General features: G+C 41.9%; 1 protein-coding gene across 1 annotated transcript; it reads left to right on the top strand.

The window, feature by feature from the left end:
* The first annotated feature begins 51,525 nt into the window (after positions 1-51,525).
* On the top strand, positions 51,526-56,804 carry MAD2L1 (mitotic arrest deficient 2 like 1). The gene is made up of 5 exons (XM_039879515.1): positions 51,526-51,694; positions 52,485-52,631; positions 54,605-54,725; positions 55,179-55,282; positions 55,992-56,804. The coding sequence occupies exons 1-5, from the start codon at positions 51,622-51,624 to the stop codon at positions 56,162-56,164; spliced, it is 618 nt and encodes a 205-aa protein (XP_039735449.1). The 5' UTR covers positions 51,526-51,621; the 3' UTR covers positions 56,165-56,804.
* The last annotated feature ends 15,285 nt before the right edge of the window (positions 56,805-72,089 follow it).

Genomic DNA, 72,089 nt, shown 5'->3' with positions numbered 1-72,089 from the left:
CCGAAGCCTCACGTTGCCTGGCCGCGTGTGAGTCGAGCTCTTCTCCCAGACCTCTTTGTCAAGCCTGACTCGCACATTTTCCAATCAGACCGACTGTCTTGGTGGACACGGTGAGCATCAGATAACCTCCCCGGCACTGACTGACAAAGGCACCGAGTAACACCAACACCGGTGTCACGAAAGGAGGGACGTCTGAGCGGGCATTCGTTTTATTATGCTCCCCGGCGCCCACCTGCCTCGCTCAAGCATCCATAACGCAACCCTCCAGATTCTGCCGTCTCTACCACAACTGGCTTCTGAAGGCTCACTCATCGTATTAGTTTTTTCACGAGAAGTCACCACTTTTCCAGTAAAACCAAGTTTAGAGGCCATGAGAAAAACGGAAGAGTTGAAGCCAATGGCATTTCTTCCATCAGACTCTGAGAATCAAACCTGTCCCTGCCACCGACAGTCCTGACTTCACCTGCAGGTGTGAGAGTGATCTCACTTACAGATATGTATTCACTGAGGCCGCCTTTTGGGGCTAGGTGCAAGTTACACTATGTAGGTTTTGCTAAATACACAAAATCACGTATATTAGCTTCCTGTCTTAAGCCATAGATTAAAAATGACAGCCTAACTTCTTAATGGTAGGAATTATTAGCCTTCAAACATCTCAAATGACTACCTACTATTTACATACAGTATGATTTAATTTATTATCTCGAAAACGGGAACAGACTATAAGTTGAATAAAATAACCTTTCCCCCTTCCTTTTATAACTTATCTCGTTGTGTAACATACAGAGAAAAACAACATTGTAAGAGTCTGAGCTCATGATTTATTCAAACTCTATGAATCATAATCCTAACAGTTAGAAATGCGAACCCTGTGATTATTCTCTATTCAGTGCAGGGGAAAATATTTTCTGATCAGTCCATTGCATATGAATTCTGATAAAACAGTATCATTTGTCTTCCCACATAAGTTTCAACATGAATTTTCTGCAAGCTTTAAAAAATTGGTATACACGCGATGAAAACGGTTGGTTCTACACACAGTTTTATATCGGCAATAACACTCGATGATTTTTCTTGTGATTATGAAGAACCAGTCTCTTAATTATGCTTAATTTGCTGCCATCCAACAAGTATTTATTGAGCACCTGCCCTAAGGTAACAATTGTGCAGATGTAAAAGATTTATCTGTCCCTTAATTAGATTATCATCTTGCAGAGATCATGTTTACAGTTATAAAACTATCATAGATTTAAGATGAATTAAAACTGGCTCAAAGTTATGCGACCCACACAGACAGCTACCTAGGTGTCCCCAACTCTTTGGCATTGCCTTCTTTTCAATACTTAAATACAATCACTAACTCTGCTTTTCCTCATGTACTATGAAAAACCCGGAAACCACTTCAATAGCTGAGAGTTACGGGTGAGGCGTTTCTCCTACCTTTCTCGGTTTTCTGGCTCTACTCTTGAAAATTTACACTTGGCCTCTCGGTTCCGCAGCTGCTGCCCTCGGTCTGCACAGCTTCGCTCCCCACTGGCCACAGCTCTGATCCCTTCGCTCCTCCAGAATGCGGCTGGCACCGGACAGAGCTTCACCGATGGTGTCTGGAGTAGTGACGGTGGGATTTACAGCACATCGGCCACTCTCAGGCACGGTCCCTTCTCGTGGTCCACGCATCCCGGGAACTACTGACTTAGTTCTGCAGACTCCCTTGTCATCTCTTCTTCTTCAGTGTTCCCAATCCTCCTGCACTCTCACACGCACCTCGGATAATCCGTATTTCTACACTTTAATTCCGAAGAACTTGGCGCTCCTTTTGCAAGTCATGCTGCAGGGAATCCTCACTGTTCCCAAAAAGTCCATCAATTTATTTCCCTAAAAAAAGAGAATAATCCCCCCTTATAAGAAAATGCCACTCATCTAGTACGTGAAGGCGGTTGTAATCAGTTCTTGCTTGGAATAGATTTTTTTTTTTTAAATCTACATGTTACATGAACAAATGGAAATCGGAAAGACAGGGCTCTCTGCAGGCTGGACTTGTCCATCAATTTCATGAAGAGATGGGGACTGGGCCAGATCAATGAGGCATTAGTATTTGAGTAGATTGAAAAGAGGAAGTACTCCTGCATTGAAGAACAAAGCCAACAAGGGTTTAGTCATCGAACTGTGCCTGATTTACACGGGAGTGAGAGAGGGCTTGCTCGACTAGGACTGAGGCATGGTGAGGAGGAGCATATAAGCTCAGAGTAAGAGTCTGGTAACCAGTGATAGCATGATTCAAACCTGGAACGACAGAGAGCAAGAAACGGAGCCTCCGTGGGATTCTTTAACAGAAGCGCGGCATGGTCAAGAACTATTTGGGCGAGACGAATCTGGTGATGGAGCAGAAATGCGCTGATGTAACAAAAGCCTGGACAGAGGCAGAGAAGTCAGTTTGCGTATGTGGCAGTGATCGTGGTGGAGACTGACAAATGAGGCAGCCCACTGATCGCGGAAGGGAGGAGGGTGGTAAGAATTGAGAGGATCCACCATGCTTGGGCTCCAGGCGACTGACCAGCAACACTGCCCGACACATAAAAAGAATACAAAACGAAAACTTCTACGATCTACCACCTAGAGATACACCCTGCGAAGTCTCCCGTTAAACGTACTGTATTTTTAACAGATTAACACCTAGCGCATGAAGGTAATTTGTCTTCTGCGTAGTTCATACGGCTTTTCAAACTGTGGCTTCTACAAAACCCTTTTTCAAAAAGTCAGCTTCATCAAGTTGTGTTTTATGTTCCCCCTTTAAAACCAATAAAGAAAGGAACGCTTGGTCTGGGTGCCGCCTGAATGGAAGGGCTGAAGGGAGGGAACCGATGAACAAAGCAAGTTTCCCAAGAAGAGCCCATGCACGAAAACGGGCTTCGGGTTCTGCAACCCCATTCTTTTCAGCCCGTGACATTAACCCTCTCAGGAAGCTCATATTTTCAAATCATTCATGTTCAATAAAGACAGGCACAGGGAAAGCCCCTGAAGCCAAGAAAGATAGCTTGCACCCTGAATTTGCACTCACCCCAAGATCCACAAATACCCGTTTTTCAGGCACTAGTGTTTCAAAGAGACACTTATCTTTTCTGCCAGTTACAGTAGCCAGGAATGAAAAACATAATCAAATACATCATTGGAAACCAAGACAACAGAGTGTTCTGAGATGTCATTTATTTTGTTTAGTAACCCTAGCTCTGAAACACTCAGCAAATCCTACAGAGAGCTATTCTTTAGGATGGAGAACTATTTTCTGTCCGTAAATGATGACATACTTCTAGAGAAAAATGACTTGCCATTATCTCCTTAGGCTCCTAAGCATAGCTAGAAGTCCATTTTAAACTCCGCTATAAGTTGTAATGTTTTTAATGCATATCCGTTGTTTTTCTCGTCTCAGGTCTGACGATAAAACATATTTATTTCAAACTTTTTATAGACTTTCGTTATTTCCTAGAAAATAAGCTGAAGAGCCATAAAGGATGAGCTCACTTGGTAAAGTAACTTGGGGATTTAGAGATGAAATCTGGTGCATGTTTGTCAACAACCAGTGTGTTGACCTTGGGGAGGTCATTCAATCTTTTTATATTTGGTCTTGACGCAGATATGCTTTCCACCATTTCTCCCATTTAGCTAAGCCATTACTTACATGGAAAACGAGAAAAAAAGCAAACAATGGCTTTCTAAGCACAGAGTGTGCAAAAGATTTTTACACGTTAAGCAGAGTTACCCATCTGTCACACAGGGAAGCCGAAAGGCCCAAGTGTCTCACAGGATGCTGTCATTCTGCACGTCTGGAAACACGCCTAGAAATCCAGGAGCAAAACACAATAGCCAACGCCTTTGACGTTTTCCGTGTCTGAAACCGCTCAGGCGCAGCGTTAACTGAGAAACACCACGGGCAAACTGCCCCGGGGACAATTTCGCATCTCAGAAGAGAGGACTAAGACAAAGCAATGCACGCGAGGTTCTGCGTGAATATCTAGCGATGCTCTCGAATTAAAGAGAACTTTCACGGCACTACCCTCAGCCTCCGGCTTCCCCTCGCCCTCCCTGGACGAGGCTCTGACTCCAGGACTCTGGGCCGGCCAGCGCTCCTATGCCCTGAGTTGACGAGGGCACCAGTCCCAGAATTTATTCTGCCCGGAAAAAGAAGAAAGGAATAAGAGAAAAGAACCAACTGTAACTTTGTCGTCGGGTTCTGTGACTACCTGCGTAGCCTCATAATTGTCACTCGCTACTCTCAGGCGCTACGCTATTCTGAGTGTCCAGGCTGGGAAGAGAGTCCCTCGTTTATGCGTTCTGAGGGGAAACAAAGTTAGGCCGCCAGGGGTAACGGCTACACGGTCGCCGTGTCATCTGGTGAGCACCCGTGTTTACTGAGCACCAGCGAGATGCCCCGTGCCGCGCTGGCCCCGCCAGGACGAGACGAAACTATGTCAGGTCTCTGTCCTCGAGAGCTTTCGCTTCATTCAACAGAAATGAATGGCGAACACGGCAGCAATGGTGCCCACAGGCCCCGCTCCAGCCCTACCGAACCGGAAGCTCTGTTTTACCAAGATCCCCAGGCGACTGCTGTGCACACGCAAGTGTGAGATGTGCTGACAAAGGGAACAATGTTGTCTCCCCCCACGAATCTCTGCCACGACATTATACATGGCCACGGGCCCACCGCACGCTGAGACTATGAAAGTGTGAGTTCATGGAAGACGAGCGTCGTTTAAATGAAATATGCCTAGAAAGCTGGAGACATGGTGACATGCTTAGGAGGCCCTGGTTCATTCCGAGGGCTACTGGAGTATAACGACGACAAAAAAGCCCGATTATTTTATTCAGATGCTATCTGCAAATCTCTGAAAGGTAAACATGACTTTAGTAAAGGGGGAACAATCTGTTGTCTGAAGTACGTGTACATTTGTTTATGAGGCTAAAGAAGACAGCACCTGGAGATTACTTAACTCTATTTACCAAAGATTTTGTGATCTCACGAGTAAGATTCTTGTCTCTCGACCCTTGTCGTACAATCGGCATATCTCTAGGATATCGAGAAGAGACATATCAGCTAAGGGAGGATTTGACTCAAAGTACATTTCAGTTTGTACAGGAGAAAAAAAGCATCGGGCTGAGAAGGCGAAAGCATGTGATTTAAGTACATCGCAAGGGAAATAATATCAAAAATTTTTCTTATTTAAAACTCATTTGAAATCAAAAACAGATCTTTTTTTATCCAATAAAGATCAACTTAAAATCGATTTGAAAGCGATGGCTGACAGTGGTACAAAATGTACATTCGCTTTGTGTCACTGGACCCTGAAGGAAGCACCTAAGAATTTTTAACGATTACGAAATTGCCCTTCACAGTACTGATTACACTTTGTGCTATATCGTGCAATTAAGGTAATGTATAATTACCGCACATTATCATCATATCACTATTCTTATACATTCACTATTTATTCTTTTAGATCTCTTAAAGAATCAACGACATTACTTGAAGCTAAAATAGATTTCATTTACATTAATGAAGATTTTGATTAGTTAATGGAAAAATAATTCTGGGCAAGTTCCTGTATTGAATTACCCTTTACAATTTTTTCACATGACTCTCTACTCTTTGTTTGAGATCAGCATTTGTGGTGTGAAATGCAGTTCAAAAGAAAAACTAAGATGTGCTTGCTTTCTTCTTTTCTGACTCCTTTTGAGTGCAGGATTAATCGCATTAATCACCAAGTATGATTTATGAAAATTGGTCCTTGAAGAATTATTCTTTCTCCTCCTATGTGGACTTCAATTCCCAATAGTGATGAAATCTACCGTTAACTCTGAGAAGGAAAATACAGCAGCCATCCTGAAATTAAAAATACATTCTGTCCCCAGCATGTCTATATTAATGAAAATGTCAATTTGCAATAACATTGCGAAAGCACGTGCTTCCATCCAAAGTGTCTGTCTTGCCAGCCTGATGCTACGGAATATAGGTTAAGAGAGACGGAAAAGGTTAAGTCCATAAACGGCCAATGTGTTCTCAGACCGGAGGGTTTTCTGTACTGTCTGTTTGTTTTTGTTCTTTTAATAATCATCACTACTTCTAAAGTATTATGTGGTTCAAAAATGCAAATACTAGAAAATAAATATAAACATGTAAGTATATGAATAGAGAGAAATATAAAATATGCATTTCTATAAATTTATATATTTATATAAAATGTATAAATTTATGTACGTCAAACACGAAGACTTTTAGTTCCAGGATATAAAAGTTCTGGTTTGTCGTATGTCTTAATTAGATGCAAAGATATTTCTTCTTAAAGTAATAAAGTCACTGTAAGGACACATGAAAATTACCTTTAACTGGATAAGTAGTTTCTATTTTCTCTATCAGACTTACAATATTTATTTCATTGTCATATCCTCATGGATACAGTTACCTTTAATTACAAAAAAAATTGTTAACATTTTGCTATATGCATGAAAAAACCAGTATCTCATCTTTTTCAGTATGAAGTAGCCAATTTGTGGAATAGCCCCGTACAGACTCAGGGAGATCCTGGTAACCAAAATAAGGACAGCTTAAATCAATAGTTCAGTGACCTTCGAGCCTTAAAACAGAAACTAATACATTAGATAAGGGCAATTTTATGACAATGGAAAAAAAATTTTTAATCACAAAGGAAAGCCAAATACTACTCCACAGCGACTGCAATAAAGCCAAGGGCAGGAAAGGAAGAGAATTCTTAAAGTATAAAATACATACTAAGGTTTCTCTGTTCATTTTCTTAATGTGTATTCAGGAATCAGAGCCGTGTTTTCGTGAGTGGAAATCTGAACGTTCACGGAAGCTCTGCGCGTCAAAGCATCCTTCCGCTGGGGACCTCATGACCATGGAGAGGGAAAATGGCCTTCGGAGGACATCACCAACACCTATTTGGAGCCACAAGACCGCCCCGTCTGCTCTACATAACTCGGCATAAAGTCTCTGCAAAACTATCATTCCGTAACTGACAGAATTCTGCTGATACCCCTGTTCTCTTGGTTAAATGTCTCATTTGTGTAAGAATTCCTTCACACGTGTGAGAAAAAAGAGCTAGGTGACACCAGATTGTCCTCCAGCGTGAGGGATGAAAGGGTCTTTTCTAAAATACAAACTAAGTGGCATTTCCTTTACGAGCCAGTTAATTCCATAACATATTATATACAAAACACCTACTGTGAGAGAAGTATTCCGCCCTGCAAGGATGCGGGATACAATAGGACAAACGGGACACAATCTGACAAGAAGATGACGATCACACAAAGAAGACTGAACAAATAGCATTAGTTACTATACTATAATCTCCCCCTAAAAAAGTATCATGAGAAAGGTTTAGACAAGAAGCAGATATATAAAGAGGACCAAGACATGATCTGTACAGCAGTTAAAATGTTTTCAAGAACATACTCAGGCTCAATGCAAAAAAAAAAAGAAAAAATGGTACCAGGTAGTTCCATGGGTTTCGATCATACCTCACTGGTTATCTTCTGGGATGTCAAAATTCCGCCCAGGCCCCCTGCCCCCGCCCATCGCACCCTCCCTGGCCTCGTCCCCACTCCTGGGTCTCTCTCACACCCGCCTCTCCGTGGCACCAAAGACTTGGGCCGACCCCAGCCCCCTCTGCTTGGGCGCAGTGAGCTGCCTCCTAAGATGCCCAGTGGGAATGGAAGGTCCTCTTTAACTCTCTCCCCCTATTCTGTCGAGTCTCCTAAAGTTTCCCGCAGTCATGATCACCTCTTCTCTGTGGAGGACACCCCCGTGGGGCAGAGCGATCTGGTGGCAGCCATCCTCAGGAGCATGCACAACTGCGCAGCCTGCTGGGACGCAGCTGAGGCTCTGAGATGATGCAGTGCCACGCTCCCTGCAGACGGCGCGCAGGTGACTCCGGAGGCCAGCAAGGTGTCTGCTGTGCCTGGGCGTGAGCAGAAGTAACAGGAGAGGGCTCTGCCAGCTACGCCGCCCGTAGAGCAGCCAGTGCGGCAGAATGCTGGGACAGCCCTCGCCCCGCTCGCGGTCCCAGGAACCCAGGACATCTATCTTGTGTGTCATCCAAGTATGTGTCTCTCTGAGGTCAAGCCTGATTCTTCTCTGAACCCTCAGCACCTACGATGGGACTGTATCCTGAGTCAGTGATATATAGTGATGATACCTATTGAATGATGGCACTATGTCGTAAATCATTCGATACTTGGAAGGAAAGACTGAAACGCGGTTGACAGTTCTGATAATGTGGCTTGCACACTATTTCATTTCGTCCACCTCACCACCCATCATGCTGGGAAAGTTTTCGCCCTGGACTCATAATGGACACTGACATCATTGACCTTGTGCCTTCAGCAGCATAAAAGCCAGATTATAGCATTAAGTCTGTATGAATTGGCGACCATTAACATTTAAATACATAACACTTTCCTCGAACTTAACGGTCAGTAGGCTCTTAAAAGATTCATTTAAAGCAGTGTGTTCCTTGTGCACATCCAGGAGCAGCCACGACTTACTTTTTCAAAAGAACCTATCATTGAGGAGTTCATACTCCAAAAGCAGCCACGACCCCCACCACGCACAAGAAAACGTCCGACACAGCCGTCGAGCTTTGAAGGACCGCTGCAGATAAGACGGCCTCGGCCCTCCCGCCATTCCTGTAGGAACATCGCCGAAGCATCAGAAACATGGCGCGTTGCTCTCTCTGTGGGCTGACACGTGGCTCCCCCACGCTTCCCTTCCTCCAAGACTGGAACCCCCGAGACTGGGCCCCCCGTCTGCCAGCGCCCAGCACAGAGCGCGTCTCCTTCCGAACGCCTTTGCTCATGACGCCCCTTCCAAGCCCCAAACACATGGGTTCCTGTTCACGATTACCTGGTAGTTCGTGTGTGTGCATGTATGTGCATGTGTGATCTGTGTATTTTGTTGCACATTTTTTCTCTCCCCGGTTAGCCTGGAAACTGTTATATGACAAAACATATTTCTCTGATTTTTAAATACCTGTATCACCTAATATAGGTCATTTTTTGCTAACTGTTGGTTATCGTGATCATAGTTTCAAAGGTCTTAGGAAAAATATCAGAAATCCAATGGACATTTCCTTTAATAGAGTATTCAAAGCACATAAATAAATAAAAACGAGTAAGCGCATTAATCACCGTAAATTTTATTTCACCTGGGGTCTCCTATTCCTTCTCTTTGATCTTCCCAATTTATTTTTGATTTCTGAATTTGGCTTGGTGAATTTCTAAGAAAACGTTATAAATACATCCTTTCCAAATTCTTTGTAGATCTCGATTTTTCATTCTGTAAAGCTGGACGTGCTGGTGCCTTGGTCTAGAAAGCCCTTCTTTACATCCTTGCTTTTCGCGACTCGATTTGAGAGTCCCCCTTCTCAGAAAACAATTCTGAAGTTATCTCCACACTATGTACTGAAAACGAGAGTCAATACTCGTGCCTCTGTTTCGTTGTCACAGTTTACATACATCTCGATGTGCGCGTATGTGTCCTACTTGCTCATAATGATCTCTTTTTAGACTTAACTCCCTTGACTAGAGTTTGAGATCTGTGAGGTAAAGGATGATCTCCTTTTAAACTTTCTTTAACTCCTAGCACATCGCCTCTCTGTTTAGTAAGTGAATGAACCATCGCATACATCTTAAATGAGGCAAGAACGAAATTACAAGTGTTCTTATTTTGTGTACAAAGAAATCAAGGCTATGAGAGGAAAGTGAACATTTTTGAAAGTCAGCAACAAAATGCAATCAGGACCTCAAGCTCTGGGCACTCAGCCCAGTGAGCTTCTGCCATCCCCACATCAGGCCATCTTCACGGCGAACAAGGAACAGTCGCAAGACCGCACAGGCAATTTCACAAAACTACCAGAAAGTGATTAATCAGTTACGAGTGGTTTCCCAAGGTTAAAACCCATCTTATACATGTGCAATTTTCCCTTATCTAATTTTAACAATAACGAAGATTACATTTATTGCACCTTTGACATACGCTAAGTTCTAAGCATTTACATGATTCAATATACTTACTTATTTCAACTTTTCATTTATTGCATATTTTTATCCCCAATTTACGAATGCGGAAAAATGAAACCAATTTGATAACCTACCCATAGCAAATCTGTGGTAAGTGAAAAAACAAATCATACTATATACTCTTAAAATTAAGACCAGGATTATTATTTAGATTACCAACTGATTATTTTAAAGATTTGAGATGCCACAGCCTAATACATCCCCTTCGCACACACAGGATCATTTGTACTTTTAGCCAGAGAGTACCATGTAATGACGAGGACAATTCCTTACCTTGAGCACATAAAACCTATCACTGAAGTGGCAAAACCAAATCACCGCCTTTCTTAATTCATTGCATTTTTATGAGAAAATGAAGTCAGGAAGAATTGCGTGAACTACGAGGGATCATACCACGGACACAGTATTCTGGGATTTGACTTTCTCCACCCTGCTCTGCAGTGAGCAAGGTCTTCACTGTGAATATCGTGCCGATGGGGAAAATTGGTTCCGTGGGGCTAGGGGGCGCTTTAAGGGCCGCCGACTGTGCCAAGGGGATTGGCAGTATGCGTCCCCCTCAGCGCTCCCTCCCCCATACACACCGCCTTCCTGCAGACAGACTTCCACGTCCACGCGATTCAACCTTCACCTTTGAAACAGGGAGAAAAGGAGCCTGAAATGTTGTGATCCGACTTATCAGTCTGTGTTCTGGATGCTTCACTGAGCAAAACTGTCGCCTTGACTCACGCATTAAACAAAAGCTCCACCGACCGCAGCTCTGCAAGTTCTCACATGCTACCATGAGGAACAATTTCAGGCCTCTCTGCCGAGTGGGAATGGGTTTGAAGCTCCGTGCTAATTTAATCATTTCCTTCTCTACTGAGACTAGTAACAAGGCCACCAGTTGGCATCCTTTTGATTTAGCATGGAAAATAGCTCTCGATAACAGCAAAAGATCCTGTCATCATTTTTACAGGGCTAGCCTGGGTGGTTTCTGTTCCAACTCCAGCCATTTACACGATGTGCACAGCCTAATTCGATCATTTACACGATGGAAGATTAAGTGCATGTGCCCCTGACATGTCCTTGGGCCCCGGAGTTTGGGTCCCCTTCTGGAAAATTAGGACAAGCACATTACATGCAATCAGCTTAACCACATTGATGTGTCTGCCTTTTTCCGTCCCACACACAAATATAACATTTTTATCTTTTCACTTAATAAGTCAGAAAGAAACAAAAGAAGATAGTTATTAAATGTGTTTGCTTTGTCACGTTCCTTGAGAATCCTGGATTTCCGTTTCCTTTCGGTATATGATGTGGTATCAATTTTTCTTCCTCTAACTAGTCTCGATTGTTCCCTCTCTGTGGACTTTGGGTTCCATCACACAATTTTATTAAAAATAAGAGATGTAGCTAGCAGGGAGGATGAGGCGTTCGTTCTCCAGGTCCCCCACTGAAGAAGTGGGGACGCTGTGTCCCAGAGGCTGGAGGCGCATCCTGGATTCTACTCCCCGACCCGCAGAGCCCTCTTGGATGAGCCTCTAGATCTGAGCTGTCCAGCTTTAGAGCAGGAATCTAAGTTGGCACCTGCATCCTCGTCCACTTTTAAACCTGCCGTAAGCCTGTGAAATACTGAAGGATCTCTACATGAATACCGTATGGTGGGGGCTCCGGGGGTACCGTCACTGTCCTCAGAGCGTTAATAACAAACATACAGAGACGAGATGTGAGAAGCTAAGGACAGGCACACTGGGAGCGAAAGAGCTTAGCTCTTGTATTAGTCTGTTCGGGCCACCAAAACAAAATACCGCGCAACAACAAAAATGTATTTTCTTGAAGTCCTGGAGGCTGGAAGTCCAAGATCAAGGTCCCGTCAGGGCTGGTTTCTGATAAGACCTCTCCCTGGCTTGTGGACAGCCACCTTCTCACAGTGTCACACAGCCTGTCCCCTGTGCACAGAGAGACAGAAGGCCCTGGGTCTCTTCCTCTTCTCCTGGGGACACCAGTCCTATGAGATTAGGGCCCCACCCTTATAACCTCGTGTAACCTTTCTTCCCACACACACCTCCACCTCCGCACACCGTCACACTGGGGACTAGGGCTTCAGCACAGGAACCGAACGCAGGGAGGGGGACACATTCAGCCCGTAAGAGCTCCTTTGTCTCCACCATACGTAGCTAAAGGATTCAGAACAAATTATCCAACCTCTGGTTCTCATTTTCCGCACGGAGAAAATAATAATCACGCATTCTTCAAGAAGTTATTACGAGGATTGACCAGAACAAAAAGATGGCACTGTATGATGTTAACTATAAAATGCTAACAAAACACGATTCAATACGGTTATAAACATGATTACTGTTGGGAATATTAAGTGTATTTGAAGTTGAAAAAACTCATACTCCATGGACTGGAGTTGTCAGAAAGCAAGTATTGGGACTAAAACAGGAATATAGGGTCTTAGTTACGAGAAACCGAATTTTTAATCACAAAGCCCTGAGTTCAAATCCTGTTCTTGATTTATTTACCAAGTGAATTCGGACAAATTTTAAAAACTTTTTAAGCTGCAGCTTTCTCACCTTTAAAGTGGAGACAATAATATTGTTTCTATCAGGCTGTTATAAAAGTGATGATATTATAGCTTAATAAACTATTAGGAACTTAATAAATATCAGTTATCATGAGAAGGGCCTTAAAGGATATGTAGGAAAATGAAAAAGTTTTGCCGACAGGAACGGGCAGCACGTGTGGAGGACAGACAGGGCGTGATGGAGTTTTGACGAACAGGAGAAGAATGAAAGATCTGTTAGAAGGTACCAGAAGTGACCGCACTCCAAACACTCGGCGGCTTAAAGCAACAATGACGTCCTCTCGCTGGGTCGGCTGGGCCTCGGCCAGTCCCGACTGGGCAGGGGTGGGCAGCTCTGCTTCACGTCGCTGGTCTGCCTGGTCCCTCGCGCGGGGCTGGGCTCACGGACACCCGCCGTTTCTCCTCGACCAGCAGTGTAGCTGGGGCGTGTGCCTCTCAGGAACGGCGGACGTGCCACCCAGCAGGGCGACGCCTAAGCGCACCGCACGTCTCTGTGTCGCGTCCGCTACGGCTCTGCCGCGAGGACGGTCACGTGGCCACGCCCAGATCGAGGGGTGGAAAGTACACGCTGCTGCCGTGAGGTCACGACAGTGCTCCAAATGAGATCGAAACCGAGGGGGACTGAACAGCTTGGAGAAGCAGCTCGAACAGCGCACGCACGAATACGAGTTGTATCTCGAAGGCAAAGTGGGGAAGCTCGAAAGTTTCGGAGCATCCTCGAGGAAACGCACAGCATCCGTGTGCTCCAGAGAAAAGCCGCCTCCGGCAGGTGTGCCGTAAGCCTGACAGAAAGGACCAAGGGACACGGCTGAACGTTCCAACCACCTGGGAGGGGATCGCCTGAGCCAAACGGGGGGAAACGTAGCAACGACCTTCCAGGGAAGGGACAGATACCAAAACCACTTCAAAGTAAGAAGCCATGAGACTTACAAATCTTCAGATACGGAAGAATGAGTGAAAGCTGGACGAGGGACGGAATCGGCATCTCTTGCTGCAGAACCGACTACCCCAAAAGTCTGAGACACGAAATATCGATACTTGTCATCTCGGACCGTTTCTGTAAGCTGCGAATCCAGGCACAGTTTGGCTCTGAGGTTCTGTCATATGGTCGCAGTCAGTCAGGGTCTCTCATGTGGTCACAGGCAGTCAGGACGACGTCAGCTGGGGCTGCCAGGGCAGGCTCCTCCTGTGAAGCTGGCAGGTGCACCCCGAGCCGGCTCACATGTGGCTGGCCTTGGCTCCTCTCCATTGGGCTGTGGGACTGTCCTCGCAGTAAGGTGGCCCGTTTCTCCCAGTCAGGGACCTCAGGAAAAGCGAGGTGGACGCGGCAGTCTTTTTTGACCCAGCCTCAGAAGTCACACACGTCGCATCTGCCACATTCTGGTTCATTAGAAGGGACTAGGAAGCTCATCGCTCATTCTTTTGAAGAGAAGAATGTCAAAGAATTTTTGGACATAGGAAAAGAAAACCACCATAAGCAAAGTAATCTACATTACCTAGACTTCTCGAGTTTGTGAGAAGTACAGCAACTGACGGAAATAACAAACCGACGACTTAGCTATCGAAATAGAATTTGGGTCAAAATGACCATTTTTGAAGTTATCTGCATAGCTGTAGTAGGCGAAGACCTAAAGGCTGTTGAAAACACGGAGGAAGGGAATTTAGAAAGAAAGGAACAGGGCCGTGTGCACTGTTCCATAGGAGAGGGAGGCGCCGTCGGGAAGCAAAAAGCAGAGAAGAGTCTGTAACAGCAAATTCTATGTAAAAATCACGGAGGGCGAAGCCATGTTCTCTCCACAAAAGCCGTGCCTTCTCTTTGGTACCAGATAAAGCTGTGGCCAGAGATCAGAACGGGTTCTTTTAGCAAACGGACTCCGGGTTTTCTCCCGCTGCAGCTGAGCAGGAGTGAGGTGGGCAGCAGGAGGAGAATCAGAAACTGTCCAGGGCTCCGGACAAAGCAACTGGAATGCTGTGAACGCGGCAGTGTCTACACTCGAGATGGCTTCGTGGGCTGTAAGTCACTCTTGAGGTCGCTGTAAAGAACACACGGCAAAACAGGTCAACGGCGACACTGAAAGACAAAACGGTGCGTGTGGTATTAAAGTGGAGTAGGCTTGAAAAGAGGCTTTAGGACACAATATGGTGTCGTCGTGTGGGAAAACGCATCAGCAGCCACACCGTGGGGCGGGCACGCTGCCACCCCGGGATCGGCCGTCGGCTAAACACAGGAAGAGGACAACACGTCCTTTTTAGCTTCGTTTCTTAAGAGCTTTGCAATTAACTGAATGGACTGCATTCTGAACTACAAGGTAAAACTTTCCACCAAAATTCCCATCACGAAGACCACTGCGTTGGTTGTCAGACAAAAAAAACCAAAATAAAATAAGAAATAACTTTCTCCAAATGAAACTTCGACAAAACTATTGACGTGCTTTCATTTCAAAGATGAGACTGACAGCCATCGGGTTGCCAGCCAGGTAGAAAATGACATCACCTTCTAAAGTCCCCTCAGTATCCATGGCCCCGTTTTCGAATAACTGCACCATTCTGAGGCCGGCTTCTCAACGGCTAAAAGAATCGTCTGTTCTTTACTTTTTCTGCAGGCGGAAGGGTTCTCAGGATTTTGCTTACGGGTTTTGGTTCCCTCCGGATCCTCAAGGAGCCCTGAGCTGGCCACAGACACGTGAACCATGAGACAGGCGTCAGCGTCAACCTCTGAAGAAGCTGCCTTCCCACAAAGTGGCCTGTGCTGTCTGTCTGTTTGGGTTCTGTGCGGGTTCACTCGCTTCATTGAAAACATAATAAAACTACGGAGAATGGAACTCGCTGACCCCGTTTCACAGTTTTCCAAAGCGCGCGCACACACAAAGAATCGAGGGCATTGAAAAGTGAGTCCACACTTTTATGGGTTTTCTCTCCCCCACCTCAGACAACAGCTTTGTCCCGAAGCAGCAGTATTCCTACAGGGAGTCGGCATTGATATGCAAATCAGACGACAAACATCCCATTGGGCTTCAGAATTCCTGTGTCCAGGACTGTCACACAAACAGGTTTTCAATCGGAGCGGTTTATTCAGGGCCATAAATATGTGTCTCACCCTGTGAACAAATTCTTTTTGCTTCCAGAGTTCACAGTGAAATACAAGGTAGACTATAAAACAGCCCATTTGATGGGATGTGCCTCGAAGCAAAGATACTGCTAAACTGGACCAGATTTCTACTTACTGCCCCAGACGTCCACGTAAATGGAGCTCACTCCAGATGGTAATGTTTTTAAATGACTATTTTAAGGTAGGTTTTTGTATTGAAAGAATCGACTTGGTTTTTGAAAATAGGAACGTAAAAACAATTTTAGTTTACATTGTTAGTAAAATCATAAAAGCCGTACTGTTGCTTCTTAACGGATCAGTGACAGTGTGAAGAAGAAAAGTAATTTCTAAGACCTCTGAGGAGGAGAGAGAATGGGGGTGAATGTTTTCCAGGCCGTCTCTCCCCCCACTCCCCACAGTTAGAGAAGTTAAGAAAGAATTTACTCCCGGAAACAATGTAAATTCACCTTTAAAGAGTATGAAAAAGCATCCCCACCACCAGAATTCCGTTTTGCCCACAAAATTTGTATAAGCTCTGCCCACACTTCCTAGTGCTGTTTCCAGCTCCTTCCGATCACCCCACTTAGTTCCATAAGTGCTCCATCTCTAAGCAACTGCTTCATGTGGCAGACCCTGAATTCTCGCCACTTCGCACGCCGGCACGGGACACGCATAGAACAGTGTAAGGCAGAGAACAGAAAATTCTCTTTTTTTCATGAGCTCCATTCTGATTCTTTAAAGCTCTGGAGCCACAACCTTGTGTCTGTTTTCATAACAAATCAAAGCTGAAAAAATTCACAGATGAACCTGAGATTCCTATACATGTAATATATATATAAAGCATGTATGCCTAAATAGATGAGTCCAACAAGTGCCTAGTAGAGACAGACTGCTTGAAAACACCTTTTCTAGTAAACACTGCCTCAGAGGACTGCGAGATGAGTCTGTGGCTGCATGGGGCCCCCACAGACTCGCCACCTCATTCCCCCTGTGAGATCATAGGGCCTCGTAAGTCACCGAGTCCCACTGGGTGAAGAGGAAGACTGATCTCTTGGAAATTTTAGGAAACTCACAACGTTGAGAATGGCACATTCTAGTCCTTCCCTGGAACACCATTATTAAATTAGAGAATTTAAAAATCAAATTTCTGTCATTTCCACTCTTATATTTTTTTATATGTTAATCCTTAATAATTACTTATTTCATCGAAAGCATGATGGAATTATAAAACCTCTTGATACAAATAGCTTCCCAGTATTTTGTAAATCTCTTAAGTAAGGGTGCTATATTAAAAGATCTACTTAAGGCAAATATTTAGGTGCGTCCCCCACATCATTAATTTGATCTAATTAAATAAAGTGAAGTTTTTATGTTAACATAATATTATTATACTACTCACAATGTTTGAGGAAATCTTACTTCTTTTATATAAGTTGTTAATTTTAATCAGCAGATAAAATCCATTAAGTTTGAAAAACTGAACGAAATAAATGATAAAGCTGTCATAGTTAAAAGCTACAAACGATTTACATCTGAGACAGTCTCATTCCACATAACAAAAGAGGCAATAAGGGGATTTTTAAAAATCAAAGAAAAACAAATGACATTTAAGAAATCGTGAGTAAACATTTGTTCATTTTAGATTTTAAAAGAAAAATAAAACTGTTGATCGCTCCACTGGGAAAAGAAACACAGCGATAGCCAGGAAGGAGGATGTTATGATTATGAATCAGGATTTCAAGGCCAAGAAAACTTTGAACTTGGACTTAAACTTCAGTCCAATAATTTGGTTAAGTTATAAAGTACATTACTGATTAATAAGGTTGATTATATATTTGAATATACAACGAACATTAATTTCTCCAAGTTAAATTTTGGAAGTACTGGTTTGTCCTTGCTTTCCTTCCCTAATTCTCAGCAATACCTAAGGCACGTCTCTTTCACAGTGGTAAACAGCGAGCTACTGGAGTGTAACAAAGACGAGGGACGACTTAGGAAAGGGAGAAATTCGATGATCTTTATTCCTTTTTATGATTTCTTTTTTAAGTTTTGCAGGAAAGTTACAGCCAACGAGCATCTTAGAACAAATGTCGACCTTGGAGGAGACTTTTCTGCCGAAATAATACACCAATTTGTGTTTCTTTCCTTCTGTATAATCTACTTCCCTGGAATAATTGCAATAAATTACAAACTGAAAAATTAGAGAAACTTTTTTAAAAAGATAAGCACTTTTTAAACTATCTTATTTTGCATTTAACTGTATAGGTCTAAGTAATTATGTAATATTCTCTTGGATTTTTATGACATCCGCTTAGTTATAAATGTGCATTATCTTTTGTCATTGTTTTTACTCAGACAGGGTTTTATTCGAGGCATTGCTGCCATCTGCTGGACATAAATAAAATGAAAGACTTGTGACTTTCATATATGAAAAGTCCAACGAAGTATAGCCCTCGTTCCTTAAAATTTAACCTTTGTAAAAATACTCATTATTCTTTTCAGTGTACCCAGAGAAAACGTTGCAGCCCTATGTTTCAATTGGGCATACCAGGAAGTATAATGAAAAGTTGTCTTGGAACATTTGCCATCACAAATATAGTTTTCAAGTACATTCGACATTCAACAAAGCATATAACTGAGTATTCCGGGAAGACATGACAAAGAGGACCCAGAATCTGCCTTCGAGATACTGGGAGTCTCATGGGTTGATAGGCGGAAAGAACGAGATACCACAAAGTTAAAACGCTGCAGGAGAATGACAATTCCACATTCAAACGTGTGAAAATTGGTGTAAAGATACACTTGCTGAAATAATAACACAAAATATTAGTTCTGCAATTTAGACAACTGCCTCCTTTTTCAATTGGGAAAACTGCTACTAAAGTACTGCTATTTTATTCAAATCATCTTGCTTATTAATGCCAAAGCTGAAATCAGAACCAAGATTGACCAACGCTCTTCTCATGACTTCTCCTTTCTGTACAATAATTGCTTGCTGATTATTTTACAGATAACAAAGTAAAGGTAAAATATTAAGAAAAATAAAGGTATGTAATATGCCATAAAAATAACCTCCAAAAGAAATAATATGGTATATATGTAGTCTAGTGGAATATTATGCAGCCACGAAAAGGGACATCTACTCAGGTACGTTGAAGTAAACCAGGATAAGGATGTATTTCTGCATGCCGTAGAAAGTCAGTTAAGGTTTTGAATATAAAATAGAGCTAAACGGATTCTGAAAGAAGTGTATAAAATGAACTGGACCTACAAATGCCGGAGATAGAGTAGACAGTAGAAACAAAACTATAGCGATCGAATGGAATAAGCATGACTACAAGAATGTAACGGATGCCCTATAAAACACTAAAGAAGTTTCGAAAGGGGAGGAAAAGGCTAAGAAATAATTTTTAAATGTTTTAAATTTATAAAAGATTATTATGTAGAAAATGTAACTCAATTTCTGTCATAATGCCTAAGTCCTCTTCTGGAGAAATGGACTTAAACTTCAGTCAAATAATTTGGTTAAATTATAAAGTAAATCGTTGATTGATGAGGATGCAGGGATATCCCAGAAACAACATGTCAACAACATCTCTCTCTCTCTGGAAGTATATTAGCTGTTATGAGCCATACGATGATTGGCTACAAGAGAGATCTGTTGAGAGGCACCGTAATGAGAAGTGTAGTGAGTCACGGCTCAGAAGTTTCTGGTCTTGTTATGCCATTTGTTACCTTCTTCATCAGTAAAAGAGACACATTCTGGGTGTCTTTTTTTTTTCATAGTTCATGTTCTGTTTTGTTTTTTAATAGGGCCATCTTGTACACAAAGGCATACAGTGAGTATAAAATACTACTCAGCACTAGACGTTTATGAGGATGCTGACAAGCGCAGTGACGATTCAGAAGCCCAACCGCGACCAGGATCTCATGAAGATCTACCATTTCTTCTTCTTCTACTCACGCACTTCATCCCAGAGTCTGGGAAAATAGTGCTGAGTAGACATACAAGACATCAAACTAACAGCAACACAAGTTTCTAATAAAAATACTAAGGTGTGCACCGGACATATTTGTTCCCAGATCTACTTACACTCACAAATACAAGTGCAAACGTTACGTGGAGTCCGTGTTAGAGGATATTTTCTTGATTTTTTTTTTTTGTGATTTTGTATATAAATTTTCACGAAGAAGATAATTCCCAAACGGTGAAAGTTACAGAAGTCTGCCATTTGTTGATGGGTATGTTCCAAAAAGTACAATGTGTAACCTGAACTTTATCCAGACAAAAATCACAAAAGAATTTATTAAAAACAAACAAAATCAAATAAAGCTGGTAATTTAATCAAGTTTTATGGTTTATTTTCTTAAAATTGACTCACATATGTTAAAAGATAATCCCCTTTGAGAGGATTTCCTAGATTTGCATTCTATTCTATAATGAAAAAAGGTACAGATACTGTATACACAGACATAAACAGAAATTCTGCTTATATATAAATACACATGCTGTATATACATATCTTTGAATAGAGGAATTTATTTAGGTGAAATATAGGCTTTTGAAAAAAAAAGTCTTTAAAATTTTTCTTTCCCATGATGAAATATAGTAGAAAAAGGATCATTTTACAAGAGTGTTTTTTTTTTATTGCTGCTGTCTTTCATCATAGCTGAAGGGGAACGAGAAGTTAATCTTGGGCAATTCCGGTTTTGATAAGCAACACTATTTGGGTTCTCACAGCAGATGTCACAGTGGAAAGTAAGATTGCCACTATTCAGCTGAATAAGCAGATCAGTTGACAGTAAGATTGATAAAAAAAAAAAAAAGCTATTAAAGCCTTTCCCCAAATACATACACCCACACATAGAGCTATTTCAAAAAAGGCGTGTAAATCAAGTCATTGAAGGTTGATTCCCTAAGAATCAAGTACTTGCAAAATGGGAAGAAAAAACTATGGACTTAAGTTAGTGACTTTGTGACTAAAGTGCAGTGACGGGTACATGTCATGTCACAAACGCTGAAAGGGGACTCACTCGTTTCCTGCAGGTGCCACGGGCGAGAGGATAAAGTCGCATGTTTACTTGCTCTGTGATGCTGAAAATATTTTAATAACCATGGACAATGTTTACATCAGCGGACGTGGGAAAATTCTCCAAGCCTTGTTTACATTTGAGAAAGCATCTTCAGCTATGTAAAAGGGCTTCATGAAAAAAACGAAGCTGATTCACAAAGGCTCTATAAATTCCAAAGTTTTCTTTGAAAAATCAGTATTACTAAAATTATTTTCTTGTACGGTTTTCACCTCCTCGAGCGTATTTCTACTACACGTAAGGAATTAATGGATCAAAATAAAATTCGGTAAACTGAGAATTAAAACATTGTTAAACTGACTTCACTGAAGACAGAAAATGTACAGTTCGAAAGTGACATTCCATGTCGTCACCAAAAACTTAGTCATTTCTGACCTTCACTGAGAAAATAAAGTAAAATAAATGAGAATATTCATTTAATAGAAAAGTGACCAGTAATGACAGAGAAACTGTCCAAAGCAGATGAAATGATCAGCCATAATTGTGAACAGCTGCACACCTACAGAAAACAAGCACAAATTCCTACAGAAAAAGCAAAAAGAAGCATTTGTTCTTATTAAAGCCAAAAGACTTCCCATGAGGAATACAGCTCACAATAATTGGTCAAAAACTCTACTGGCTGAGACGAAGGTCAACAAATTAAGAAAAGGAAATACACGTGACAGGGGGAAATTTTAATCTTTGGGCTGAAAAGTGGCACACACCCCACCTCAACCAGATAGTTGAGGTGGAGGATAGTTGAGGTGGAGTGTGCGCCAACGGCCCGCGAGGACCACGAGGGGTCTTCTGGGTTACCGGACCACCAAGAACGCAGGAACGTTAAACTGGGATGGCTGAGGGAGCGTGTGTCTCAGTGTAAACAAAGATCCTCTGTGGACAAAAGATCACCTCCGTGGAGTCCAAATCACAGAATGTTCCTTCCATCAGGTTGTTACACTTTCCCCAAAATTCCACTACGAGAGCCAGGTGCACGCCATCCTCGTTCCGTGTGTCTCACCCGGCGGACTCCCCCCGCCCCCCGCTCCCTCGGACCAGCAGAACTTGAAAGCTTACTATGCCTTCTCTTGTTCCCACCGCAGGCTCATGCAGCTTCAAAAACAGAATCCTGTAGAAAGGACACCAAAGATGATCTCAGCCACACATGCACACCTGAGTCAGGTTCAGCCTTCCTTCCTCTACCACGTCCTTCAGTCGGAGACTGAAGAAGAGGTCCAGGGGCAGCGCCAGATGAGTGTGGACACGAGGCAGAACTTCATCGTGGAGAGATGCCCCTGGTCCGAGACGTCTCCCATTATCAATGGGAAGTGTCTAGTCCACGCGCAGGACACCGCCCGGTCCCCGCACCCTGAGGCAGAACCCAGCCCTCCGCTAAGCCTGCTTTCCGAGACCTGAACCCTGAATCACAGCAAAACTCTTGTTTCTTTTCCAAATAAAGTTTGCATTTTCTCTCTGTTAGCTTCATTGTGCTAAGTGGTTACACCTTTATTCAAATGGAAGCCTGATAAAATTGCAATCCAGGTAATATTTTACAAATGTAGAATATTTAAGTGCGAGTCTGGAGAGTAAATTGCTTCTGTTTTTAATTTACTTTGTCTTTTAAAAAAATAATCTTGGAATTTTTCTTTTTTTCATTTTATTGCTGTTAAGTGAATGCGCAATTGCTTATATAGAAGCTTGGTAGAATTATAATTCTTAAGGTTACAGTCTCAGAAGTCTTCAGCTTACCAAGAAATTCGGACCTAGAGGTGTTTGCCTATCACTGAAGATCAACCAAAAAATGAAGCAGTATGGGCTACAGGTCTGGGTTCTGGATTCAAATCCTAGCTTTGCCTACCCTACTAGCTGTGTGACCTTACAAGAATTACATACTTTTCTGGCATTTATCAGGGAATTAATAATCAAACTTTTTATCATGAAGAACTTGTCAGTGTTAAGCGAGATAATAAATGTGCAGTACATAGCACAATAACTGAGCACCTAATAAACCTTATCTATTAATGTGTAATTAAATGGTCTGTTTTCCCCTACCTAACAACCAGAAAAAAAAAAAATTGTTTCTTCCCCAAACATCCTTTAACATACAGTCATGAAATACAGAATGCCGTGATGTCGAAATCATTAACATGTGTAGGACTTCTAAGTAAATGAGAATTCATCTAATTTCTCATTGACTTGATTCTCATTAAACTTTATGTTCAAAAAACGTAAATACAAGAGTATATGCAAGCTTTTATACAACAGTAGTGAAAGTCTACATCGATACTTCCCTCTTAAAAATGCTTTAGGTTTATAAATCAAGAAAAAATTCATGGCGTTAAACAAATTCATACTGAAAAATTCCTTCATATTTTAAGTGCTGTATTAGTTTTGCTACAAAACAAATATCCGAAGTCTCAGTGTCTTGCTAAGTAAGCATTCATTTCTGGCTCATTTCACATGTCACTGGCTGCGGGCTGACCGCTGGGTCCTGGGTCCTGGGTCCTGTGTCTGCCCCTTGTGCCCCCTCGTTCCCGAAAAGCAGGCCTCGACAAGACGGTCTCATGAACGCCGGCGAAGAGGGAAGCAAGGGGCTCGCCCAGGAGCACAGCCGCAGCCAAGCCCTTCGTTTGCCCGGGGCGCGCATCGTACTCCCTGGACAAACGGTCCACGAGGCCAAGGGCCAGGGAAGGCGGGAAGGGGAGTCCACTCCTCCCTCAGGAGCAGGCAAGTCCCGCGGCGATGGCCGTGACACACAACCCCCTTACGTGGAAGGAGGAAGCGAGCAGTTGTGAGCACAGCCTATCTCAGCTCACTAGGTCACACTCACTCACTTCTGCACACAACATCCACCTCCACCTGCAAGGAAGACACGCTCATCATTTCATCCAGTCCCCACATCAGCCCCGAAGCTCGATCCTGCATCACATCCAATGGCTCCTCTTGCTCTGGACACCAGGAATAACTGGACGACTAATCTCCTCCACGTGCACGCCACGTGACGTGCCGGGAAGGCAGCGTAACACACAAACGCCCCCATGTGAAGGCGCGAAGGCCGGAGAACACGCAGCCTCGCTGGTCTGCAGCGGCTCCGGAACCCCCTGGGCCAACCCGAAGGCCCTGGGGACAGGGAACTACTGTCATTCGGGGTCTTTGACGAGGAGTCTCCACCCAGCGCCAGCTCCTCAGAGAGCTGTCTCCAGGGCCACTGGCTCAAACTCTTCCTTCCCTTCCCCGCGCCCTTGATCGTGTCTGCCTGGGAAACCGAACGAAAGCCGCCCGTCGCGTTTGGCCATGAGAAGCACACAGCTGCTGTTTCGGGCTGGCTACACGCGTGGCATTAACACTCTCTTTAAAAGTGTTTTCCTTTCTGATGGCGGTGGGATCTGTGCTGCTCCACGTGCGGAGAGACACCCCGGCCCCTCTTCCAGAAACACTCCTCTCACTACGTAAGTTCCCGTCCTTGAGCTTATCAGGCTCCCTGAGGTCACTCCTTCGGCTTCTTCTTCCCTGAGATATTTTGTCCAACTGAAAGGATTTGCTGAGAACCACCTTCCTCCGATCAGAAGGTTTTGTGCATATGCCAATACTTTGGTTTTTGTCCCTAAACTGTGTCTCAATCGGAGTCTTAGTTAGATTTGTGGCTCCAAGTATTTATCTTTTAACCGGTTAGAGATAAGAAACTGTGATTTTCCTCCGGTTCTGGAGCTGCTCAGCTCGTTAGCATCCTTTCTTCCCTTACGTTAAATAAGCCACTTGCGTTGGAGCTCATGCTTCTTGTGTTACCTTATCGCGTGCAGCTCTAGTAACCAATTCGCACGAGGAACACTTCAAACCCTCTTTCAGAAAGCCTTAAGTACATGGTGTACATGTTCGCCTTCCAAGTTATCTCAGGTAACAGTTTTACCCAGCTACTGCTACTGCACAAAGCGTCACAAATTTTCCAGCCTCCTCGGCACGAGCTATCCGGCTCCCCAGATCAATGCCACACATCGAAGTTGTCATTATGGTAACGCTCCACCTCTAACTATCAAATTCCCTACCTCTCGAGTTCGCTGTGCAACAGCTGTAAAATCTCAGGGCCTACAAAAACAAGCACTGCGGTCCTCTTAGTGTTTCGTATAGGCAGCTATTGGATGGGTGCAGCCACCGTGGCTCTGCCTGGCTCGGCTCCGTGGGCCATATTTGAAGACCCCGGCTGGGGCTGAAGCCTTTACATGCAGCACACCATTTGGGGGCTGAGAAGCGGCTGAGCCAATCCTCAGAATCTCATTTAAAGCTTCTAACTGGACACAGCACACTCATGTCTATCGCATTCCAACAGCCAGAGGAAATCGTAAGGTTAAACCCGAAATCAGTGGCAAAGGAGGGCCCTAACTTATTCCCTCCAACAGGAAGCGGATAAGGTCCGTGCAACGGGTCTGCTATCCAGAAACCGCTGACCAGCAAGGGGTACCAGTTAGGACTGTGAGCCATGATACCACCCAGCAAATGCGCTGGCCAGGCAGTTCCCTCAACGGCTTTATGATGCAAACATCCCCCGTAAAAACAGCAGAAATAAGATCGTAAACTCATGTCACCTTCCCAGAAGAAGAAATCATTTATTGAGTTTCAAAAACAGCCTGTAATTTAAAAAATGGTATCGGGCTTTGCTCTAAATTTCTATCATTAGCAGACACCATTCAGGGGGTTATTTCCCTCCTGTCCTCCTGTCTCGAGCAAGCCAGCTGAGTGCCGCTGTGACTATACGCGCCCTTATTTGCAGTGACCTCTGGCACACACCTGGAAAACTAGGGCCCCCTGGCAGGAAGCAGAGAGGAGTTCAGAGGCCACGGCTCTGTCATTCCTGTGTGCGTGGGTCTTTATGACTACTGCTGTCGTTACCGACACGGGCACTGCGAGAGGACGTGCCAAGACCTGAGGCCGAACAGTAGCTGAGACGTAACAGACCTTCCACAGCTATTTGTGCAACGCTGTTAAACCATCTAATGTCTCCAGGGCTGTGGGGTGAAGTCCGTCCCGATGTGGCCCTCACCGCGATGCCAGCCTGCTGGTTCGAGTATGTGACCGCCACGAGGCCACGTGGTCCTCACACGACACACCCCGCTCTCCCAGACCACTGCCACGGGACCTGGGGATGTAGTGATGTTTACTTTCAAAAATTATTCATTTTAAGATGGGATTGGTTTCGCCCTTTCGAAAGGTATTTGATTTTCAAGGAGGCGATGTATGTTTTTCTGGGGAAGGAAATATTTTGGAGAGAGAGAGCTGCTCGTCCCCTTCCAGTTTCAGAGGCCTGAACTACCCACGTGCTCCAGCCACAGCGTGTTCGCTTCTGTCTCAACGACGATGTATATGAGCTTCTTCCTGGGACTTTCTCCTCCACGCACCGCACTTCCCGTGCTGTTACTCCCCAGCTGTCTCATAAAGCTAAGCCAAAGGGCGACCTCCGTGACCCTCCGGATCACCTATGACCTCTGACGTAGACTTACAGAAACACGTACTTCTTTTTCGTACCACTAACCATACTTAAAAGTATCTGTTATTGGTTAATGATTGATAACAGATGTCCCTCCAACTAGAATTTTAGCTCCAAGAGGGGAGAGACCATATCTAACTTCTTCTCAGCTGTACACACAGTGGTGATTCTATGTACTACACATCACGTTTATCATAAATATGTGCTGAATAGATGGCTCTAGGATTGAATAAATAGAAATTTGGGGCTCTCATTATATAACTCTTTTTAAGGAGTGCAGCCACTTTCTACAGTCTCCTAAAGCAGAAAAAAGGACAGAAAAGCTTAGTGCTTTTTACCCCCCTTCTGAATTCATCTACCCACCGTTGGTGGCCTCTTCCTGTTGGCCTGCCCTTAAGTATCCCTTAGTATTTCCTGAACCTTTAGCACATCGTGACCACCCACGACCAAATACGTCCTTAGAAATTCCTGCAGTTACATGATTCCAAGTTGCATTGCGTGTCTGTGCATATGTGTGTGCATGTGCACGCACGTGTGTGCGCTGCTTAACTTAGGACATGATTATATAAGAGAAACAAACAAAAAACCAAGGGTGGTTGCATTTCTTAAATTTTGCAACCTGGGAGATACTGAGAATGATGTCACTCCCCAATGAGCTCATTCACGATGGAATCGTGAAGTGGATTATGACAGGAAAAGCATTGCTGGGAGAGTCTCCAAGGCCGTCTGTCGAGCACAGAGCACGCGTTTAAACAAGGGCTCGCTCAGTCCCTAAATGTGATGGGCCAGGAGGCGATGTCCAATCAGTGGGAAAGTAAACATCAACGATAGCAGACATAAACGATTAGTCCAGACCCACAGCGAAAGAATATTTTCTAGTTCATAACTTGGTTATCAAAGTTCGCAAAAATGAATGTCATGAATGCACATTGCATGGTGCTTCGGAATTATGCTTTGGGAACTGACATTATTCTACTTTGTCCAATAACTTTTAAAAGAATTTTTCCAGGTAATGCATTTTTAATTAGCTTTGTTAAAGTATAAATTAAATACAGAAAAATTCACCAGTTTTCAATTATAATTTCAGTTCAATGACTTATAAAATTTTGACATTTTTTTCTTCAAACTAGATTTGTAAATTTTATGAAAAAAAATTACATGATACAAAATGACATTGTATTTAAAGTTTTAAGGGTGTATTTGTGTATATGTCCATACATTTTTATTTCACCTTACCCTGGAATATAAATGTTACATTGTCAAACGAAACTCAGAGTATTAAGTCTCACATATCAAAAACTCCGTTCTAAGTGAACTTTCAAAAGCACATAGATCTTTTCTCTATTAAGAGTTTTACCTCAGAGAAAGTCAAACATAAGATATATAGAGTTTTTAAAAATTAGAATCAAAAATAAAGTGAGCTTTCTATATTTAATTACTAAGCAATGAATGTGATACGATTCATTATTCTTTGAGTTATTTTTTATATCAGCTTGAGAAAATCACTAGGTTTACTAACTCCGAGTCACCTACGACATCTTTATCCAGTTTGTCAAACTCGATCCCTCCCTGCTGGGCTCCTCAGATGAGGGTCAGACCCCGGTCCCAGCAGGTGTCCGGCCCTCAGTGGGCTCTTCAAGGCCCCTCTCTCTTGACTGAGAACAAAGAAACACACATCCCCACGCTGCCCACTACGGTTAGGAGAGTCGCAGCATCCAAATTCTTCTCCCTCAAAATCTTCCTCTTAATCTTTGATTATCCTAAACTTCTTATAATTTTTGATAGAGCTGAGGAGCTTAAACACAGTGAACTTGATTTTGACAGTTCCTTTAAAAATTCTGCACCAAGATTTTTGACCTCTCTGTTAGCTCAGTGCATTCGCCACAATTTCAGTCTAATTTGAATGGTTTTGAGATCCGGTCGAAGCAGAGCGTCTTACTAGAGACTTGACTAGCAGGTCGCCCCCCCCCGAGGACCAATTGAGAGACTGTGTTTGCTCTCTGCTGCGGTCCGAGGAACTGCTCTGCCTCTACGTGGGATGCTGTCGTAAGCTCTTAACCGAGGTCGGCCCTGGGGGCAGAAAGGGGCCTCAGAGCACTCCCCTCCCTTGCCACATATGTTACTTCATGCATGTTTGTGCTTTTTAAATTTGTCTCCAGGAGCGTGTATTACTTCTGAAATGAAAACACACGGAAGATGTAAAATATAAGTAAAATAGTATTCTGGAAAGTTCAAAAATAAACAGTAAAGGAGAAAGGAAAATTTTTCCCGTAGGTAAGGCACGAAATAGGCATACAGGAAGTAGCAGGGATAGCCCGTGATATTTTTACATTTCCAAACAACCTTTGGTATGGGCTCCCCGAAACGACTCTGGGATGCTCCCCAGTCAGTGCCTGCGTCGGATGCGGTTTACACATGGCGACTCCAGCGCGTCCACCTCCCCCACGCGTCAGCGACAACGACGGGGCAAGGCGCTGTGCTCTGACCCGTCCTCGGCCCCTCGCTGGCTTTCAGCCCGTGTCCCCTGGAACACGAGGACACCCGCTCAGGTTCCTGACGCAGCTTCCACTTATCTCCGTGGGCTGCTCTTGTCTGGCACCAAGCTACTCTCTGGCGACCCGTGCAGTCTGACGCTGGGACGGAGAATCCAGACGCTGCTTCTCTAACGAAGGGCCTCTTGCTGCCCTTGTAGATGGTCCCCGGTGGTCTCCTGCATCTCGAAAGGTGCGACCCTCACCCGCTCCTCCCACTGTCCAACCATGCATGGCCCCAGACTCGATTTCTAAATTGTTACGTCAGTCATTGTCAGTGAATAGGGACACTAACAAAGCTTATATTGCCTGTCATAGAGAGTGTCATGGTGCTGGGGCCAGGGGTGACCTTTCAGGTCATACTTCAAATATAAAGTAATTCCCACGAAAAAGGACGTTAAATCTCCCTCCCACACCACAGCTCGGCCACACATGAATCCAGACAGAGACCCAGAGCCTTCCGAGAGGACAGGCCGTGAGAGAGCGAGGGCCTTCCCGCCTGGACCATTCCAGAATGCGCACATGAAAACGGCCACCAGATTTACAAACAATATGGGGGGAGGGGCACTTTTCAAGAAACAATTGATGAAACTCAGAACTTCAGGACTGTGCTTTCTGAAGCAAAGAAGGACAGGTGCACACCTGAAAATAACCGAGGTGCTCCATAACCCGAGACGGCCTGAACCCCAAAGTTAACCTCATAAATGCACATACGACAAATTTTCCTCTCAGTCATAGTGCAGGGAACTAGAAAATTCTACCTCCTATTCCATCGTGTTAAGACTCAAGAGTATTTTAGAGGGAACAATCAGGTGTCCAGGAGGACAAGCTGGGTTTTCTCGCCGCGATCATTAGGTGCTTTCTGACCATGAGGAGTTGGACTTGGTGAGTCGCCAGTGAAATCAGATTAGAATTTTCCCACCACTGGCAGTTTTTTCGATGTGGCTGCCCCTAAAGCCAATTAGCACAAATGCGAGTACACATACTGCTCATCGGACTTCTTGCTGAGTCCCAAAGTCCCTTTAGCAGAACTGAAAGGAAAAGTTAGTCCTCATCCAAGGGTAGGAGTGAGGGCAAACTCTTAAAATGGAAGCTCCAAGGTCACTTATGGAGCTGACTTCATTCCGTCTGACAGAACTGTGAATATACTCTATTTTCTCAGGCATTTGAGATACACCTAAAATGTTTGATGAGGCATTATAAGAAGCATTGCTGCCTCCGTATTCTGGAAAATTGAGAAACCCAGATACTTCTTCAGCTCCACCCTTGACAATACCACCAGTCTGCCATTCCAGAAAAACAGCAGCCATAGTCTGTCCTAGCAGCATGACACTAGGGCTTAAGACTGGCATACTTTTCCCTCCGATGCCCAAGAATTCAGGAGCATCTGCTTTGGTATCGACCCGTAGGTCTTCATGAAATCACATTGAATACATATTTTGTTTGTCTATTTGTTTTTGTTTTCTTCTTACTCACGTGATTGCCATAATCTCCAGTGATGTCTGGCCATTGTTACCTCCAGCTTTTAAATCTAAAATAAGACGAGGATTAATAAGGACAATGCGGTAGCTCGGTGAAGCATCTGAGATGCATCTAATGCCAGTCAAGGCTCAATTCCTATCTTTACAGCTAACTCTGTTTATTTGAAAATAGATCTGGATTCACAGGGGACACACAAACCCCAGGAGCCCACATTTGCTTGGTGTGGGTCGGGGTGTTTGATTTGCTCATCGGAAGACCCACAGCAGCATGAAGAAATGAACGCTGGCTGGTGGGACCCACCGGGCCTTCTTTCTGTCCAGTCAGTCATTTCTCATGTTGGCATATGGCACTATACGTGTGACTTTTATGGCTTTGTTTTTATTTTCTCTGATGTCCTCATTATTCAAGAAAATGTAATAAAACCTTTGTTTTCCTGAGAGCAGTCTTATCCTTCACTTTAAACAGCAGCTGAGAGTCCTTCAGACATTCTGCAGGAAAATTCACAGCCCAGTGGATTTCTACGCTCACATACCCAGCAACTCACAGTGGCCACATAAGACAGTTCCCGGTATGAATTAGGTCCAACAATCCAGTTATAGCAGCATGCCTCAAAGGGGCAAAAGAGTCAACACGGACAGAGAAAGCCCATGCCACAAGGTGTCAGACACATGGTTTGACATAAGTGATTTCTCTTTACAATCCCCTGAGAATATATGAGTATAAATCACTTCCTACTCCTTGATCACAAAGCAAACAAAACTAAAACATTACATTCTAGAAATTTCATAAAAATGGAAAGTTGTAATATCATTACTTAACAGGAAGAGTCAACCACAAAGAAGAGCTAGAAGCCATATTCCTATATTCAGTTTTTTTTTCCAGTTAGCAAGGATTGAAAGTAGTGTCTATATAAGTGACTGGGGATGTGCCTTTTAAAAGGACTCTCTTTGAAATGATTATCAGTCATTTCTCTCCTGATTTGAACTAGTGGTTAAAATCCATAATGAAAGGTTGAAGCTGAAATAACATGTATAGTTCACAGATTATTCATCTGTGAAATGCTACATAAATAAAAGGGGGAAGAAACAAGAAAGAAGTAGCAAGGCTAAAGAAACACTAATAAAAATGAGACAAAACATTTTACTGCAGTTGGCTGAGCTCTGGGGTTTGGGTTTTCAGGTTTTCGAAAGGCAATATTCGGTGGCAGTCTAAAACCCTTGTGAGTTGCCATTTTCCCAACTCACAGGGCATCGTAAAACAGCTGCCTGCAATAGCATACCAGTCAGCATGGACTGCCATAACAAAACACCAGAGACTGGTGACTCAAACAATCGAAATGGATTTTCTCACAGTTTTTGAGGCTGAAAAGCCCAAGATCAGGTGTGGGCCAGCTGAGCTCCCGGTAAGAGTGCCCTTCCTGCTTGCAGATGGCGCCTTCTTGCTGTCCTCACATGGCAGAGAGGGAGACGGAAAGCTCTCTGGTGTCTCTTCTTACAAGGGCACTAATCTCATCATGAGAGCCCCTCCCTCAAGACCTCACCTGAATCTAATCACCTCCCAAAGGCCCCATATCCGAATACCATCCCATCGGGGGTTAGGGCTTCAGCAGGTGGATGGAGGGGCACGCTTTGGTCTTCAGCAAGCACACGCTCCATCTCCCCCTCCCCACACACAGACACGCACGCAGACGCAGCTCCAGGATGGGGTGCATCCTCCCTACTACCATCGCCCGGCAAGGTGTACTGGCCCTCCCCTATTTTTCTCCAACAAGAAAAATGACCTCCAAGTTCTAAAAATAGAATATACAATGAAAATACATAAATTTCAACCCAGAATAATGAAGGCGGCTAGTTGACAAGCTAGGTGAGGATAAAAATCACATCTGTTGTGTGTGCCACCACGTCTACAACCCCTGGCACATCAGTAAATAGTAGTATCTCAGTTAAAACGGTGACAAACAAATGAACATAGGAATGAATACACAATAAGAAGGATCAAGGGTGGTGGTTACCAGGGGCGGGGGTGGGGGAGGAGGTGGGGGTGCCAAAGGGTACAAACTTCCAGTTATAAAAGTAACAAGTTCTGGGGATCCAATGCACAGCGTGGCGATTATAGCGAACTATACTGCATTATACACTTGAAAGATCCAGAGAGTAGACCTCAACCGTCCTCATCACAAAAAGAAATGGTAACTCTGTGACAGGGTAGAGGTGTTAGCTGATACCGTGGTGGTGGTCATTTGGCAATATATAAGCATATTAAGTCAACACGTTTCACACCCTAAACTTATACAATGTTATATTTCACTTAGATCTCAACAGAGCTAGAAAAGTTTCATTACAAATTTTTTCAAAAGAGTCAAGATATTCAGCCATAAAAACAACAACAACAACAAAAAAATCTTATCATTTGTGACGACACGGATGGACCTAGAGGGTATTGTGCTAAGTGAAATAAGTCAAACAGAGAAAGACCAATATCATATAATTTCACTCATATGAGGAATCTAAAAAACAAAATGAAGGAACACACAAAAAAGATCAAGGACTTTTAAGACTCAGTGACATCTAAAGTTGCTGAAAAAATGTATAGACATGTCCTTGAAGTATTGGTAGATAAGTTTCAAAAAGCCAATGAATCTCTTGTGTGGTTTCAGAAGAGTGTGTAGAGAAGGTTTCCCGATTATTGACCTGAGAAACAGAATTTTGATATATTTGATACACTGAATCCTGATGCCCAATCCTGATTGTCATACACATGGCTGGTGGGAAAGCTTTGTGCTGCTTAATGTCAAAATAATTTCATATCCTTTCATCTATTTGTGACCCAACAGAACTCAGCCTCTTCTGGCAATTGTTTTCTATTATTTGGTAAAAAAAAAAGTTTAAAAAAACAAAAACAGGGAACTACTGAAGATTTTTGAACAGGGAAAGACATCTCTTTGAGTAACAGAGCTGATTATTCAGCTCTATGCCAAATACACTGGAAACTGAAGAGACTGGAGGCCTAAAGATAGAGCACGTGGCAAACTTAAATATCCTAGGCAAAGGCAATAACAGAATAAAAAATTAAAATTTAAAAGGAGGGTGCCGAGATGAGAGACCTAAAGAGGAAACCAGAGGCACAACTGACAGACCTAACCGGAAGATCAGAAATAAAGAAAAGCACAGATCATGCCGACACGTCGACGCCGGACGGCCGAGTGAGCATCTGTGACGTGACCAGAAAGAAGGGTGTCAGGAGCACATGTGGACTGAGGTGATGTGACATGTCATCACACGAGTCAGAATAGCACACCATTTAAAATATACGAACAGTTTCTTTCTGGAATTTTCCGTTTAATATTTTCAGACCACGGTTGACTGGATAACAGAACCATGGAAAGCGAAACCAAGGATAAGGGGACACTACAGAAATGAGCCTCATCTACGAGAAGCGAAAGTTCACTTAGTTCTGAGCAGCTGCTCCCCGTAACCGCTTCCTCTTGTCCGCTAAAGATCCATCCACAAACAGAGCAGCACCCACCCCCGGCCCCGGAATTGCCACATATTACACAATTTTAGAGCTTCGATTTTCAGTATTCTCTATTTAAAACCAGAAAGATGTGATGTAGAAATATTTCTATCAGAAATAGTAAAAAAAAAAAAATAGGTTTTGCATTTAAATGTTTATGCTTAAATTATCTGGGAAATTTGCTGACATGGAACAAGTCTTTCTTTGGCAATTCTGGGAAAATGAGGTGTCACCATCTTGGTTTAGCAACATTAAAGCATAGATTATACCCAGACAGTGAAGTGTTTGAGAGGCGATTTTGGTTTCCTCTTCAGAAAAGGGATCAGAGAGATTTTTAAAAAAATAATGACCATCAAGTACAGTAATGGCAAACACTCTGAAAATATGGAGTGTTGGAAGCCACCTATTACGTCTATTACATTTTAGGAAAGATAATCAGTCAATATTGCAATCTGAAACATAAACTTGCGGAGTGCTAAATCCTCTTCTAAACTGAACTTCAAAACCCTCAGAGATGCTCGTCTATGATAAACAAGACAAAGCAGTTTACTTCTGGCCCCAAGTTAGACTTTGAAGTTTGCATTTAAAGAACATATTTGGAAGTAGTTCTCAGAAAGAATGTTATTTATGAGAGGGAAAGAACATAGTACATCCTTTTAAATTTTATTTTTCAATCTCTGAGAAATGCATTAATGCCTCCTTTAATATGATGATTCATATCACCCCTTTAAAAACACAGCAAAAACAAAAACATTATTAAAATTAGCAATTCAAGAATCCCACAATCTATGTCTACCTTGCAATCAAAAGACCATAATAATTGTAGCGACGCGATCATTTTATGCACCTCAGAGAGAGAGAAATGTGAGCGCTACGGAAGTTGCCGCGTGACGCTTTCTGTAACACGGAGCTTGCACTGCGCACTTACTGAGAGGCCTTTTTAATACCTATTGAGGTGCAGGTTTTTTTTTTTTATCTTATGTCATTCTCGAGCCTACGTGAAAATGAAAATATAATCTAAACAAGTTGGTTAAGGTATTCCTCAAGCCAACATTCCAAGTCTGATCTTGCAAAATATTTTCAGAGTCCTGGGTGACCACGTCTTCCCACCCGACACTGCAGTCAGCCACCAGGAGTGCCGGTGATGCTGAACTGTCTCTGAATTTATTCCAAGTGGCTGATCTTCATTCCGCAAGGTTTCGTGCACAGGGACGAGCAATGACAGCTACATCAAGGCCGCCGCCAAGACACGACCCTTTTCCAGAGATGTTAAAATGTGAAGAATAAAACGTAAATGTTAGAACCTTTGAAATATGATACATCTTTAGAGCTAAGATATCGTAAAGAAATTGGCCTACGGCTCTGGTTTCTTCTAGGCATCTTGCAATATCTTCACTGTTCATCTGAGCTTATAAATCTGGAGTTTGAAAAGGTGTTGACTCCACCGTGAGGGTTCATTTAGAGCTTTAAAAAAGAAAACGGCGGCCTTTCTCCTGCTGCTTTCCCCGTAGCGAGGATGTCAGAGCCGGCGTGCCCACCGGCTGCGGCAAAGCTGTCGGCTCGCTTGCACGTACACAGCTCTGAACTCATCCTGTCCTCACATTCCCAAGATTTAAAAAAAAAAAAAAGGCCTTGCTTCTCAGAGGTTATAAGGAAATCTAAGATAGATGGCTTTATTTATTTATTTATTTATTTATTTGAGCAAATATTATCTTCTTATTTCAAGCTGATCGACTTGATTTCTGGAAATCAGGTTCGAATTCTCTGAGGCTATCAACACTGAGTCAGGCATGGAGTCTTGAAATCAAACCCTAGGAGTCAGAGGAGCATCGCACGGGTGGTTAAGACCTTGTTGTGCTCACGTGAGGAAGTTTATATTAAACCAGAGAAAATCGGCGACAAGATGAATCTAAACAAATATTATGCCTGAATATATTATGCGCTCTAAAATTTTGGCTTTTCAGATTTCATAGCAATAATAACTCGGATCAGCTTTGAGACTTTTTTTTCACTTACAAAAATCCCACAAAGTAGAAAACACAGAAATAGAGAAATATGATCTATAATTTATGTGCGGAATGTTTAAAAGGCTAAATTCTAAGCCACGTGCCCCCTGAAAACTCACGTAGATGTGCGGCTGGATTTCGAGGTAGAGAGATTAGGGAGGAAAAAAAACAGCAAGTGATGTGTTTTACTGGACACTTTTCTTGGGGCACATATTTGTTATCTCTTTCAGACATGCACATATTATCAATCTTTGATGAGAATCATGAAAGAAGAGGAACCTGAAAAAAGAATTTTAGTAACTGCAAAATCTTAGAAATGAAACTACGCTCATGTGTACCTTCGTCTCGAGTAGGAAACAGAGTCCGCCAGAGGTGAAACTCAAAGCACGCAGCAGCTGCTGGCACAGGCACCAGTCGTGGAGTGTGACAATGCCACCGCCGGCCACCGCCGGCCTCTGCGGGGCTGCCGACCGGGCACCCAGGGGCAGACGGCGTGTGACCCGCTCCACAACACTGCGATGCCCTCGCGTGAGGAAGAAAGAAATGGGACATTTCAGCTATTTGTCGTTAAGCCGGTTTACTTACTGGAAGATTTTTGTGTTTCCTTGGACTAATCAGTTAATGCGGGGGAGAGCCCTAATTTCATTTGTTGAGAAAAAATTCTGCACCTTTTCCCTGGATGCGCAAGGAGTGGTAAGAGGTAAGGTGACCAGCTACCTTGAATTACTGAGGCAACAGAAAGATCTGATAGAGGGAGGTAAAGGAATTCAGAAAAATGACAACAAAGAAGGCAGGTGGCCCATAAAAAACTCCTAGTAGCTGCCATGGCCAGAAAATGTTTTAAAAGTATTGTCCTGATTTTATTTGCTTATTTTTTACTTTCTGTCTTTATTAACCCATATTAACCATCAAACCTAAGACACGTACATGGACGACCTTGTTGTAGCATAGCTTTTTGGAACTAAAAAACCACAGCTGAGTCCTGTGCTTAAGAAAGGAGAAGAGTAGAAATAGGACAGAACTTACAGAAAAGGGCGAATAGGAATGGAGAAATCCACAGGAACGAGAATGTAGAGCAGACTGGAGATCTTCCCACCTCGAACCAAGAATCGATAGAAATATCAGGCAAGTTGGTATGCCTCTCACAATTTTTAAGATGGGGGTCAGTCTATATTGGGATATATACCCCAAAAAGCTGGTAACTAATACTGGAAAGCTGGAGTATTTGAGACATCTCTACCTTACTGTATAATACTCTACTGTATAATAATGCTTGTCCTAAGTTACTTAGTGTCAAAGAATCTGAAAAGCTGCTTTACAATAGGAAGAGATTCGTGGTTTACTAAGCATATATATTACTTTTCGTATTTCTATTCTTTTAGAGACACATTCTTCTAAATTACTCACGTCTTTGGCTCAATGTTTTCTACTATGTTTATCATTTCTAAATGTTCCCATCAAATAAAACAAAACATCTCCTCTCTCATCCCCAAAAATATAGCCAAATCAATCAGTATTATTCTCACTCAAATGTATAGATAGGCTGTCACATAGTTACTTGTGAACCATTTGGATAGAAAAACAGAAAAAGAACATTCTCGATGTCAGCTAAGCATAATCACTCGTATGGACCATAACTGATGCTGAAACCAATTTCTTCGTTAGTATAGGAGATGGCTGGGAAATGGGCCAAATCTTTAAGGCCCGCCTGTGTCAAATCAGACTCTGGGAACTGATTCTATGAGTTAATATATTTGCCAAAAAAAAAAAAAAAAGCAGCCTGGGATGCAAAAATTAGGTAGAACAAATAAAGAACAGATATTAAATGGAACAAAGCTGAAGAGTTACAGAGTCCTAGGAATAATTCCAATCATTGCTGTTTCAAAGGACAAGTTATAAATTGTTCTCAGAAAACGAAGGAGATTTTGGTCTCTATATGGGTATTGCCAGCATAGCATCCAGGAAAAAGTGATACATGCTCATAGGGAGGCCCTTGACTTTCAACAGGTTCTTTATCCTCTTTTGCTAATCCTAAAACAATTCGATTTACCAAAGCTCTACTGGTAGAGGCCTTCTTACAGCCGATTTGTTTTCTTTGTATATTGATTTTGTGTCTTGCAAACTTGCAAAAGTCACCCATATTTGTAGATTCCACTTGACTTTCTACAAATGAAGACTTTTCTTCTTTTCTAAAATACTCATTTAGTGCTATACATTTTTCTCTATTTACTGTTTAGCTGCACCTCGCAAATTTTAACTGTTGCGTTTTAGTTTCATTCACAGCAAAATACTTTTGAATTGTCCTTTTCATTGTTTTCTGTGAACAACGATTTATTTAAAAGTGTGCTATTTACTTTCCAAATATTGAAGATTTATCCCAGTATCTATTATCGATTTCTAATTTAATTCCTTTGTGGTCAGAAAATATAGATCACATGATTTTAATCTTTTAAATCTTACTGAAACATTTTATGGCTCAGCATGTCATCTATCTTGATAAATACTTCTTGTGCATTAGAGAAGAAAGTGTATTATTCTATCGTTAGTCGGAAGGTGGCATAAATGTCAATTAAGTCAAGTTGGTTAATGGTGTTTTTCAGCTCTAATCTTCCTAATATTCTGTCTTCTTATTCTATTAATTATTGAAAGTGGGTGTTGAGATTTTTAACTACAATTTTGGATTTATCTGTTTCTCCTTACAGTTCTATCAGTTTCCGTTTCATGTATCTGGTAGTTCTGCTATTGAGTGTGTCGATATTTAGAACTGTTGTATGCCAGGGGTACCAAAGAGCTGGTGTAACAAATGCCTAAAAATGTGCAGCTGGCTTTGACATTTAGTAATGGGAAGAGGCTGGAGAAATTCTGAGGTGCATAATACAAGAACAGACATTTAGGAGAGCCGCAGAGAAAGCTTGCATGTTCTCAGAGCGCACGTACAACCTCGGGTGGAATCTTGGTAGCAACGAGGATGGTAAAGGCCGGTCTGGTGAGGTCTCGGAAGGAAATGAGAACCATCTTGGTGTACCCTGGAGGAAAGACGACCCTTGCCAGGAAGCGGCAGAGACCTTGGTAAACCGTGTTTCGGTTCCAGTGTTTTGTGGAAGGTCGAACTTGGGAAAATGAAACCGTGGTTTTGCTGAGGTTTCTAAGCAAAGCACTGAGGGGGACTTGATTCCTCCTGACTACTTAGAGCAGAATGCCAAGAAAGAGAGACAGATTGAAGACGTAGTTGTTAAGTAAAAAAAGAACCAGAGCTTGAAGTTCTGGAAAAATCTCAGCCGATCTACATTGCAAAAATGAGAGAGCCAAGCCATAGAGAGCAGATCCTTATCCTTTGTCCCAGACGCCTTGTGTACGTCTTTCCTTTATGAGACAAAAACATGGCGTCTAGTACAGCCAACGGGCATTGTTTATATTACCCTAAGTTCCCTTTTTAATTAGCGATGGCAAGATCAGAAGCAGTGCAAATAAAAATGGCATAAAAACATAGCCCATCACTTTTAGAACTGTTAATGAATGCCCCGTGGATGTTTTTTAATTGAATGAGAACAGACAAGGAAATGTCTCCATAAAACTGTGGCTTCTCAGGGAAAAGTGTTAATACTATGTAAATTAAAATGTGAAAGTCTAACTGAACTCAGCAACACCAAGAGTTGTGCATATTTCATCACGATTCACCAAAGAACAGAGCCCTCCAAACTGCTGACAGCCTGTCATATCTCTAGCTTAGGCATTTTATATTTCTGCTCTTATTTTGTATTACAGTGTAAGCAAGGAGTTTTGACTGCCTTCAAAGGGATTTTTCCAGGTAAGGAGCAGGTATGTGCGTGTGTTGCGGGGGCAGGGCGGAACAGAAGACAAATCTGATTTCGTTCCTTGAGAAAATTTTGTCAAGGCTCAAGAATTCTTGAGAAATGGAAGTAACTGTACAAACATCCCCTAAAAAAAACTTTTGACCCAATGTGATTCTTAAATTTGTCAGTTAGGCAAATATGTTTTTTTTAAAAGTCTGAAATGAACTTTTGTGGGGTATTGGTTACAGATATTAAAACATAAAACAAGTAGAATTCCTATTTTCTTTATATTATTTAAATGTTTAAAAAAAGGCATTTATACTCCCAATCTTTTTCTCATTCCTTACCAACTGCAGGCAAAAACTGTTTAACCATTTACCCTTTGGTAGCACAGTTAAGAGAAATCATTAGTCACGATGTGTATAATCTTTATAAACCTTAGGTTGGCATTAGCTAAGAGAAAACCTGAGGCTTTCCAAACTAGAAAAGATATCTTGTTTTGTTAAGACTTAATTGATCTATATTATGGACATTTAATTGCTTTGGGTGAAAAGCTAGAACACGGAAGAAAATTTAAAAACAATAGAAGTGTTTTTCATAAATAAATACAAAATCAATAGTTTAAGCTACAAAAAAAAAGAACTTTTTAATTTACTTGGCATGACATTTGCTATACAGAGCTATTCATCACTTTCCAGAAGTGCAAATCACAGTTACATTTATTCAAAAAATGTTTACTGAGCACCTGACATGCGCCCGGAGAAAGACACAATGCTCGGCCTCAAGGGGCTCTGCTCAACAAGGAAGACCCACGGTCTGGCCACCAGCGGCAGTGCCAAACGGTGCAGTCAAAGTATTTACATAACGCCATGGGGAAGGGAGATAGCAAACATTTGGGAAGCTGTGACGGTGAGTGAGATCAGAGTTTGAAGAAAATGTCACAGAGAAAGTGACCTTTAAGCTAGATGGTGCTTCAGAGATGAGAATGATTTCATTAAGCAGAACTAAGGGAAGGTCACTCTGGACAGTGAGATCACAGTGTTGAGAAGAGCCAAAGTGACAGGGACTCAACACAGCCTTGCAGGCGTGTGGTCCAGGGAGCAGCAGGGAGCTTGTTAGATGCGCAGAACCTCAGGCCTCACCCAGATCTCCTGAATCAGGGTCTGCATTTACCGAGATCCCCTGGAAAGCTCTAAGCACCTTATAAATCGAGAAGCGCTAGAGTAAACGGGGGAATAATGGTGTGGGAGGAGTAGCTGCAGAGACAGACAGATGGCCTTGATAGATGCCGTGGAGTTCGTACCAACCAGAAGGACTTATGGGTTTCTTGAGTGAAGGAGTGAGATGATCTGTGACTCGTCAAGACAGTTCTAGCAATGCTGCAACCCAGCCCAGACGAAGATATTACGAGAAAAAAAAAAGTACAGACCGACATCCCTTACGAACACAGATATAAAATTCTTCAACAGATATTAGCAAACCCAATCCAGCAATGTCGTAAAAGGATGACATATCTCACCAAGTGGGTTGTATGCCAGTGTGTAATGCTGGTGCGACATTTGAAAATCGACCAGTGGGACTGCCACGTCCATTTGAGATGAAAGAGGAGAGGCTAGATTCACACTCTCTCTTGAAACACCTGAAAAAACCAGGCGAAATATATGAAACCACAGCACTCAAAACTGGATACGAGGCGATGAAGGACAACGATCCCTCAGAGACAAGGCAATGTTGAGGGGAGCCCTCTGACTACCCGGCTTACCACCCGAGAAAGTCTCCAGGGTGGGGTGCAGGGAGGGGGATGTCAGACAGAGCCACCATCCTCCAGAGTTGAGGAGACAGGGCTGGGGGTCCGGGGAAGCGAAGGCGCTGGACTTTGGATCAGAGGACTAGAAGAGACGAGAAAGAGAACTCTTGAGATCTGCAGGTGTTTGCACACTTTTCAGTCGCGTACTGATCACTGCATGTGTTTGAGGAAACCACCTGAGGCCAGGCAGAGAACCTCATGAAAGGTTAGAGGGAGCAGTGTCCACGGCCAAACGAGGTCAGGAATAATGCCTGTCCCCACCATCAGAGCCAAAAAGGAGTATGTGCGTGTGCGTGAAAGGGTGAGATAATACGTATAAATGGGCTGCAAGAGCTCCATGATAAGAAAGAATTTCAGTTCGGAAACCTCCGGATTCTGAAAATCATTGGGATCTGAGTAAGAAAGCTTTTGAATAAACCTAAGTGTTAATTTAATTAAGTCAAATGTAAACAGCCTTACATGTTATAATAATCAAATTAAGTTTTAAATCTAAAATGTGACTGAGTAACAGATCTGGACAGTACACTGTTTTCCAGTTAAAAATTTTAAGGTTCTTAAGATACAGAAACCATTCTACTAATCATATTAAAATGCTGTTATATATTAGAAAAGCATAAGTGAATTGTCACAGTTCTATTTTGATATTTGGTATTATTAAGAATGCCTGTATTTTAAAAATCTTGTCTCACTGGATTTCTACGTGACCTACCAGTTTAACCTTAAAATTTATTTTAAAAAGTAATGTAATCCTATACATTTACCAACATTTAAATTATCTGAAAGGTAAGAAGTAATTAGCATCAAATGTTTCTTAAAGATCATCTGCTTTTAATATTTCCTCAGTTGTCTTACCAGCCTTCACTATGGGAAATACTAACAACTTTTAAGAGGAGGAGAAAAATTGGTCAAATGGATCATTATACAATAAAGTTGAAATAACAACATCCAAAATATGCTGGTGAATGCTTTTTTTAACCTACCTTGCAAATGTTTCAACTCTATGTTTTTAATTATGTAATCTGTTCTCTTGAAAAAGGAAATAAGTACTGATGTGGTCTCCAGAATTATTTTACAGACCACTTTAGGGCGTTATTAATAACTTCCGGCAATCAGATTTTGAAAAATGATTATCTAAAACAATTTATTGAAGCCTTAGAGGTTTGTAAATATCATATTGAAAAGCAGTTCATTATATGTTAATATGTTTTGGATTAGAATCATGTTAACTTGTCATTGTAATTTCAGTTAAAAACACTAATCTAATAATTAAGTTAGTGTCATTAAGGAGCATCCTTAATAAAGAACATCTACTAAAAATATATATACTAGTTTTAGATGTTATCAAATCTCAGTTTAATTCAAATAGATATAAAAATTTGGACTTCAAATAATTCCATTTATATGCATGTAGATGTTCCCACAGGCTGTCCAAAGTCCCTACACCATGTTCATTTTAAGATGGATATGCACAGCATTTACTTCAGTTCACAGAGTGTGGACAGAAAACAATCTACAGAAGCTTTTACAGGGTTTAAAAGAGTTCTTATCACCCATGCCAACTGTGCTTCTCTGAACACAAAACTGCTTTTGAAACCAAGCATTCATTTGCTAAAACAAGGCATCTGCTGTTAAAGAGATTGATTATCCTGGGGCCTGACCTAATTGGGAGATTAGATATGGTTCCTACTCTGGATGGCATGGTTTAGAGAGAAAAAAATCAGACCAGAAAAAAAGCAAACTTCTTTTGAACAACAGTGTACTTTTATTTAATTCTAATTTTCTTTAAATAGAAACAAACAGTATTGCAAATGTCCGATCGGTGAAATTAGCGTTATGTATAAACTACAAATTTGTTGAGTTCACCATGTCATTTCTTTAGTAACAGGTACATATTCACTTTCATCCAATAAACCAAACATTACTAAAAATTGACTTTTTTGTCACATCCCACTGAGTCAAGATCACTGTATGATACACCACACGCAATGGCACACACGCACACACACACACACACACACACAAATCTGGCCTTTTACCAATGGTGCCCTTTCGCTGCTTTCTATTGCCAGTTAGGTACTGGATTTTTCCCTCCAACCACAGACAGCACCTCACTGCTGTGGCTAATTGCATTTTTCTTCCTATCCTTTGACAACCAGACCTTTGTTAATGCTATTCATCAATATATCGGACTCAGGTCATCCATCCCAAACGTGACAAAAGACACAGATGCCCATGGAAATCGCTCTCCCCAAAAGTCTGCGCCCTCTTCTAGCAGTCACAGGCCCGCGCCCCCTCCCACCCCTGTTCGCTCTCTTTGTTGTCACTCTGTCATGCTTGGAAAAAGCGGCTACTCACGGGCTTCACGAAACGCTATGCTTTGTTTACGCAATAAATCAAGTAACCAAGTTAATCATGAAGCTAGATGTAATTTTCTATGCAAAACTCCAAAATAGCTTATTCCAGTTGAACTTCAAAACAGATCCATTTCCCAGAATGAAGTCTTCTACTCTTTTTTTTTTTTTTTAACCTTTCTTGGACCCTCCAGATAAAACCAAGTTGATTGTCCTCTTTCACTGAAGAAAGAAGGTTTCAAGTAGAAGTGCTCGAGCAGAAGCGCGGGACTGAATTATTCATAAAAAACCTCACAATTGAGAAGTCGATTTTACTACTTGATACTTTATTGCTTTCAGTACAATTTGCATTAAGAACTAATTGCTCAGAATGTCTACCTTCTAAAGCCTTAAGTAACTTATAAGTAATTTTGAAATACTTAGAAACTACCATAAAGATGCTTTTAAAGGAAGTTTATTATAGATTTAAATGACACAGGGAACATACTATGTGTGTAGATACAGCCATATTCCAGAATCGAGACTTCTTTCCATTCGCTTTTTACTCTTTATATATTTCCACCTCATATATTTTAATAGTCACTATTTTTAGACACTAAGTCATAAGACAGAAACAGATAATTTGTTAAACAGAAAAACAATTTATCCATAGAGAAACCAGCAGCAATACATATTTTAAGGAAAGCATAACAAACTAATATATGTGATTTTCTGATCTCAATTTTAAAGACTTTAAAATTCAATTACGATTGAGTGAAAATTTGGTAAAATCCTAAGAAACTTAGAAGGCTACTAAAGCTACTACCTCTATCTTCCACTCACAAATACAACCGTGCAAAATCTAATATGTTCATCTGTTCATTAAAAGAACAAAAAGGCAGAAATACTTTATTGAACCTATGTAATAAAATGACATCAACTACTAGCAACCCACTAGAGCCTAGCAAACATTATAGAACGCATCAGCAACCTGAGGCACTGGACAGCGCAGGCCATCCGCTTACGGGACTGCTCTGTGGTGAGGCCGACAGGGGCAGGTCTCGTCCCAACCTCTTCAGTCTCCTAGGAGTCTTCGTACTTGCCCAAGGGCATATGTCATGGCAGCCCTTCCCACACTCCTGAGCTCTTCCTAAGGCATCGTGGGACAGTAACACTCAACTTTGTAAGCCCCTGAGATATTCACTTCTGTGTTATAACAGTATTTTTAGCTACTCTTGGGAGTTAAATATTATAATTTCTTATCAATTCAATGGAGACTAAAGGTAACTCAAAACTATTAAGATTCAATGTAGAATTCCAAAAACAAAAAGAAACCTACCTTATTAATAATCTTTTAATTATACAAACCCATAACCGCACCTAACTTTTAAGAATAACGAAAATCTGTGAATACATTTTAAATATCTAAATGCTGCAGTCTGTTGCTTCTCATACTAGGATCTATAAGAATATTCTTAGAGATATACTAATTGAATGGAACTTGATTTCAAGTTTTATTGTTATGACACTATAAAACGAGTTTAAAAAGGCATAATCTGGATGATCCGAAAGACTACGTAAAAGAGAATTGTCATTTATTTCAGTGTAAAAGATAGCATCTTTATTTACAAACAAATTGGGACTGAGCGATCATAAAAAGACGTCATCGAATTTTGAATCCACTTGATCTCCAACATCACACCCAAACCTCTGGAGTTCAGTAAGCCTTTTTGTTGTTGGCTGATGTTAAAAGGGTTATGTACATTATTCGAGAATGAAAAACACTGCCATATTCAATTTATAAGGGGAAAACCCCAACACAAATAATAGAATTAATGTGCATGACTGATCTGTAACCTGATGAATACGGCTTGACTACCGTATTGTTCAAATAAGCTATAAACACAAGGCAAGTTATAAGAGAAATGTTCCAGTTGAAAAGGCCAAGTTTATCTAAATAGAAAAAATATAAATGAATTTAAAGAAAAGTGATTTTTTGTTTTCACAAAACTTTTTCTTCCTATAAATGTTTAGAAAGTAGTATTGACAAATATTGATTTTTTGTTTTCACAAAACTTTTTCTTCCTATAAATGTTTAGAAAGTAGTATTGACAAATATTGATTTTTTGTTTTCACAAAACTTTTTCTTCCTGTGTTTATAAAGTGATATTGACAAATATTCCTATAAATGTTTATAAAGTGGTATTGACAAAAAAAAAGACCCATATTTATGGTTTATTTATTTTGTTCTGTCTATGGAACTCCTCAAAAGATAGTTTTTCACTTATTCAAACATCTTAGTTTTATCATTAGTTAGTAGATTTAGCAAAATTAACTCAGCTATATTTACATATTAAGTAATAATATAAATAACTCTACATATATGAAATATTTAGAAGCAACAAGCAAAAATGTACTATAGGCATAAATTGTTGGCCAAATATAATATATAATTACAAAATCACTTAACACATTAAATCTATTTTCATTAATTTAATAGCAATCATGGTCTTTTAATTCTTCATAGTTTCCATATCTGAAACTGTTCTGGGTTGTTCTGAATTTCAGTTATATTTTAAAACATACTGTGCTTTCAAACCCAAGTGATTACAGGACCCATTCTTCATATATCATAGACATATTACACACACATACACACACACATACACACACACACACACACACACACGTATTGCCTCAAACAGTCTTTGGGAATTAAACATAAATAAGATTATCATCTACCTTTCAAATTATACCTTTTGGTACCTAACCATGGTTGAGCTATCAAAAGACTTCGAAGTGACTATATATCACTATCGTAATAGGATTATAATGAAATTATCATAATAAAATCATAATAAAATATAGTAATGCTTTCTGATAAGAAAATAGCCCATGATTTTCATTACAAAACTTATGGAATTATTAATATGTTTTCAATAACATTTAGTACTTTAAATTTTTACTAAAGATAAAATTTTAATATCTTATTAAGCCACTGCTTATTAATAAAATGTTGGGATTCAAATTTGTTGTGCTATCTTCATAAGCATGTGAACCAACAGTCAAAGAGCCCTTTGGAAGAAAGTATGTGGGGAAAATGGGTCTTTAGGAAACTTACATCATGCAATTTAATTCTTAAACCCCTGAAAAAATATAAACATTCATAAGATCTACAAAATAAACCTTAAGTAATCAGAGCAGAACCTTTCCAATTTTAATTCTTGCCCTTCACTTCAAATGAGAAATAATCTATATAAGAAAAAAAAGAAAACTTCAAAATTTATGACAGCATCCTTGTTTTCAAAGCCAATTCCTCAGACTGACATTACGAAATACCTATGTGCACCAAGATTTTTTTTCAAATTATTGTAGATGAATGTCTTAGTAAAGTTATCATAAAGTTTTATCAGATTAAGAATTAACTGCTCTATTTCAAGATGTTAGCCTCGAGAATAAAATAACACCTGACAGTTTGAAGAAAAACTCTCCAAAGTCTATAAGAATGACTTAACTACCTAAAATGTTCTTTTTCACATAAAACAAAGTAATATGCAAATTAAATGTAAAGATAAGTACATATGTACATGTGTGCACATACTAAATGTTTAAAAGGACGCCAGTTCTGTAATATATTATGATTCAACAATTCATTCTGATGTAGCCCACATATAGGAATACCTTAGGAAGCACTAAATTTGTTTTTCCTTCATTCTACTTTAAACTGAAGCACACACACATTTTTAAAAAGTATTATAAAAAGCGTTTTTAAAAAGTATTGTTTCACATGTAAACAGTGCCATCTTCTGGCAGTTGGAATTGTTTGTGCTAACGTAAAATTTATCACGGGGTGTCACTTCCGTTTTCTTGACAAGTTATGTGTACAGTTTATTGCGTAAAAATCCTTAGTCTAAAACCAGTTAATTCCTTAAAAATAACCTTTAAAAAATAAGAGCATCTTTCTGCACATCTTCAGATAGATATAATTTAAAGAGAGAGTACGTCAGGAACCCTTGGTTCTGCGACTGGATGCTGAACCTTAGACTAATTATGCAGCTGCTCTGGACCTCAGTTTCCTCACCTGTAAGATTGCTCGACTTAGTCACTGCTACTTCCGTCCTAAAATTCCACTTGATTCTAGCCTTGGAAATGTTTAAGAGTGGTTCTAGTTTCAGCGACCTAATGTGGAATACAGGCCTGTTTCTGACACACTTTTTCATAGTTATCTCTTTTTATTAATATGGATTTGTTTGGTTATGCACACCCCTTGAATTTTTATCAAAAATAAATCTTAATGAATACTTCATCCTGTCCAAATAGCTTTCCCCTAAACAATACACATTAGAAGGAATTGATTAAATTGTGAATAAAGGTAAACTCAAGTAACTGAAAACAAGAACAAAAATGTGCAACGGTAAGAGCGCATGCTTTAGAGGAGATGGAGTCAGGGCCAGGGCAAGCACCAGAAAGTTAATGGGGAAGAAGGCCCTCAAAGCTTCTGGATTCTTAAGTGTCACTGCAATAAACAGGAAACAGAACAGAACAGGCTCAGAGTCTGGGCTGCTCCTTCTAACATTCCTACAGCTTCTGCCAACATTACGCTGTACTGCAGGCCTGCCACCTTGGACTTATCTCTACTACCATTTCATTCTTCCTCCATTACAGTCATCAACCCAATTCTTGTTTCAAAATGTCTTGCTCTGATGCATACTTCTTATTCAAACCCACTGGCATCTTTCTAGCTCTCGCTCTCAATCTCCTAGGCCTGTACTACTAAAATATCTATCAGAGTCTTCTGCTTTTCAAAGAGAGATTTAAGGACTTGCCTCAGAATCATCTGGGATGCTGGCTAAAACATGCCTTCCTTGAGACCCCATAAATAGATCAGCTGTGTCCAACAGTAATATAACATGAGCCACATGTGTGATTTTAAATGTTCTGGTAATCATGTTAAAAACTGAAAAGAAACAAGTGAAATTATTTTAATATTTTACTTACTTTGATGTATGTAAAATATAATTTCAATTTGTAATCAATTTAACAGTATATTTTTTATACTGTCTTCGAAATCTGTTTTATACTTGTAGCATACCTCAATTCAGCCCAGCACATTTCAAGTGCTTAAGAGCCACCTATGGCTAGTGGCTATGGTCCTGGGCTGAACCAGACTTGGAGAAGGAGGAATAGAAGCCAGGAATCTATGTGCCGATTGAAATATCCAAGGGATTCTTTCACACTCTCAAGTTTGAGGACTGTCACTCTAGACTGTCCTGTACACAATTTATTCTATAACCTTTACTGAATTTACATTTGACGAAAATGCCCCTTTAATTTTGTCAATCTAAGAACCTAGAAATCTCTGGTAAGTCCAGTTCAATCAACTCAGATGGGTGTTCAAAGCTCCCTAAAAATGGACTCACCTTATCCATCCAACCTGCTCTCCAATTGGAAAATGTTTTGAAATTTTCCTAGGCAAGTATTCAAATGCTCATTCATTCAACAAATATTCGTGGAGCAGTCACGAAATGTCATCATGGAACCTCCATCAAACAGGTTAGATACAACACACAATTCACCTTGTATTACAACAATGAAACTGTAACAACGAAAGCAGTGCTCTGAAACACACCATGAGGCGCTTTGAGAATATAAGAGCAGGACCTTATAGTCTGAAGGGTCAAAGAAAATTTCTTTAATGTAGTAACATTTAAGTTAAAAAAAAGAGTATAAATGTAATTAGGAATTTGAACAGATAAAATGAAATTTCTAGGCAGAGGAAAGAAAGCACATTACAAAAAGCCCGAAGGTGGAAAAGTTAGTAGCGGAGCAGGCAGGTAGGAAAGTAACCTGAAAGGCGACTGAAGTAGCCAGGAGCCAGATAAGGCCAAGCTTGTGAGGCTTCAATGTCTTTAGTTCAGGTATGCATATTTACACAGAACTAGATCATACACTCCTTGAAAAGTACAGATCGCATCTTCTGAACCTTAATTATTTCTTATAGCTCCTCACAGAGCAGAAAGTATTTAATAAATACTTCCTCTATATATGGAAAACATGTATTTTACTAAGCTTTTACATTTTACAATCTTCAAATTATACTAACATTTATTTGCATGTTCGGATAGATAATTTACAAACTATTTTACAATGAAACTCAAGGAAGTCTTCCCTGAAGTGCTGAATATTAATATAAAGTTCCTTAGAAAAACAGAGACAATTTTTCTTTGGAGTAAGGTGCCCATTGTGGTCCACACGCGTGACTCTAGAATTCTGGCTCTAACCCAATGTTCTAGTGGAAGGAGTGAAAAGATAGGGATTTAAACACACACGTACTCACGCACCACCGAGACTAAAGGATGTTAAAGAAAACATGTTATTGGGTCAAGTCACCCTGTTATTCTGTTTTATTCTTCAAACTGATTAAAATTGTGATAGAATTCTATGATGGCCCCTCCAAACTCGTGGCCTTAGGGGGCACATCGTATAGAACCCCTCTCCTGGAGTGTGGCCAGAACTTGGGATGATGAGAGGATACCACTGCCAGAATTAGGTTTATCCAGGTGAGATTATCAGGTCTGACCTAATCAGGTGAGCCTTTAAAAGGGGCCTTGAAATCAGAGACTTAAGTGTCACAAGGCCTATGGAAGGACTATCTGGCTAAGGCACAAGACTGGCTCTGGCCAACAGCTAGCAAGACAAGGACCTCAGTCCAAGAACCACAAAGACACTAACTCTGGCAACAACCAGGGGATTGGAAGAGGACCCCAGACCTTAGCTGAGATCCCACGTGTAGACGCCTTTATCTGCAGCTTGTGAGACTGGCAGAGCTACGCCATGCCCAGACTCCTCGCCTACAGGATGAAGAAAATAAATGTTTCAAACCACTAATTTGTGGTAATGTGTTATGGTTATGTAGCAATAGGAAACAACTCAGGCATTCCTCAATTAATTAAATAACAATTAAGTATGTCCGGTGAAGTTTTTCAGACCCATTTTACAAATAATTTTTCTGGCCGCTTTAAGAATAAAATTGTTTCACAATTGACGTGAACATTAATTATACATCATCTCCCTAATACTTCTCAGCCTAACACGAAATCACTAAATCTGGGAATCAAAATTCCCTGAAAAGTACTTGTCGATGGGCCTTTTTGGGGACCTGCCGCCGCCTGCCGGTGGGCAAGGTGGACGGAGCCCAGGCTGGGTCTCCAGATTCAGTCCCCCCCACCCCCCGACGCCGTCCCACGTCGGGCTGCGGAGGAGGTGAGCCAGCCCAGGGCCAACAGCAGACGAGGGGCAGAAAAGCGGCTGCGGCTCGACGGCCTAACCTGTCCCATTTCTCGGGGAAGGCCGCGATCCTGCAGCAAGCAGGCCCCCGAAGGCTGTGGCTGGGCTGCCAGCACGCAGTTGCTCTGCGAACCCCCAAAGCATTTGACAAAAGCTTCGAAAGTGCACAGGGGAGCATCGCGGCCACTTAAGCCACAGCTGGCGGACAACTCATAGCACTTGGAGAACATCTCTGAAACTCGGAAGTCGTGCCCCTGGTCGCGCGGTCCTCCGGCCTAGGGAGCAGACACTTGCATCGGAATCTACTCGCTTCCCTCGGCCCCATCGATTTGACCACGCCCAGAAGTGACCCCAGGGACCGAGCAGCAGATGAGCACCCGGAAGAGCCGGCCGCGCCTCCCACCGCGCCTGCGCGGCTCGCCCGCTGCGCGAGGGCGGAAGGGCGGGCGGGCCCGGCTGCGCCTGCGCGGCGGCGCCGGCGTGCTGCGTCGTTACTTTTGAAACGAGTGGCGGGGAGCGCTGCGGGCCGCCGCGGCCGCCGTCTGCGAGTGGGCGCGCGCCGCGTCTGTGGGCCTGGCCATGGCGCTGCAGCTCTCCCGGGAGCAAGGCATCACCCTGCGCGGGAGCGCCGAAATCGTGGCCGAGTTCTTCTGTAAGTCCCGCGCAGGCCGCAGGGCGGGAGACCGAGCCCGGCCGCGGGAACGGGAGGGGGGAGGGGGAGCGGCGGGGCGGCGTGCGGAGCGGCCCCGGGTGCAAGCCTCCTGCCCCGCGGGGGAGTCCGGCAGGGGGGATGCGGGCGCCTCCTCCGGGCACGACCCCAGTCGGTGGTGGAGGAAGGGGTTCAGCGTTGCCCAGGCCTCCCGCGACGTAGCCCCTTCCCCTGAGCCCTTCCAAAAGTGCAGTCCCGCTCCAGCGACCAAGGACAAAGTGCAACTGGGTGGGGTCTGGTGTGCATTTTCACCCGTCCCACCCCCAGGTGACTCTGAGGGTGGTGGGGATGGACTGCACTTTGGGGAGCGCTGTTCTGTACCAGGCCACTTGGACCTTCTGATAGAACCTGGCAGGACTTGCAAGGGGAGAAAAGCAAAGAGGGTGAGGCTTGCTCGAGGCGCAAAAGCCTGCTCTGACGTCCTCTAACGGCGTAATCTGAGCTTGGACTCCGATTACAGCGAGGTGAGATTTGGCAGTGGTAAACTGCACGTCTGCCATTTTTCATTTATTGCCACATAAGTGCAGGTAATTCTTTTACTTAGAAGCAAGATTTTGAGGATGTTTAATGGCACTTTGTCCCTACTCTGCTTTCAGCAGGACACACAAAAATACGTGTCTAGGCATTTACAGCTTAATACCAGTAATGAAACCTTTGCCACATCTAAATATGTTTTATTTTCCGGTATTACAAAGTGACAGTGACTCGTCCTGAACATTTTTTCTGTTTACAGCATTTGGCATCAACAGCATTTTGTATCAGCGTGGCGTATATCCATCTGAAACCTTTACTCGAGTGCAGAAATATGGACTCACCTTGCTTGTAACTACTGATCCTGAGCTCATGAAATACCTGAATAATGTGGTGGAACAACTAAAAGGTATTTAATTGTTGGAAACAGTTTTGGGTTTTTTCACACCATCTAGGATCCACATTTTCTAGCATCTTCGTGGTCATTTTTCAGCTTTGTATATAGAAGGTATAAAACACTGTCTCATATATAGTGACTCAGTTGGGAGGAAGCAAATAATATAAATTGAAAGAAAGTCCACTCTTGTCCCATGACATTTTTGAGTGGGCAGATTCCTATTTTGATAGGAATCTGATATGGCTTAACAAAACTCTCCATCAACTTCAACTATTTCCATTCGTCTTTTTAAAAAATCCTACCGGTGAGTCAGTGAGCCTTTTCTAAACATTCATTATTTTTTTTTTTCTTTAGCTCAAGAAGTTGCCGTACTGTTGGGTCAATACTTGTTTTGCATCTGTTTTTTTCTTTCTAGAATTCCATTAGTTTTGCTTTCATGTTTCTTTCCATTTAGGACCCTCACTTCCTATTTTTCTGAGTTGTAGGATATTCCTCCTTGTCTTCCCACTTCATCTTCCAAAGTTCTAGTTCCAAAAAATGCTACAGTGGTCATCTTTTTTTAAATTTTTTAAATTCATGAATCATTTTGTTTGTTTCAAGTAGCTTCATTTTAAAAATTCCATCGTATTTTTATTAACTTCAAGGCTAAATCACCCATGGGCCTTCGTAGGGCTGCACTGGTCTGACCGGTCCTGGAACCTCCAGGCACCGATGGATCTGTCTTCATCTTGGTTTGATGGAGAATCGAAACTTGCCTAAGCTACTGGACTCTGGGGTTGTCCCCTTTGAGAGTACGCTGATGACATTTCATCTCAGACAGACTTTCCTATTTAACATCTCTTATTTTCGTAAAAATGGAGGATTTGCGCCTCTTCAGGGCACATTGTTCAGTCTGCTTTGAATCCCATCCCTCTGGGTTTCTTATGGGTTCGACCCTATTTCTTCCTTGTGTTTTTGACTTAATTTGTTTTGATTTGGATCATTTCCAATTTTAAAAGAAAAAAAATTACCACCCAATCTCTTCCTTTTCAGAGCTAAAGTTGTTAGTCTGTACTAGGGGTCAGCTAGGCTGAGAGGCCTGATCCAGCATATATCCCGTTTTAGTCTAATAAAGCTAAGACTATTTTTACACTTTTAAAGATTATGGGGTGAAAAGCAACCAAGACCTAGGTGGCCCACATTCCTTAAATATTACTAAGTTATTTTCTGTCTCTTTAAAAGCCACTGCTGGTTCCTGAATATACTACTTCAATTTCCAGGATGAATTCAAGGCTCGATCTCAGGCCTCTTCTCACTGTGATCTCTAGAGTCTCTGACAGTGCATAGCTTCACTGACAGCCTAATGGTTGACTCAAAACTTCCATCTAACGCGTCCTCCCTGACGCCAGGTGCACTGGCTCCCCTTATATCTTTATGTGGCCATCCCAGAGATAACTTTAGACTCAGGGCGTGAAAACTAAATCTAAGGTCATCATCGTTTCAGTCCTCTGTCCTCTTGGTGACTGGACCATCCCTCCCACCAGTGATCAGCCAGAATCTGGGGGCTATCCTACAGATACACTCTCTCCTGTCCTTCAGTATATTAAATGCTTTTGAGTCTCAGACCTAAATTCATAGTTTAGCTAGAACTCCCTCAGGGAGTCAGCTTTTGCCATTTTATGCTCGCTTTGCTTCGTATATCACACCTAGCAGTTCTCATGGTAATTTCACGTTTACTGGTGCAAGGACTAGTGCCTGTCTCCCACACTTGTACCGTGGGTTAGGACGGAAGTACTGCATGTCCCCTGCTCAGCACCCAGCACCACACCCGCACAAGCACTGAGAATTCGAAAACAGGAGCCGGGTTATTGATGGGGCAAGTTTCCTATGCAGGTTGGGGTTCCAGAATGCCAGTGGTAAGAATCTGCCGAGGGCGTGAGCTGGGACCTGAGAGAGTCACTCTGTGATGCAGCAGAGCAGAAACGGTGTCTTGTTGTGTATTGCAGATTGGTTATACAAGTGTTCAGTTCAGAAACTGGTGGTAGTCATCTCAAACATTGAAAGTGGCGAGGTCCTGGAAAGATGGCAGTTTGATATTGAGTGTGACAAGACTGCCAAAGATGATAGGTAAGTATGAATTAAATTGTTTCCACTTTTATACATTTTTTCCAAAATGTTTTCTTTACTAGATGAGTTCTGATTATATTGAACTAATTTCATTTAAGGTATAATTTGTTTCTAAGATGTGTTAATTTTAGTTCAGTCTCCTGTGGAAAAGAGTTTTGCCCACTTTAGCATGTCATTGGTTTGTATAGTGCACTTTTAACATAACTGCTGAGTCTTACTCTGTGAATTCCACACTTTGGTGTTTATGGTGGTGTTTGTAAAACCACACATGATATGAGATGGGCCCTTTAGTGAGCTGTTAGAGGTGCTCGTACCATCAGGGCGATCCCAGACTTTCCCGGCTTAAGGTGCGGCTTATTTGATTTTGGAAGCATTTAATGAACTAAATAATCTTACCAATGCTTTAAATGATGTGTTAAAACTAAAAATGAGTCAATGTGGTTTCTTTGACAGCACACCCAGAGAAAAGTCTCAGAAGGCTATCCAAGATGAAATCCGCTCAGTGATCAGACAGATCACAGCTACTGTCACATTCCTGCCACTGCTGGAAGTGTCCTGTAAGTATTACACAGCTTCACATGGGCTTAAATTTGTTGGGGAAAAGATTAATCTGCTGCTTTAAGAATTATCCCTTTATTAAATTTTTTTTATAATTATCAATATTATATACTGTGAGGAAAAACAATATAAAGCAAAAGTTATATGCATTCTAGAAAACTTAGAAATTCTGAAAAGGAATGAAAGTATGCCACAGTACTCACTCTTGGACATTTTGATGTAATTCCTTTCACTCTTTTTATTGTCTGCAGATTTTTCATGCATGTAATTAAGACTAGCTTTAACTGTGTCTTGCTTTTCTTAGTTACTGCTTCAGTCATCAGACCCTTCCTGACTACCTGCTGTATACCCAGCTATCTACCAGCCCCTGTTCTGCACACTGGGACACAGCAGTCACAGAATCAGCACGTTCATTTTCTGTATCTTAACAGTCATGCTGTCCCATGTGATTATACTCTTTCTGCAAATATTTTTTAATGGTTCTCTCTTTAAAGAGAAAACTTGAATGTCATAAGTTGAAATAAAAGGAGTGTAGTTATTGTCTACTAAAAGGAATTACCACTGGGGAAGAGCAGTAACCTAGTAATTAGAGACCAGGCTCTCCTCCCCTTTCTGGCAATATGGGTGGTTCAAAATGAGAGAGAAACGGGGACGGTCGTTTTACTTCTGAAAAAATAATGTACTTTAATGATCTTGTCCCATATTCAGGTTCATTTGATCTACTGATATATACAGACAAGGATCTGGTGGTACCTGAGAAATGGGAAGAGTCGGGGCCACAGTTCATTGCCAATTCTGAGCAAGTCCGTCTCCGTTCCTTCACTACTACAGTCCACAAAGTGAATAGCTCGGTGGCCTACAAAATCCCTGTCAACGACTGAAGATGAGATGAGACCGATGATGTGATTCTCAAACGTGCTTTTCCTGAAGCCACGTCAACAGTTCATGTGTTTTATTTCATTGGTTAATTTTTAGATGGGGAAACTTAACATACTTCACTGAGCTATGCATAATTGTCCTATTTTTTGGTACCTGTTTGACTTTCCATAGGGTGGACATAATTTTTTTGCACACCAGGACAACCAGCACATTACATCAACACTGTCATGTCAGTTCGTTTGAAGGTGGTAAATATAGGTGGCAAAACTTCCGCTATAAAGCTAAATGCCTTCCTAAATCAGACCTTTTGGTCAAGTAGCTTGACTCAGAATATAGGTAGGGAGATATTTAAATGTGAAACACAGCAAAAGAAGTCTGAATATTCAGAATCTTTGTTTAAATCCTAAAGTAACTGGTAATCCATAAACAAAATATTGCTGTTGGGTCCTTTTGCCATTTATTGCATTTGTATAGTTTCCATATTGAAAAAACTCCAGTTATTTGATTTTAATTTATATAACTAACACCTACAAAGCTACCGATAGTTCTACTTTTTAAATTCTGGTGATACAGAACTCTTAAAAATGTCTTTTTGTGTTTTATAAAATCAAGCTTTAAATAACAGTGATAAATAAAGTTAAATGTGTATGTTTAAATGTGCCGTAAGTTATTTTTATGCTGGTATGGTGTTAACAGCTAAGTAGTAAGATGGACTCAGCATAGTAGTCCCCCCTTATCTGTGGTTGGGCTTTCCGTGGTGTCAGTTACCCATGGTCCAAAAACATTACATGGAAGATTCCAGAAATAAACAATTCATAAGTTTCAAATGGCATATAGCATGATAGAAGCTCATGCCATCTAGCTCTGTCCTCCCCAGGGATATGAATCATCTTTGTCCAGTGTCTCCAGGCTGTAGACACGCCCCACCCCTCCGTCACACAGTACCCTTCTCGGGGATCAGACCAGTTACCAAGGTTGACAGTGCTTGTTCAGGTCCCTCTCATTTTACTTAATGGCCCCAAAGCGGAAGAGCAGTGATGCTGATGATTCAGACATGCCAAAGAGAAGCCATAAGCTGCTTCCTTTAAATGCAAAGGTATGTAAGTACAGGAGAAACGGCATCTGTAGAGTTTGGTACTACCCACAGTTCCAGGCATCCACTGGGGATCTTGGATAAGGGGGGATGACTGCCTAGCTAATATTTCTTGTGCAGACTGGGTTGTAGGGCCTAAGGATACAAAGTTAAGTCTTGAAGTACTTTGAATTTAATGGACAATCCTTGATTATATCCCCTTCACCTCATAACGGTAAACTTCAGTGCGTGAAGTGATCAGTGTCATTTGGAATTAATACAGTTAGCAAGTATTGGATTGTAGAAGCCTTTTGTATACTCAGTTTATTGTCAGCCTAGTGTTCCTTATACATGTAAACACCATGTCTATTCCTGTGCCTGTGGCTTCACTGATTCTCATTGGTATGTTCTTTTATCCAGTTCCCACCTATCTTTCCAAGGTCAATTTAAGGCAAACTTCTAGTCTTATCTGTTCTAAATCTTATTTTGTAATAATTCAATTTATCATGGGGTTAGTATCAGACACTGTTCTAAGCTCTTTATGTGAATTCATTTGACCTTCGCTATTAGGTACACATAGTCTCTATCCGTTCACTCAAAAATTACATTCTGAGCATCTATTAATGTGCAGAACACCGTGTGCCATGTGCCGGAGGGAGTGGAACAAAGTCCCTCCCTTTCTGAAGCTTGAGATTTCAAGAGGAAAATACGAAGTGACCAAACACACTCGCTCCGTTATGTGTTTGTCTTCGTGCTTTCCTCTCGCATCTCTGATCTAACTGCGTGCTTGTTACGGGGGAAGGGCAGCGTCTTTGTCCTTCCACCTCTGTGCTGGGCACAGGCGCCAGGTGTGACCGGGGATGGTGGGTGCTGAGAAGCCCACTCCCTAACAGTCGTTGAAGCTATCTAATTGAGGTCCACCCACAGGCCTTTTTTTCCTGAATGGGAAAAGTAGATCTGCAGAAATGGAAATGATGCTGAGTTAGGTATGGTCAAGAGTCAGGTTTCCAAATGACATGAGGACACTGTTCAGATGAAAACATTTGCATTCTTGGGCTGTTCATAACCTCTTAACATTTGAAAGGCAGGTTGAAAAGGAAAGCAGAAATACAGAGAAGCAAAAGTATGGAGAGAGTTGAAATTGCTGGTCTTATTTTTAGGAAATACGTTAAAATCTATCGAAAGTAGTGACTGCTTCAGGGAATGTACTTCTTTGCCAAACAAAGGAAATAATAAAATGGTTCTTCCCTCAAAAGCTCTCCAATAGCAGCATTCTTGTATATTACTAATAACACTTAAACTTGTTATTTATGTCTTTCTCAAACAATCCTAATATTACCACTTGTGTGATTTAGCATGGTACTGACTTCTCTCTCCTTTATGAGTTATGCCCAGAATTAATGCTCTAGATTTGATTTTTAGTCTCAGAAATCAGAGCTTCTGCCACACAATCTATTGCCTACAAATGACTCTATAGGACCAGTTCTGCATCAGGCTCTTCTTTATTTGAAAACGGCAAAAACTGGCTTTGGAAAAATTTAATGGAAGAACATTCGCTGCCTAAGAAACCAAAGGGATCCCTGAAAACCAGAGGAGGAGGGCAGCTTTGGGTTCTCAGGGACAAATCTGTGATCTCTATATGTCTTTATGTGATAAATGGACCACTGGCGTGGCCCAGTGACCGACCCAAATGACTCAGATTGATGGTTTCAAGGAAAGTGCCAATGAAAAAGCTTTGTGTTTTAACAATCTGAGATGTAAGACTAAGAGTTCATGAACACGTGAAAGCGTGTTTTTAAATACATTGACCACTTCATCTTGGCCAACATTAATTAATGGTTAAATCAGATTTTTATGCTACTTGCATGTTACCATCTACTTGGTGAGGTTTCTGAGGAGCTGGCTAGGATCTTTTTTACCCTTACAGATCATGTGCCAATTAAAAAATAAATACATCGGAGTTGAGTGGGGGCCGAGATGTGAGCATCGGTAAAGCTAGATGGAAAAGCTCTGGCTTCTGAGTCCAGCCGGACTGGCCCCACCCTCTTTCGACACCTTGACGCTTGCGTTAGGAAGGAGGTGGTGAAACTGACAGGTGGGAGAACTGTGTCTGACTTCCACGCCACGTTACAACAGAGAAGCCCGGGTTCCAAGAGACGGTGGAGGCCTCGAGTCCCGGTCTGGACTCCGACAAGTTCCACTTGCTATAGGCAGAGGAATGAAAACACGCTGCAGTTGAGCCCATGGAGGGAAACAGCCCCAGAAGGCACCAAAGCGCTCCTGGTCCTTGGGCTCCTCCCGCCCACGCCATCAGCCAGCGGGGCGCTCACGCTGAGGAATACCGAACTTGGGCACTGCTAGATGGCTTTTGCTGCACAGCGACAGCCGCAGAATATCAACGAGCATTTCCCCCCAGCAAGTCTGCAGGCCAACTGCATGCCTGTCTCACTCCTATGCACGTCTGCAGGTCACATGTCTCATCTCCCACTGAGGGCAGTGGCTGCCAGAACTCAGGCAGAGCTTCAGAACGCTCCCACTGAGGCACCGCTTCCCACCCAGGCACCGCTCCTGGCTAAGCCAATTTCAATGGGGCAGGAAATATTCTCCTCCCATGGAGATAGGGAGGTGTAAAACTCTGATCAATGATGAATGTGACCTAACAGACCAAAGGTTGTACACTTTTTCTTAAAGTGCCAAAAATAGTAGAGGCCCCGCAGGCACACAGTCTCTCCCGCACCTACTCCAGTCGGAAAGCAGCTTTAGACACTAACAGGTAAATGGATGAGGACGGATGCGTTCCGATCACAAAACCAGGCAGAGGGCTGATCTGGCCCACGGGTTATGGTTGCCAACCCTGTACTCGATCAGAGCTCGCCCTTTTGACAGTATTCAACCTCACCTGGGCTCAGAGCATTTGCTTTGTGACATTTAGGGCTCATGTTTACAACAACATCATCTGTTAACTCCGTCCACAAACCTCATATTGGATGAGCTTCTCTACCTTATCTCAATCTCATATTCCCTGAAACACGGCTGGCTACTTCTTTGAAGTACTTCCTCAGGACACCCCACAGTGAATTCTGATCTGAAAACTTGGGGAAAAAGGTTTCTTGGCAGATGATACATAAAAAAGAGACTCAGACTAGTATAAAGGCCCTATACCTCTATTTTCAATCACTATATAACCATGTACGCTGAGCAAACATTTTTATTAGAATGCCTGATTCAGGCTTCTTAGGTTCATTATCCTCCTTTATATTTTAGAATACAGACTCAAAAATTGTTAGCTTAATAATGTAGATGTCCATATAGGCATTTAATATATTTTACCTTCTTCATTTTTTTAGTCAGTAAAATTCATATTATTATACATTAAAGGTCAGAATAGCTATAACCCTATCTTGTAACACCTATATTTTCCACCAGATGTCACCAATGCTGTAATACTCAAATTCGGGTGAATTTCTTTTGACTAGGACTACGATCAGCTTTTCTTTTGGGATATCTGGCTACAAAAATATAAAGACAACGGTGCAGGGGAATATGACATCTGTTATTTGCTAGGCACTTTACATGAATTCTTAAATTCTCATGCTTTAGCGCATAAGTAGAACTGTGGGGCCAGCGGGCATGCAAATTACACTGTTTCTTAAAGTCTAGATGATCACTCTGTCCATCCTTTTAGCATCTGAGTGTTCAGAACAAATTAGTTTCCCTTTACTGTCCCTCACAGAACTTGACGATATCTCCTTGGGTGAGTTTGTATTTCCACTTCCCTCAGATGACTTTGACCAATGAGTGGAAAGTACCAAAGGACGAAGAGGACTTCGTCTTATACCTCGCCAACACTGTCTTAAGAATACATCAGGTGTGAGACTGTGAGCGGCTGTGAAACTCACACAGTTTTCCACTAGTCGGAAGAACCCCGGTCGTTCTTCAGGGGAAGTAATTTGTGGTTCAACTTATAAACAATAATTTCTTATTCTTTTTTATTAATTATATGAAATGACATTTCCAGTTATTTTGTTCACTGTAACCATGATAAAAGTTGGTGTTGGAATAACTTTGGAATAGGCTCTGTCTACTAAATTTCAAATTTTATTAGTTACGTTATCTAAAAACAGATCTTTAGAGACCTTTCTATTCTTTATGAATATAGCTTTGAAAGCCAGCAGTACTGACGCTTATTAAAAAAAATCTAGTTGGGAAAGCTACTTAATCTCCATTAGAGTTGACAATCCTGTTCCAATCTGGCAAAAACACTGCAACCCTGGCAACAAAACTATTAGAAAAGGTCTAGGAGAAAAATGTCAGAGTTGACCTTCGGATTACACAAGCCAGTTTATGTTACCATTTCACGTATTTTTGTCCTCTTAACCATTTGATCTATTTTTATACTAGAGAAACAAAATATAGTTTCATTTATTTGTATAAAGTCCATTTTCATCTCCGTTTATCGGCACCATTTTGGTATGCAAGCTTGTTTGCACAAAGGAACTCACATTGGATCAAAAGCTTTATTGTCTTAGAATTTTATCTGTACTGAAAAAGGCCTCTGAGGATAAGCAGGGCCACCCACACTCCATTTCCATGCAAGGGAAAGATCTCAAATGTCTTTAAAAACTATCTTGATATGGACATGTCCAGTGGATGCCTAGACATGGTTATGGATCTCTATCTGAATGGCAGTCTCACTGACCAAGCTCAGAAGTCAGTGGTTTTAAAAACCGAGTCTGTGATGTCCACACTATTTCACATCTGAATACGGTTCTGGGCTCATGTACTCAATCATAATCGCCAACACGGCTCCATCAAAGCTGGCCCGCAGCTCCCAGGCGAGTGATGGTCATCTCCCGCTGGTGCCCCACACCTGGTCAGCCTGGCTTCCTTGCAGGTGACTGGAGCTGGGGCTGGTGGGGAAGTGGAAGACGGGCCCCAGTCTATGGTCTTGGAAACTGGTCATGGGACGTGGAGAGAGCCAGACAAAAAAAATGATGAAATCTGAGTCCCAGTGAGGAGTCCTCTGGAGTACGAAAGAGCCTGAAAACCCGCAGTCCAGGGCTGTGCGGGGCGAGCGGTGTGGAGGGAGGAGGAGGACTGGATCCAAAATGAAATTCACGGTCTGGCTGCTGCCAGGGTTCCCAGTGGTAACCGTGAAGAAACATCAACTGGGGAGAGAGAATCCTTCGCAGAGTGGCTTTACCTCAGTGTGTGGCAAGGAGGGGCTGCGGCATCCAGTTAGTTCATGACTCGTGTTCTCGGTCCTCACAGCAGCCCTATGAGGTTGTTATCCCTGCCTGACATGCGTAAAAACTGAGATTCGGGAGCTAGGTGAGCTGCGCAGCTTCCAACACCCAGAGTCCATCCTGCCTCGCCCGACTCCAAAGCCAGCATTCTTTCTGCTGTTGCATCATTGCCTCTCAGCGACCAGGGAACAAGGGAGGGCGCCGCTCCTGTGCGCACAGACGCAGGCGGGACTAGAACGAGGCATGCATCCTGCCCCAAGGTGGGGAAGTGAGCACCTGGAGCCACAGTATTTGAGCATCAAGTCGCACTGACTTTCCAAAAAATACTCTTCCATAATAAGCTATCATGAAACCCTACTGCCGCATAAGAACAAGAGCATTCATTTCCTTCCAGCAATATTTTCTTTTTTCACTTGTTTTTGTTTTAACTAATTTGAGAAATAGGCACAGGAAACAAGAGATTAAATGTGTATATATATATATGTATATATATATCTGTCAAATTATGGGGTTCCCTAGTGAAGCTGGGTAGGAGGATGAGGCTGCGAGCTAAAGCAGAAACAGGGTTCCCCATGGCTCCTGCAGAGATGACACGTGCCTGGTGGGACAGCCCCCTCCTTCCCCGCTCGAGCCCGACTCCGGCCTGGGAGTAAGCCCTGCCTGCCGGCCACCAAGGGCAGAATCAGAAAGCACTACTCGAGCTCCTGTAAGTTCTAGAAAGATGTCTTCCTTGTTGCTTGGGATGGACTGAGAGAAGGTGGAGAGAGGGCCCCATGCCTCCCAACGTCTGCCAGCGTCTGAACCTTTTAGTACAGTCCGATGGCATCACCTGAGTTAGGCAGCATGCCGACAGGCATCTTTAAAAATTTTATGTTATTAGCTAATGTATTTATATAATTAATGTATTTATGTAATTATGTATGTATTTTAATCTGTATTCAGAAAAATGTATAATACACCTTAACACATTATCAGGAACAAAAATTCTTTAACATACACACTGAATATTTAAAAAATATATCAGTAATAGTATGGCTGATATGCAAATATTAAAAGTCATGAAGATGGCAAGCACACAAAGCAAGACCAGGAAGCGACGTGAGCACCCACTGTGACCGAGCCAGGCAAGAGTAAGCCCAGGCGGCTGTCCCTCCCCACTGGGCGCTCTGAATGCTCACGGCTACTGGGCCCCCACCATCCTGCACCCAGCTTCCTTCTGGAGCTGCTGTGGGCTTTCTGCCTTTCACCCAGAGACCCTAGTGACATGTGTCAGACAAGAGTCCACACAGCACCCTGCACTGAACTGCCCTCCCTATGCTGTTTCTTACCACTAGTGATGCCTAGTCACACCCAAAATAGCTCACCAGACCACATGAAACGAATACAAAGACTGGATCGACAACATAAAAATGTCCCAAATTTGGACAATATGAAACTCTTCGGATTATTCAACTTTCCCCCAAACTAAATCCCTTTGCAAATAAAGCCCATAGAAATTGAGGTCCAAATGCCTTGGTTCCCTGGAGGGGGCCCGATCAGACACCTGGCTCCTACAGCTGCAGCCATGTCCTGGATTGTCCTTCACAGGAATGGACTTAGTTTCTTCAGCATCTTCAAAGGTTAATTCAAATCTCTGATTCTACTCTCCAAGGGATCAGTAGGCACAAAAGACACTGTGGCTCCACTCTAAAAGTTTTGCAAAGTAAAATTATGGTCCCAAAATGAAGTGGTCAATGAACTAAATGGAAACAGACACTGTCACTGTTATTCCATTTAGAGCTCTTTCATGAAATTAAAAGAAATAACAATGGCATTTGGGAAGAAATTAAGCTTTAACTGGTACATGTAAAGGTAACCATCGCATGACTATGGAAAGATCCCTAATCTAAGAAAAACTTGTGTCTCCTTTGCTTCACTACAAGAGGAAGATGGTACCAGAACACCACTCTTTCTCAACGGACTCCTAAAAAACAGCCACTCGCAATCCTGGATGCACGTAAGAATCACTCATAACGCTTTTCAGAACTATAGGTTTTCTTGGTCTGATGAATCAGAACCTCTTGATGAGGCGGGCCCAAAAAGCTCTCCCACCCAGGTGATTCTGGAGCACGTCAGAACTGACTTCCACGAGTTGATTCTAAAAGGTGAAAATGGTGAACAAACATCTACATGCACCCTAACCTAGTACTCCTAGCTTATCTTCCTAGACCCGGCCATTCAAGGAGAGGTCTAACATCACATGGAAAATCATGCCACCAACACTGATCACACACAAACACACACACACACACACATATTAAAAAGCAGAAAATTGAGAAGAAACCAAGAGCAATAGTGAGAAGGTCCAAGTGAAAAAGATGTAACAGTTGACTCCTGAAGAAAACAGATTATTAAGAAAACAGAAAAAAAAAAGATATAAAAAATCAAACACACATCTTTAGAGTCAAGAAGCCAAAGAACAGGTGATTATACAATAAGAACAGTCAGAGGAGAATGATTTCTTGGAAATTAAAGGTGTCACCGGCCAAATAAATAAGCTAACACAAAGTCTTAAAGGTTGAATCTAAGGGCTCCCATGTGACATGGACACTTGGAACATTCATTTCAGTTTTAATGACATAAGATTATCTTTTTTTCCCTCGATAGAGCTTTGTTCTTCAGTAAAAAGTAGTTTAATAATTAGAATAATATAAATGTTGTTTCAATTTGTAAAGAATCAACATATAAGCAAACTTGGAAGACAAGAGAATCTGACTAATAGTAACACTAATGCCGTCAGCAAACGGAAGCCTGGAGGTTAAGGCAGCAGAGCGACATGGACGGTAATGTCAGACACAGATTATATAGCAAGGAATCAAGACATACTACCTAAAATGATGTAACAAAATACAGAGTTTAAGCATACTCTTTAAAATTATAGGTAACCACCAGAAGAACCAAAATAATATAACTGGAAAAAGAGGAGCAGATGGATAAAGAAGTAAGAACTAACACCGTCTAAGGGGATGCTAAATAAGGAAAGAAAGCATTAACAATGTTTCGGAGGCATGCTGATCGCCACCACAACACAGAAACGCTTAAAAATGAGAGCTGTATTAGAAATGGGGAGTGGGGGAACGAGGTCAGGTAGAATATTTACTTCTCATTTGTAACACTCTGAACTGTTTCATTAAAAAAAAAAAAAACAACCTTGTATATGCATTAATTTTACACTATAGTAATTAAAACTAAAAAAACAACAAGAAAAAACCTTTTTGCAGCTGCAGCTTCTTGGCACTCTTTCCTCCCCCGCGGCCCCACCCCGCACTGATCTGATGGTCAGATCCTACTGAGACAGGAAGGAGCACGGAGAAGCGTCTGCCCGGAGGTTAGGTTTCCTGGGGTATTTTCATGTGTGCTGTGCTATGTTCTAACTTTCCGATGGCGCAGCCATCTGGAATACAAACTTCTGACTGTTTTAATCTGTGATATCTGGAACCTCCTTTCTTTCTGTCCCTTCTCGGTAACAGTTTTCCTGACTCACTGGCCCTTATGTAATCTTAGTATTTTAATTTGTTTTTTAAATCTTGACTGGTCAACTACAGGGCGCATGCAATCTGCCTATGCAAGAGTAAAAAGCCAATGGAAAATAAAAATGAAAAAAGAAAATAAAAGAAAAAAGGAATGAAAAAGTCTATGGAAGAGTGATGACAATTATCACTATCAGAACAAACTAAATGTTGTGCATGATTAGGTTAAAACACAGTGCTAAGCGATTACCCATTCCTCAGGTTTTCAGAGAGGAGACACATGGAGGAACTGGGAGTTTTTTCCAAACTGACCACAATCTTTCACTCAAGTGCCAAAAGTATGAGACACTAGACACGAGAAAATGAAGAAACCAGAATGTTTAAATTTTCTAACATGGCAATAATGCTTCGAATGTCGCTGTCTGAAAGCAGGCAACATATGTGGGGCGATCCCACAAGCGTCACCCAAACAACACAAAACAGAACAAAGAAATAAACACACATATTAAACACGTGCAAGCACAACTGTTGGTGGGCCCTGCTTGCTCAGTGGACACAGAAATTTGAAACATTATTTGATATATTTTTTGAAATTTGACTTTAAAAATATTTCATTAAAATATTATTTGTCTTATTTACTTAGTTTTTCGGTGCACCCTCACATTTTGTGTGCCGGGCTTCACTCATTCTCTAAGGATCTGTCTGCTTCGGGCCAAGAGCCTGAAAGCTTAAAGGTAATCTCCTGGTATGGTCAGCAGAGGGCAGCAGAGGACAGTGCAGTGAGCTCTCTCCACCAAGGCCTGAGCATCCATCCCTCTTTGCCCTCTCTGCCAAGGTAAAAATCAGCTAGTGAAAGGTCCAGAGTGCCAGAATCAGGAGAGAAATTACTCACAGGGCAGGGACCCAGGATGGGGAACCACAGGCTGGTATCTGCCATAGAGATGTGAAGGCCGGGACATCAGGAGGTAGACCACCACCTAGAGCACTGTACCATTCTGACTGCTACTCCCAGCCTAAACCCCAAGCTCTGGCTCCGTGGGAGCTGACGAGGGCTTCCTGAGAGTTGGTGCATGCTACCTGGAGCGGGTAAGGGTTCCACATCCAGCCACTGCGGGACGAGAGTCTGAGTGAGGCATGAACACCAAATGCACACGTTGTTGAAAACACTCAGATACAGGCCAATTAAATAATTTTGGAGCCAACCTAAATGTAAGGTGGCTTAAGATATATTTTCTTCCCTCTTCCAGAGAAGAAACATTAATTAGTTGTAGAAACACTACAAACATGGCTTTGAAGTTAGACTAACTTGACTCTATGAATTTTTAGCTTTGTGGCTCTTAGGTGCTTTACTGAGCCTCAGTTTCTCAGTCTGCAAAAAATGGACATAATGATTCTTCCCTCACAGTCTGCTGCCAGGGAACGAGATGCACGTGAGCTACCCTGCAAAGAGCGTGGCACCCGCAGTTCCTCGGGGGATGTCACCACCTGCTCCCGCCCCTCTCTTTGATCATGGAATGATTCCCATGACATCGCTTGCTATTTCTGAATAAAGTCTCACTGACCCCTACAAGCACACGTTACCTGAGGGATTACTGTGTCGGGCACCATACTAAGTGTCCTGTAGTATTCTCTCATTTAATTCTAACACCAACCCTGAGAGTCAGGTACTTTTGCCATCATCTCTATTTCACAGGTGAGGACACTGGGGCTTGGCGAATGACAAAGAGGGGTTTGACACTAAGTAACAGGACTCCAGAGCTCACGCTCTAGACAGGACACAATCTGTTTTCCAATACAGACATTTAATGAAAGATTTTAAAATGTAAGGAGAAAAATGCCTTTGTGATGTGCTTAAACTTGATATTATTCTCATAGGATCACCTTATAGTCTCTCTCCTATTTGATATTTAGGTGAAAAGTTCCGTTAATTGTAAACGTCAATAAAATAAATGAAAACAGGTACTGTCACTGTTATCCCATTTAGAGCTTTCATGAAATTAAAAGAAATGACGATGGCATTTGGGAAGAAATTAAGCTTTGGCTAGTGCATGTAAAGGTAACCGTCGCACGACTATGGAAAGGTTCCTGATCTTTCTAAAAAAAACTCTGTCTCCTTTGCTTCACTACAAGACGAAGATGGTACCAGAACTCCACTCTTTCTCAGTGGACACCTAAAAAACAGCCACTCGCAATCCTGGATGCACGTAAGAATCACTCACAAAGCTTTTTAGGACTATAGGTTTTCTAGGTCTGATGAATCAGAACCTCTGGGTGAGGTGGACCTGAGAAGCTCCCCCAAGTGATTACAGGCCACTTGATTCTAGAAGGGGAGTTTTCCTGCCTCCAACCTGCCTGAAAGGGAGAGGCAGAGAACAGGAGACAACCTGGGAATCGGGGAAGATCCAGACAGAAGTCTGCCTCCATTTCTGACCTTAAACAGAGTCTGGCAGGTGCTTGCTGGAGGCCAGAAGTGCTGTCCACCGAGCCTGCATGCTTCTGAATTCGGCCATGTGTGTCCAGACTAGCACTGCCCTTTCACAATGGTCACAAGTCCCGGGTTTTAAGGGGAGCCCTAACAGGGTGTAAGAGGACGGGAAGGACCCGTGCTCTGGCCTCTGCCTTCTCAGGTTTATGTCACTTTCTGTGCCTTCTGCTAGTGTCTCCAACCCCGTAAGCTCTCTCATGTCTCTGAATTCATCTACACAGATTCCAGCCAATCGACATGAACGTGAAACATCCCCTCCTGAGACATACTATTTCCTTCCTCCCTCCCTCCCTCCTTCCTTCCATACCTCCCTTCTTTCCACCCTCTCTCTCTTTTCTGTCTACCTACCTACCAACCTACCTACCTATCTACCTAGCTATCATCTCTCTCCCTCCACATTATCCTTTAAAGCTCATTTCAGATGAGTTCTTCGAAGAAGACTTCCTTGCCTGCCCTCTCCACCGTCGAAGTCAGGTGGCACGTCCTCTTTTAACTTCTCATTTCTTTGAGGTACTAGCCAGAGTCTGGCATTGCATGGTTATTGGTGGGACTCTTTAATTTTTGTCTCTCCCATTCTCATCCAGGTTTTGTGACAGTTGGGCCTGGATTGTTCAATAAAAAAATTTAATTTCCTCCACTGTGCCAACACCTGTGAGGTCCTTAAGAGTCTGGTGGGGAGTAAAAGATGGATATTCAAGTAACTATTTACAGGAGCCTATAAGGGAGACCACAAAATTGTTATGGGATCAGGTTTCAGTACCCCACAATTATCAAAGGAGAGACTATCCCTGTGAGAAGTTGGGGGGCCTCTCTGCAGGAGGCTGAGGCAGCTGGATGTCAGTATTTCCTGTTACACCAAGACTGCTTGCTTTCCAAGTATCTCAACTACTTGTGCAGCAGCCTCACCTGTAAAAGGTGAGATTTCTAGTGGAGAGGGAACACTGTCAGTACCTAAAATGCAGACTGCTGCAGGTTCCATAACACTGAAGAAGATGGACAGGTGGCAAATAAGAACATGAAGAGACGTTCAGCATCATCGACCATTTAAATCCATAAGGTATCACCACACAGCTGACAGGATGGCTACAATAAACACGACAGCAAAAACGCTGGTGTGTCTGTGGGGAAACTGAGTCCCTCATACGGGGCTGGCGATAAAGTGAAAAGGTGCAGCCACTAGAAACGACACAACAACTTCTTAAAAACAAAGCATACAACCCCCATACATTTCACCGCCGACAAAGCTCATCACCTTCAAAGCTGGCTCTCCAGAGATGACTGAGAATGTGTCCATCGCTTACATATCATACCTCCTGGCCACTGGTCGGGGAATTGATTGATTGACTGGCTGACTGATTTTTAAGCTGGGTTCAGTCTGTAGGCTAACATTTTTTTTTTTCTTTTAGCTAGAATCTGAGGGAAAACAGTATGGAAAAATAATTTTTAAATAACCTATGCATTAAAGGCTAGTGATTGTCACCAGGAGATATTTCCTACTAGAATTAAACATTTTTTTCCCCCTAATTGTTGCTCCTTACATAGAGTGATTTGAGTTGTTTCCAGTTTTTCTTCCTATAATGTTTTATTTGGAATAATTATAACCTTACGGAAAAGTTGCAAAAATAAAAATAGCACAAAGAATACCCCATTATCCTTTAACTAGATTCAGCTGTTTAGTAATGTTTTAACATTTACTCCATGTTTTAGCATTTTTCTTTCTGTCTCTGTCTCTCTCTCTCTCTATATATATATATGTTTGCATGTATGTATGTATGTATATATGTGTGAATGTATGTATGTACCGATTTTTAAGGGTTGTACATACACCATGGCCTTTTATCCTTAAATACCTAGATAGTTCCTAAGAATATTCTTATGTAACCACCATACAGTTATCACCTTTAGTCAATTTAACATTGGTGTAATGCATTAATCTATTATTCATGGTCTCAATCTGTCAGTTGACTCCAAAATGTCCCCTTTCCAGTACAGGAGCCCCACGAGGGTCAAGTACTGCATTTAGTTGTTCTGTCAAAGGCGGAGGAGTGTTGAAAGGTCTTTTATTCTGAAGAATGTCAGGGCTAAACTGAGCTGAGGGATGACACTTAGAAGAGATCGGCATACATCTACCTTATTTTGTTTATACTGTTGGGGGTAAAATCAAACTATTAGCCTCAGCTACTTGTGTATAATTTGATTTCTGAGATGATAGTGCAGCAGCCAAGATATTTACAACGATGCACAAGATATTCTGGGTGTTTTTTTATGACAGTTGTTCAGTCATACTTTATGGTAGCTCTAGATCACACAAAGTAGTATTTGTAGGTGGAGAAAAGAGTTAGTTTAAGACAGTTATTTCCTGGCCAATAGCAAAAGCCATGCAGCTGCTGTGACATGTTTCCGAGTGCAGACGCACTGCTCGAAGAGATGAGTCTAGAGCACTCCCTTGAGCAAAGCACCTCTTACCTTACCTCCACCGGCCTTGATTTCAATTGTGGCAGTGGGTTACAGTCATGATTCTGCATGGAGAATCACCTTGGAATTTTTAAAAATCAACTTTATTTACATATAGTTTACATAAAATAAACATTCTAAGGCTCTTTATTCATTCCTGAAGATCCAAGTTTCCCTCTAGTACTGTTTGATTTCATCCTGAAGAAATTTTCCTTAGCATTTCTTATGTAGTCTGGTGACAACAGATTGTCTCGGTTTCTTTTACTTGTCTATATTTTGCCTTCTCTGTTGAAAGATATTTTTGCTGGAGACAGAATTTTATTTGCAAATTTTTTCCTTTCAGAACTTCAAAAATGTTCCATGGTCTTTTGTCTCTACGATTTCTGATGAGTAGTCTGTGATCATTGGAACAGTAACCCTTTATGTGATTTGTCAATTTACTTTGAGCATTTAAGATTTTCTCTTTATTTCTGGTTTTCAGTAGTTTGGCTATGAAGTGTCAAAGCACGGTTTTATTTAAATCTATCCTGTTGGGCATTTTCTGAGCTTCCTAAATCTGTAAATTTACTTCTTTCCATCTAGTTTGGGAAATTTTAGTCATTATTACCTCAAATGTTTTTTCCTTCCCCATTTTACCCTCTTGTGAGATATAAGTTACAGTGTGTTTGACTCTTCAATATTTATAGATCCCACAGTTTCTGTTAATTTTTTTCAATCTTTTTCCCCTTTCTTCAGAGTGGATAATTTCTGTTGCTCTATTTTCAAAATCAGAGACCCTTTCTTTTGTCAACTTCATTATGCAATTTAGCCCATCCCGTAATTTTTTTCCTTCCGATATTTTTAAGATCTATAATTTCTATGTTTAATATTTTTTATTTCCCTACTTATATGTTAGTTTATTATAGGCACATTTTTGTCTACTAATTAGAGCATCTGAATCTTCTCAGGTTTGACCTCAACTCTTGAGAAATGATCACATTTTCCTGGTTCTTCATATATCAAGTAACACTAACTCATGTGGGGAAGAAATAGTCACATTTCCATTTTTTGCTATTGCAAACACCCTATTCACTGGAAGGGCTGGGAATGGAACTTGAAATTTCTAAAATTTTCAGTCTTGTGTCCTAGACTTTTTATTTTTCTCAACAAAATTCAATAATG

Source organism: Pteropus medius, unplaced genomic scaffold, assembly GCF_902729225.1.
Source record: "Pteropus medius unplaced genomic scaffold, Ma_sr-lr_union100, whole genome shotgun sequence".
NCBI lineage: Eukaryota > Metazoa > Chordata > Mammalia > Chiroptera > Pteropodidae > Pteropus > Pteropus medius.
Note: the sequence above shows the minus strand (reverse complement) of the source record. Positions and strands in the feature narration are given on the sequence as shown.

What these genes read in the sequence shown, in the direction of transcription:
- MAD2L1 (XM_039879515.1), top strand. Translation starts at nt 51,622, where the DNA reads ATGGCGCTGCAGCTCTCCCGGGAGCAAGGCATCACCCTGCGCGGGAGC. An exon ending in TGTGGTGGAACAACTAAAAG is followed by an intron (nt 52,632 to 54,604) that starts GTATTTAATTGT and finishes TGTGTATTGCAG; the next exon opens with ATTGGTTATACAAGTGTTCA. An exon ending in GCCACTGCTGGAAGTGTCCT is followed by an intron (nt 55,283 to 55,991) that starts GTAAGTATTACA and finishes TCCCATATTCAG; the next exon opens with GTTCATTTGATCTACTGATA.